The sequence below is a fragment of the Gigantopelta aegis genome, chromosome 10, assembly GCF_016097555.1.
Source record: "Gigantopelta aegis isolate Gae_Host chromosome 10, Gae_host_genome, whole genome shotgun sequence".
Classification (NCBI taxonomy): Eukaryota; Metazoa; Mollusca; class Gastropoda; order Neomphalida; family Peltospiridae; genus Gigantopelta; species Gigantopelta aegis.
In genome coordinates, this window is record NC_054708.1 from 25,768,798 (window position 1) to 25,840,886 (window position 72,089).

At 37.0% G+C, this 72,089-nt stretch overlaps 1 protein-coding gene across 1 annotated transcript; it reads left to right on the plus strand.

Moving 5' to 3' along the window:
• The first annotated feature begins 21,239 nt into the window (after positions 1 to 21,239).
• On the plus strand, positions 21,240 to 37,038 carry LOC121382650 (barH-like 1 homeobox protein). The gene is made up of 3 exons (XM_041512182.1): positions 21,240 to 22,901; positions 30,918 to 31,140; positions 34,597 to 37,038. The coding sequence occupies exons 1-3, from the start codon at positions 22,478 to 22,480 to the stop codon at positions 34,886 to 34,888; spliced, it is 939 nt and encodes a 312-aa protein (XP_041368116.1). The 5' UTR covers positions 21,240 to 22,477; the 3' UTR covers positions 34,889 to 37,038.
• Positions 37,039 to 72,089: the final 35,051 nt, after the last annotated feature.

A 72,089-nucleotide genomic window follows, 5' to 3' on the forward strand; every position in this document is an offset into this window, starting at 1 on the left:
GACCTGAACTTAGTTTTCTCTGATTTATTTTAAATTATTTAATTTGAATCTCATTAGTTTTTTGTGACGATTAACCCTATAAATGTCTTTATTGGCCCCTTTTTACAGTCTATTTGCTGAATTAATATTATATTAAAAATATATATTATTTATATTATGCATGCATATATATATATATATATATATATATATATATATGTGTGTGTGTGTGTGTGTGTGTGTGTGTGTGTGTGTGTATAGAAAAGTTATTAGAATGAAGTGTATCGGATGAATATATAAAAAGATAGAATTTTACAACGTTTTAATGGGTGAAAGGCGCTTATTCCATTAAAACGTTGTGAAATTCAATTTTTTATATACATGTATATATATATATATATATAATAGTATATATATAAATAATATTATAATATTACAGGGCTCAACCTTAGCGGTAGCCCGGAATATTTTAGATACCGATTTCTCACTCGGGCTACCAGTTGTCTAACCCCGGTAGTCCGCCGGGCTTTCGTGGACATTTCGACAATGTTACAAATTAATATATAACTTATATAGGAAGCAGTTTTGCTTACCCCTCCCCCCCCCCCCCCACACACACACCTCGAAATATACGAAACAAAGTGTAATTTTGTGATTAGTAGTGCCTAGTGGAGGATATAGATGTTATGGGAGCACCGTCTCTAGAGTGTGGGGGCGGGTGGGGGGGGGGGGGGCACAAATCATTTTTTATCCGTACATTCTTGTCCCCATGAGGGGGTGGTACCACCCCCCCCCCCCCACACGCACACCCCTCCCCGCTTCCTACGAGTCTGTACTGAGTCCAGGTATCTCTAGATATGCTACTACGCCCTCTTTCGGCGCTCCTGACAGAAAGAAAAATAATGGCACCGTGAATACCATCAACAAATGAGGTGATGCACGATACTTTTGGAATTTGAACTCAGTAGGTCGGATACGTATCGTATAGGTCTTCCATAGCCGTATTATTATGTTATTAAATGGGTGTTTTCACAGTGGCGTTGTTATTTATTTCAGACGTTATCTCGGGCCAATGCAGCCTGCCCTACGCCTGTATTTCCGTCCTCGGACCCATATCCAGGTTAGGTTTGGGGCATTTGTTATGTTTTAGACAAAGTTAGCCTCAGCATTTTGTTTATCAGATTTAATAACAGATTGTGTATATCTGTATGTGTGTGTGTGTGTGTGTGTGTGTGTCCGTGTGTGTGTGTGTGTGTGTGTGTGTGTGTGAATGTGTGTGTGTGTGTGTGTGTGTGAATGTGTATGTTTGTGTGTGTGAATGCACGTGTGTGTGCGTGTGCGTATGTGTGTGCGTGCGTGTGTGTGTGTGCGCGCGCGTTTGTGTGTGTGTGTGTGTGTGTTGTGTGTGTGTGTGTGTGTGTGTGTGTGTGTTATTCCGTATCCAGACCGCCCCCGCCCAAGTTTCGTTAGTGTTCTTTCAAAAAGCCGCTATATATTTCCACTACCAGCAAGGAATCTTTTATATGGACTTTCCGACAGACAGGAAGCACCAGTAAAATATATACCAGTCGTGGGGCACCGGTTGGGATGGAAAAAAAACTTAACCAGATAATGGGTACACTGAGATGGTTCGATACAAACACTGTAAGCGAGCGCTTTACCGATTGACGTTTACATTAGGGTAATTAAAGCCTTTTTACAGCGGTCGTAATGGTGGTAGTATGTACATCAAATTACCTCCCTCTTGGTCCATATCTACCTATTTTAACGACAATTTATAATGGAACTATAAAAATGGCGTGTCAAAGAGAGAAAATTAAACTGGATGTTTTATTAGAGTACACATTTACTTAAATAATAGTTTTTTGGGTTTTTTTTAAACACCCGAGATTGCAGCTTTAAAGGGGAAGATTCACAGTTGCATAATGACCAAAACTATTTCTAATTGTTTCTTGTGAAATGTAGATGTATACCTTGAGTTGTCTTCCCTCATAGGATTACATCAAAACAATTTCATTTACTATGTTTAATAATTTTATGTTATTGCAAAATCCAATAAATGTGGCCGACAGGTTAACGCGTGACTTCACAGTTTGAATTTAATTGCATCTCCATATTGACAAAGAACTGATTACTATACGCGATGGATACGCGACGCAGACTTTGTATGCGCTACATATGTTCCGCCAAAGATTCTTGTGGAAACCACTGATTAAAGGGACAGATCCTAGTTTTTAAACACAAAGGCATATTTCTCACTATTAAAGCCGTTTATGCTCACTGAAGTTTAGAGTATCCATTTTTGTTTCTGGTCATCCTGGTGTTTCTAATACCACAAAATGTTGGGGGTGGGGGGTGGGGGGGGGGGGTAATTTTAAAAAAGGCACGTGCATCCGAGAAGTAACGGTTATGTAGTCGGGTTTCAGTCTATTTTTAAGGTATTTCATCGTCACAGACTCTTGTTTCAATCTGTTAGTATCCAAATTTGTTATAGTTTTGTAAATCAGCCAAACATAGAGTCCATTTTTACGGGTTGAAACTACAGTCTAGGTGAAAAATATACCTTAGTGTTTAAAAACTGTGATCTGTCCCTTTAAGGGATGGGAGTAGCTCAGTTGGTAGAGCGCTCGTATGAAGTGCCTGCATCGTAGGATCGAATGACCTCGGCGAACCCATTCTCAGATTGGGTTTTTTCCCGCCCCAAACAGTGCCCCTCGATATATATATCAAAGGCCGTGGTATGCACTGTGCTGTCTGTGGGGAAATGCATAAAAATTATCCCTTGCTGCTAATGGAAATGTGTAGCGGGGATTTTACCTTCTAAGACTACGGATCAAATATTACAATTTGTTTGCAATCAAATAGCCGATGAATAATTAATCAAGGTGCTCTAGTGGTGTCGCTAAACAAAACACACTTTAACTTTTAACTACTGTACATGTACATGTAAAAACAACAAACTATGGGCGGGATGTAGCTCGGTGGATACAGAATTCGCGTCGTAGGATCGAACCACAGCATTGGATCCATTATCTAGTTGTTTTGGGGGGTTTTCCTTTTCCCCGTCCCAACCAGTGCAGCACGACTGGTATATCAAAGGCAATACATTATAATGAGTTAATAATGAAAACAATTTTGAAAAACAATTATGTGTAAGATCGATTAATTGACATACGTGTGCGTGTAAAAACAGCAACATATGACACCAGATTGCAACTTTGAGAATGCACCTTTAATAGCGATAAAACTATTTCTTCACGGAGACCCAGTACTGAAAACCGTGTGTGTGTGTGTGTGTGTGTGTGTGTGTGTGTGTGTGTGTGCGTTGTGTTAGTGTTTATTGCCCGTCACAGGGCCCGCGGAGCATGAAACACCCGGAAATATTGGAAATCATTACCAGATATTAAGTCTAATTTCTCTCCACCTCGGCGAGCGACCAGTGGCCAAAGACTGTTGTGTACGTACCTAAATTACTTCCACAGTTTTCTAATCGGCTTAGGTGAATGGCTTCGTCAGAGGAAACCGGCCTGTATCGAAATTAGAATAAAGGGCTATCAATCTCACAAACGCGATCCAGGTGAATTAATTACTGATTGATCTCGAAGGTAATTATGGCCATTGACAAACAACCATCCTGAAGAATTAATTTATCGTCCTTCTACACGTTGGCATTATAAGCATTGGCTTGCAATTAAACATTGATCAACCTTGCGTTAAGAGCTCCCAGCCTCGATGTTCTTGGTGAATAGAGTCTTTTACTCCGGGATCCGCTACACTTGCTCTTTGGTATTAAAAGCGGAAAGAGGAAATCAGAAAAGAAACAACCTTCGGTTAATTTTCCTATTTCACGGTCTTTTACACTCCAGAGGAAGGAATTCCAGCTTTAAACCGTCGTTGTATAGGAAGTCGATGTCTTGACGTTCTAGATTTAGCAATATTAAAGGCATAGAATAGAGGTCTTTTTTTTCTGAACTGAATAATGGATTACTCGATCGTCGGTTGTTTTCGAATACGGCTGCTGCGTTAAATAATAGCATCTTTGATTTCGCGGTTTTAATGCTAGGCGTTTTTGCTGTAAGAAATTAATCTCAAAAGAAAGGTGTTAAAAGCAACTACTTCGATCTATGAACGTAATTGTCACATTAGCTTTCTAAGCACCTAATTTAACTCGACAAGCCGGTAATCTATACTGTCTGCAAGTTGGCCCACTCCGTCAAAACGTAGATTGCGTTCAATTCCAAGTCGATAAAAGTATTTTTAAAGCGCTAAAAGAGAACGTACGTAACTTATAATTCTAAATAAAATTAGTATCGCTCAAACTGATCTTTTCCAATAAACAAAGTCTGGCTTATGAAATACATATTTTTAAATGGAAAGTACTTAATGTAAATAAGGTTAGAGGGTTTGGGTTTTTAATTTAATTTAATTCGATTTGATTTATTAACTTATATACTCATTTCTTTCTTTTATTTATTTATTTATTTATTTACTTATTTATTCATTTTATTTTTCTTTCTTGCTTTCTTTCTTTTTATTATTTATTTATTAATTTATTTATCTATTTGATTTTTTTTTTTTTTTTTTTTTTTTTTTTTTTTGGGGGGGGGGGGGGTCAGCTGAATGTTGACTTAAAAAGTTATTTGTTTTATTATAATTTATTTTGTTTATTTATTTTTATTTATTTATTTTTATTCAAGTGAATTATATTTCCACTTCAGGTTTAGGTAGTGTGGTTCTGTTTATTAACGTTACTGCATTCTCGGTCTTTACGTGCTCCAAAAACGATTACAGAGCGTGGGGCCATGTCATACCGAATCTATTGTCAGATTTCTCGCTGCAGCCAGTGCCCACGACTGGTGCATCAAAGGCCTGGTATGTGCTATCCTGTCTATGGGAAGGTCAATATAAAAGTAGCTCATGAAGTAGCGACAGCGGGTTTCCTCCCTCAATATATGTTTGGTCCTTAACCATATGTCCGTATATCCGATATAACCGTAAATAAAATGTGTTGAGTGCGTCGTTAAATAAACGATTTCCTTTCTTCCTTTCATTGTCAGCGTCTTCGATAGCCCGCCCTTCTGAATTCGACAAAACTGTCGATCGATCCCCGTCGGTGGGCCCATTGGGCTATTTCTCGTTACAGCCAGTACACCACGACTAGTATATAAAAGACCTTGGTATGTACTATCCTGAATATAAAAGATCTCTTGCAACTAATGAAACAAAAATGTAGCTGCTTTCCTCTCTTAGACTATACCTCAAAATTACCAAATGTTTGACATCCAATAACCCATAATTAATAAATAAACAAATGTGCTCTAATTGTGTCGTTAAACACAACAAACTAGACCGGCTACTTATCAGGCTAGCGCATTACCACTGGGTTACGTCCCGCCCTTGGACTAAATACCCCAAAATGTTTTTACTCAACCTATATATATGTATATTGATTTTCCATTTACCAAATACTATTTTTACTCAACCAATATATATGTATATTGATTTTCCATTTACCAAGTACTGTTTTTACTCAACCAATATATATGTATATTGATTTTCCATTTACCAAGTACTGTTTTTACTCGACCTATATATATGTATATTGATTTTCCATTTACCAAGTACTATTTTTACTCAACCTATATACATGTTGTGTATATGTATATTGATTTTCCATTTACCAAGTACTGTTTTTACTCAACCAATATATATGTATATTGATTTTCCATTTACCAAGTACTGTTTTTACTCGACCTATATATATGTATATTGATTTTCCATTTACCAAGTACTGTTTTTACTCAACCAATATATATGTATATTGATTTTCCATTTACCAAGTACTGTTTTCACTCAACCTATATATATGTATATTGATTTTCCATTTACCAAGTACTATTTTCACTCAACCAATATATATGTATATTGATTTTCCATTTACCAAGTACTGTTTTCACTCAACCTATATATATGTATATTGATTTTCCATTTACCAAGTACTGTTTTCACTCAACCTATATATATGTATATTGATTTTCCATTTACCAAGTACTATTTTTACTCAACCAATATATATGTATATTGATTTTCCATTTACCAAGTACTATTTTTACTCAACCTATATATATGTATATTGATTTTCCATTTACCAAGTACTATTTTTTTTTTATATAGTTCCATATTTCATATTTGAAAACAAATTACACTGTATTTTGATACATTAATTATGACCTTGAAATGTATACAAAAATTAATTGTGGTGTGTAACCTGTTGGGTTTGGGTAATTTTTACATAAACCCAACAAATAATGTTCAAGTACACCTGTCGTGGACGAAATATCTAAGTTCGATTGTTACTACTACAGTTACAGTTATTATATATTAATATCATATACAAGTAAATACATGTATTATGTATTATTATATTTTGTATATTATATTTCCTCCTGTAAACCATTTTGTCATTTTTATATATTAATATCATATACAAGTAAATACATGTATTATGTATTATTATATTTTGTATATTATATTTCCTCCTGTAAACCATTTTGTCATTTTTATATATTAATGTATTACCCCAGCGGTCACTCATAACAGGGAAAATATTTTCTCAGTGAGAAATATTCTGCATTGGTCTAACGAACAATACTATTGGACAATTTGACGCTTACAAACCAATGGCTTTATCGGTACTAAATATGGCGTCATCACGATTTGACAAACACACACAATGACGTCATGTAGTTTAAACAGTTTGCGTTTACGGCTCTCTGTTTTTGGTGTTAAATTTATAACAAAATGTAATTTTAATGCAATTCATTATAGATTTTGAAGCAGAATAGAGAGAACTTGTGTTTTTGAAAATTATCTATGAACGTGATTAAATTACAACGTTATAGTAATTCTCAGAACAGTGCGTAAAGTGATTTACATCGTTCCTATACAGGTCGGCCTTCGTGCATGTGCGTGGAAAATAAAGGTTTTTAGAGAAAAAATAGCTGAGGTAATAAATAGAATAACAAACTCGGTACCAGTTATTATCAAATTTATGTCCCTCGTGAAATAATTTCGTGACAACTGAAAATTATTTCACTCGGGACATAAATTTGATAATAACTGGAAACTCGTTTATTATCCTCTATATCATATACAAGTAAATACATGTATTATTATATTTTGTATATTATATTTCCTCCTGTAAACCATTTTGTCAGTTTTATTCACCGTTGTGGAAAGGCCTGAGTGTAACAAAGTTCTGAGCCCAATTTCACAAAACATCGTAAGCCTAGGTTTGCACGTAAACGTAAACTCTCGACTAAATCACAATTCTTATTACTGTTATAGCTGAACAAATATAGTTTGAAGTACACATATTTCATGTTCCTTTGTCCTTAAAGGCATATTGTCACAGACCACTGACCTATTAAATGGCCTAACAAAGAATTACCTGGACAAAGATATATTTGATTTCCCTCTAAATGTACTTCATTCAGACATCTATGTAACCACCATACTCCACATATTAATGATATTTTGTGAAAATAATTGAATTATGGCAATGGTCCACAATTCCAAAACTAAAATTGCCAAGAGGAATGACATGGATTTTCATTTATTATCAATTTTTCAAGAAATAAGGTCCTTAAATCCGTGACAGTATGCCTTTAAAATGCTCCATTTTCCGTAATGGTGGAATTTCAAGCGATAAATAGATGTCAAATACATATAAATGAATGCCCGGTATAACTGTTAGTTACAGACGTAAATTTACGATGTTTAGTGAAATGGGCTCCTGTTCTGTCCAATACAGGTACGTGTGCGTAAAGAGAGGTTTGTGTTTTTATTATGAGAAGACACTCATATGCTGTTATCATCTTGGCTATTCTTTATTTAGGTGTAAAGTGTTTCTTGGTGTCACACTAGACAAAAAAACAAAACGCTGCTTGGAATGAATGAATGAATGAATGAATGAATGTTTAACGACACTCCAGCACGAAAAATATATCGGCTATTGGGTGTCAAACTATGGTAATGCAAACAAATAAAGTGATGATCAACATCAATATAAGAATTCAAGATTTAAATAAAAACTGTGTAAAGAACTGTGGAAAAATACAAATATCACAAATAGATACTGACTTTTAGTCAAATTTTCCGTTTTGTGCTGTATTGGCCATTCTCAAAGAGAATGTTACACCCCTGCACCACGGCGAGGTTACAGCACGCGCAGGGGATTTTGCTTGGAATGAAACACAAAATCAAACTGCTTGGAATGAAACATAAAATCCAGGTTGTTGGGGGGGGGGGGGGGTTGTTACTTGTTTTTGTTTACTTTGTTGTTGTTTTATTGTGTCTTTTCTCTAAATTTTTTTTTTTTTTTTTTTTTTTGCGGGGGGGGGGGGGTGTTTGATGTTTTTTGCTCTTTTTTTTCTCTTTTTTTTTGGGGGGGGTGTTGTTGTTGTTGTTGTTTGTTTTGGGGTTGTTGGGTTTTTTTTGGGGGGGGGGGGTTTGCGGGGGTTACATGACCATAACTTAAAATAACTTGAGGGTGTGGCCAAATAAGAATCTGGACATAGTAATACAGGGTCTTCGAAAGCTAAACTAAACTGTCTCCCTGGACCCAACGGCTAGACACGGCCCAACTAATGAGTACTGGAGGTTTGATCTAGTCACCTAACGCACCCGAGACAGAATCTCAATCAACGACTGATCTAAAACCCCGCTCCTCCTCGAGAGAAAAAAAAAGAGCCGAATCTTGAAAAGGTCAACAATGCTTTTGTTTGCAGTTCATAATAACTCTGTGATTGGCATTTGCTAAACACCGCTGTATTATAGCTTCTCTATCTTTTTGTCTGGAGAAGTTAAAGTTTATCGGCGATATTTAACTCGCGTTTACCACGATCGGATTATTTCGCAAAGCTAATGGTGTTCAATTACTGTGTTTAGGGAGCTCGCCTCAACGACGTGGCGTCGTAGACTGGTATCGTCTCAATCTCGCTTCCAAACCCTGTGACTGCGAGACCTATAATTGAGCGTATCTTTTAAATAGACACGGTCTTTATCCTAGGGCCCTCGACCTTTTGTAGCAGGCTAAGATCGGCGACTGTGGCGGGGGACTAGGGAAATAGTTTTCAGAAAGAGATGCCATTTGGTTGAGGTTGCCTAACGTCAAAACATGTCCTTTTGATGTCAGATTTTGCTTCTTTTTTAAAGTTTAAAGTGTGTTTTGTTTAACGACACCACTAGAGCACATTGATAAATCATCGGATACTGGATGTCAAACAATTGGTAATTCCGACACGTAGTCATCAGAGGAAACCCGCTACATTTTTTTTCTAATGCAGCAAGGGATCTGTTATATGAACTTTCCCACAGACAGGGAAGCACATACCATGGCTTTTGACAAGTCATGGGGCACTGGTTCGGACGGGAAAACAATGTTTTGAAAATAAACTGCTATAATATATAGTGTTGACATTTTTAAAATATAAAATTTTATATATTTAAAATGATGTATTGTTGACATTTAAAAAACCCTCAACCCTAATCAAATCATTTAGGAAGTACACATATAAAGACAGTAGGGCATTACATTTAATCGTCCTGCTAAAAATATACAAAGTGTTTACTATTGACCTCATTTCCACACAAAATTCTAGCTATATCTAGCTGTATCGGTTTTATTGCAGTACACCTAGTATACAATAAAAGTTCATATGTGCATAACGTTATATTCATTTATTGGTCGTATCACAAAAGTAATTTTGGAGAAACACACATCCACATAGCTTACTTACTTAATCCCCTTCGTGCTAAGAAGCCTAGGCTGTAACCAGAGATCGACACTGTTGCCTGTATTTTGCCAGCTTCTCTAGCAGCCCCCAGCTCAGACTGCCCTCTCGAATTTCCTTCTCATCCACATATCACTATATGAATAAAAGAAAGTTTGTTTTGTTTAACGACACCAATGGAGCACATTGATTAATTAATCTTCGGCTATTGGATGTCAAACATTTAGTAATTCTGACTCGTAATCATCAGAGGAAACCCGCTACATTTTTTCATGCAGCAAGGGATCTTTTATAGGAAAGTACATGCCACGGCCTCTGACCAGTTGTGGTGCACTGGCTGTAACGAGAAAAAAAAACAATCAGTTGAATGTATCCACTGAGGTGGTTCGATCCTGCGACGCAAGCACCTCAGGCGAGCACTCAACCGACTGAACTAAATCCCGCCCCCACTATATGAATACGATTTCCAGTACCACTTAAATTCCATAACAGCATTCTTTATTAATAGCTGCGTTCACACTAATGCTAGGATAAGACTACCAACTGCCAGCACAAAGTTGGCCAACTTACTGCTGTCACGATTTCTACGACTGGCCAATTGCTAGTCTGAGCGCTCTTAGTCTTACAACTCGATTCTCGTCAAGTTAGTTGTTAATCTGAGCGCACCCGTCTAAGTCTGGAGTTAGGGAAAATTACAACGCAACCGTCGAGTAGGCCAACTTCTTCGAAAACCTTGACAGTCTTAACCTAGCATTACACTTTAAATTAGTTCAACTTAACTGGTAAACTATTTAAAGCAGTTTATAATGTAAGTGTGGACGCGCTCTTTTCACTATAATATTATCGGTATTTATCATCCATTAAAGGCTTTTGTAGGAGATATCGCTGGCACCATAATTTACGATATCTCCTGCGATATTCTCCTAGGAGATATGTTACGTCACTGTTATGTGTATGTTTCAGCGCTATACCTATCATTAGTGACGTCACGGCACTGTCGTTCTGCTAGTTAACGAGTCTACAGTTGCCAAATATATAGAGATTATTATACGAGCTTGTGTGTCATCGATTTCCATCGTGTTGTTTTTCATTGGATATATGTCATTGGTGACCTGGTCATCACCTAGGAGCAGCCAGTCGTATGTCTTGAAATTGTTAACACACGTACATGTGTAAACAGAGTATGTGTTATAAATAACGCATGATGTTCTCACTAACGGGTATGTAAGACATTATATTACAAGACACTCGAGGAGTATCCTCTATATAGCTAAAGCACTTCAGTATGTGGTTTAGTTAAACTGGTATAACTAAAACAGTTTAAATGTAAGCGTGAACGCAAACTGGTTTAGTTAAGCTGGTATACGGCGGAAGTGACACTGACATCGTTGTCAGAATAAGCAGCAAGTGCGTTAGCAAGGGCCTGATAGACTCGTGTAGTCCATTGTCGTTTAGATGTCTTGCGCAAGTGCGAATAATTACACTTCCGCCTTATACCAATATAGCTGTTATACGTGTGAATGCTCGTCATTTCCAACCAACTGGACTCGGTGGTACAGTGGTTAAGCCATCAGACTACAGGCTGGTAGGTACAGGGTTCGCAGCCTGGTCCCGGTTCCAATCCAGAGCGAATCCAGACGAATCCAGAGCGAATGAGTAAGTGTAAGGCCACTACATCCTCTTCTCTCTCATTAACCACTAACCAACTAACAACTAACCCACTGTCCTGAACAAAGAAAGAAAGAAATGTTTTATTTAACAACGCACTCAATACATTTTATTTACGGTTATATGGCGTCAGACATATGGTTAATGACCACACAGATTGAGAGAGGAAACCCGATGTTGCCACTTCATGGGCCACTCTTTTCAATTAGCAGCAAGGGATCTTTTATATGCACCATCCCACAGACAAGGTAGTACATACCACGGCCTTTGATATACCAGTCGTGGTGCACTGGCTGGAACGAGAAATAGCCCAATAGACAGCCCAGATAGGTGAGGTGTGTTACCAGGAGAGCGTGCTTGAACCTTAATTGGATATAAGCACGAAGATAAGTTGAAATAATTTTTTTTTTTTTAAATCCAACCAGTGTGGTTTAACCAGTTTAACTTGTGTAAGTGCGAACACAGCTATTGTGTAGTTTTGAAGAATAAATATGCATGCGATCCTTGTTTATCCATTTCTCTTTGACATGAACTTGCCTGAACATCGATTCCTTTGGAGGTAGTCTTTCCGTTTACAAGCAAATGGTACACGTATGATGCATATGAATGTCATGGATTATTTATGTAGTAAGAATCGAAATAGCGTATTGCTATGGGAAAATGTGAAACAATTTGAATATAATTACTGTAGAACAGCGTCCCAATTTCGCAAAACATCGTAAGCACGTAAACATAAATCTACGAGAGAAAACCAATTCTTCAGGGTCGTACCCTCCGGGGGGCGGGCAGGGGGGGGGGGGGCAGTTGACTCCCTGAGAATGTCACTTTTTTTTAACTCTAGAAAACAGCATACACATCTCAGAGTTTAAATTGTATAGTGTTTCATTTGTTTATAAAAAGTAGTTCCCCCCCCCCCCCCCAGGATTTTGATCAGGGTACGGCCCTGTTCTTATAATGGCAAACTGTTCCAAATAATATAAAGTAGCAGTTCAGAAAATGCCCAAATCCTTTGCTTTCATCAAGAGCTACCATGATTTACCTTATAACTTACCCATGACATCCATGTCATAAACACGTGATAATTTAGTTTCTTACATACTCGTTGGTGAGAACACAATGCATTATTTTTGGTTACACATGGCTGTTAACACATGTACATGTGCTAACAATTTCAAGACATATGACTGGCTGCTCCTAGGTGATGACCAGTTCACCAATGCCATACAACCAACGAAAAACTGCACGATGGGAATCGATTAAACTGTGACGTATAGTTAACCTGACATCCATGTGTCTGTGATGCATAAGTCAGCTACAAGTGCAACGGATGTAAATAACATTTAGTCGAAAAAGATGTTAAAATGTGCATCAAACCTGGTTTTTGAGGATATGTAAAAAATAGAAAAATACATTCGTGTCCATTAGATACCATTTATCTCACAACTCGTTGTTTAAAAACGTATCAAACTCGCTTTCGCTCGTTAGATACATTTTAAAACATCTCGTTATGAGATAAATGGTATCTAACGGCCACTCATGTATTAACCCGGTTAATAATGGCAAGCAAATGTGCAAGGTCTCTAGGTAATGTGTTGCCGTGGATGTGTCTTTTGTTTACAAGTCAACAAGACCTGTATACATGAGTGTAACGTTTACAAATATTTAGTTAAAATTCGTGACGTCAAACTAATTTGTGCTAATCGTGATGACGTCATATTACTGATGGTGGCAACTTTAGTACTGTGATTTCTTAATGTTTTTATTAAAATGTTAATTTAGAAGTGTTATAGGATAAATCAAATTCGCTACTCATGTTTTTTAACATGTAAATTATCAACCTCGTCTACCGATGATTAACGTAGACACGGTTGATATTTTCCATATTAAAAAATACTCGTTACGAATCCTCTATATAGCATCTGACGTAATGTTTCTGGGAAATGGATACCAAACAAGTACAAACCTACTAATCGAACCATAAACATAACCTTACGATGTTTTGTGAAAATGGCTTAAAGATTTTAACGCTCCAAACGCAAGAACCAAGTTTGCACATGTTAGATGTTGGACTTGATGTAAATATGTTGGATTTGGGTCCATGTGTAGATAAAAAAAAGATATTAAATAGTTAATTAAAGGTAAAAAATAGCCATTCGATGCACTCCCCCTCCCCCTCCCCCTCCTGCGGTGCCCGAGACTAAGTCCGGGGTGGGCGTTCCTGAACCTTAGGGATATGGGCGCGTAAAAAGAGTTCCCTTCCCTTCCATTTGTAGGGTTTAGATCTTGGTGAAGACAACACTAGGTGCATGGTCCTTATAATTGAAATCCTTCTTATGTTCATATAATTCTAACCGATTGTGTAATCGAAAGTTGATCGAATGGTTCCAACTGATTGTAACGATTTTCGATGATGAACTTCAAACTTATTCCGAACACTACCTACAGACTCAACAATGATCACAATAACACGCTGAGGAGAAAATTGGAATAGGTGTTCGTAGTAAATATACAATTACAGTCCGCCCCACAGGAAACGCCTTTTTTACTATGGCATTTATTTCTGAGCCAACTGTTTTCTAAATTACACACAGAAACAATATGTTTTTGTTTTTTTTGTTTTTTTTGTTTTTTTTGTTTTTTTTTCAAAACACTTTTACTTTTCTTTTTACGTCAAACCAAACTGAAATTACTTACAAAAAAACGTTTGTAGGAGAATGGGACGGACTATAGATGCCTTTGTGCCCCGCCCATAATAAACAGGGACATAATACCCTAAACTAAATTCTCGTAACTTTGCGATCTCGCAATGCAATGCAAAAAGATATGCATGGACGATGCGATGTTACTTAAGTGAGCTTGAGTGAGCCTATTACAGATGGATGACAAGAGAAACTACTCCATCTAATTGAGACATGGGTACATTGGAGTATGCAGTGGTATGCACGACTCATTTTATTTTACTTATTGTTATTATACCGGCCCTGATTTTGTCGTGTTTAAGCCATCGGACAGAGTTCACCAGGCCGTTGCCGCCTCCCACCCTGAGCGAGTTTTAACGACACAATGGGTAGTTGTAAGGCCACTACATCCTCTTCTCTCTCACTAACCACTAATCAACTAACCCACTATCTAGGGCCCTGTTCCACGAAGCGATCTTAGCACTACGATCACCTTAGTGTATAAGGTAACTGTGGACTTAAGGTGATCTTAGGGCTAAGATCGCTTTGTGGAACGGGGCCCTGGACAGACAGTCCTGATAGCTGAGGTGTGTGCCCAGGACCGCGTGCTTGAACCTTAATTGGATATAAGCACAAAACTAAGTTGAAATTAAAATGAAATGAAATAAATTGTTGTTGTTATTATTATTATTATTATTATTATTATTATTATTATTTATATTATTATTTTTTATGATTTAATTTATTATTTAAAATTAGTTTTTATAGATATTCATTATAGGCACTGAAGTGTCGTTAGTAGAAATGAAATGAAACACTATTGTGTTTCTGCGTCTTAAAGCATCTTGTTTTGGTACATACAATAATCATTTTAATAACTAAGCCTACAATCGCTGTAGCAATTGGCCCAATTTTTTTTTTTACGTTCATAATTTTTTATTTATTTATTTAATTAATTTTTATTTTATTGTTATTTTTTATTATTATTATTATTATGTTGTTGTTGTTTTTGTTTGGGTTTTCGCGGAGGTGTTGGGGCGGGGGCTTATTTTCGTAAAATAGACTCTTCCTAGCATATTGCGGTATTACAAATACGGGGACGACCGGAAACACTTTGGATGTGACAAAATTGATAATTTAATCTAGAAGTTTTCATTTAACGGGAATGTCGGGGGTATTATATAATGTTTTACACTTTATAATAACTAAACACGTAAACTAATCATACATATTCAGATACTGAAAGAAAACAAAACTTAAAGAGACAATATCTCGGCTATTTCACCTAACAATTTTTTTCTTATTTTTTTTTTTCTTTAAAACAATTAAATAAAAATTATAAATTCCCAGGTTTATAATCTAATTTTATTTTAACAAACTTTTCAAAACGGAAATTGACGAAATACCCTAAATGTTTTGTCTGATTTGTCGACGTAATATTGGAGCCGTTATTATTATTAGGCCCTATTATTATCATCATCGCAGATTTAGCTGCAACGCCAACCAGAAATCAACCTCGGGTCGCGGGAGAAAGAAAAACCAAAAAACAGGATGAAGAAAAAACAACGAACCGTATCGTTGCTACAATCTGTTGGTTGCAGGATGCACGAGGGAGGCTCTCTATCTCGTGCCTGACGACGCACACCAAGAACACGAAGGGGATTTATTACCACCTCAATGCGCTATCTGTCTTTTGCAATCGTCTACATCGATTTTTCACCTGTTTCACTTGCTAAAACTATCGATGATAAGTGACTTCTAAGGACTCTAAAACTTTATCGATAGATTTAGTTATTCCCCTGATGAGCGAAACAGACCTCCGACATGAAAGTTTTATTATATATTGATCTGAAATTTAATTAGCTTAATCACACTCTGTATTGCGCCAAGTCGTTATTTTCACCTTTAATTCTCAGGTGGAAGAAAGTCGGACAATTAATTTTGTTTTAACTGCTGCGCGTGTCCCCGTATCGCGTGCCGCCGTCAGTAATTAGTCTACATTAATTTCAATATGAAGCTAAAGTGTCAATCAACAGCGAAGAATCAAGATGGCGTCCCAGGAGAAATTCAAATCGTTGTTCTGACTTTTGGGCTCGTGGCGATTTTTTATTTTTTTTACTTTCAGGGAAACACAATCAGCAATGCCTTTGTAAGAACTGTCCGTCCGTGTTTCTGGGTCTTTCACGCGATTGCAGCCAGTTCGGGTTTGTTTTTGTCTTGCGTCTCAGTACCGGAAGTGTGTGTGTACACCGGCAATGATTAAATACTACAGGGAGGCAACTTACCGGATCAGATATTGAAACACAGAGAGTGATTTAGATGTAATAAACACATGCACGCGCGTACATGCGCATGCACTCACGCATGTGTCATAACAAACACACACACACACATCTGCACCACACACGCGCGCTTACCACATCTGGGACCTAATTCACTAAACTTTGGGCGATATCTAGCTCCCAACCAGTGCAGCACGACTGACATATCAAAGGGTGTGGGATTTCCTATTCTGTGTGTAAGTGCATATTATAGAAGATGCCTAGCTGATAATGAAACAAATGAAGCAGGTTTCCTTTAAGATTATGAGTCGAAATTGCCAAATGTTTGACACCCAGTAGCCGATGATTAATAAATCAATGTGCTCTAGTTGTATCGTTAAACAAAAAAACTAGCTTTAAACTTGCAACTTTGCGATCTCGCAATTGCAAAGACAATCCTATGTTTCTTGAGAGATTTATAGAGCTCTATATTTATGTGTAGTGAATGGAGGCGAGACGTAGCCTAGTGGTAAAGCTTTCGCTTGATGCGCCGTCGGTCTAGGATCGATCCTCGTCGGTGGACCCATTGGGCTATTTCTCGCTCCCGCCAGTGTACCACGACTGGTACACCAAAGGCCGTGGTATGTGCTATCCTGTCTGTGGGACGGTGCATATAAAAGATCCCTTGTTGCTAATCGAAAAAGAGTAGCCCATGAAGTTGCGACAGCGGGTTTCCTCCCTCAATATCTGTGTGGTCCTTAAACATATGTCCGACGCCATATAACCGTAAATAAAATGTGTTGAGTGCGTCGTTAAATAAAACATTTCCTTCCTTCCTTATTAATTAATTTATTTATATTTGCTTAAGTGTTTTTTTTTAAATTGAGTCATTTTCTATAATTTTAAAATACATGTATATCATGATACAACAATATAGGTATACATGTATTTTAAAACACACTGAGGCTGGGTTTCTGTTGTTGTTGGGTTTGTTTTGTTGTTTTTTCCCAACATTTTAATATTTCATGTTTAAGTCCTCGAATTGCAATCGCTACACCACCGAGGCCGGTTGTGTTTACATCATATTATGGGGGGGGGGGGCGGGACGTAGCCCAGTGGTAAAGCGTTCGCTTGATGCGCGGTCGGTCTAGGATCGATCCCCGTCGGTGGACCTATTGGGCTATTTATCGTTCTAGCCAGTGCTCCACAACTGGTGTATAAAAGATCCCTTGCTGATAACTGAAAAGAGTAGCCCATGGAGTGGCAGCAGAGGGTTTCCTCTCTCAATACCCGTGTGGTCCTTAACCATATGTCTGACGCCATATAACCGTAAATAAAATGTGTTGAGTGCGTCGTTAAATAAAACATTTCCTTCTTCTTTGTCTTCATCTTATGGTTATATTAACCATATTGCGTATTATTGTTGCTGTTGTTAATGGTAATGGTGGTGGTAGATGTGGTTGTGTGAAATAAAAAGGATGTATGGGATTAAAGACTCACAAATTATATACAACTATTTTAAAATACTAAATGGTTCCTTCTCTGTTTCATATTTGAATGTAAATCCCTCGTTAAATCAAAACAAAACCATCATAGCATTCATCGCTGTTAATAACACTGTCGTAGATGTTATTTTAAAAATATTATCTTTGAGCAAGGAGGTTTAAGGTATATTTCAACAAAACTGTAACATTATTACAAACTTCTTATCAACTGGCCTAACTTCTAAGACTGTCCAGTTGCTAGTCTGAGCATTCTTACAACTCGATTCTCGTCCGATTAGTTGTTAATCTGAGCGCACCCGTCGAAAGTTGGGAGTGGAGGAAATTACAATGCAACCGTTGAATTGACCAACTCCGTCGTGACAGTTGATAGTCTGACACTAACATTAAATTAACAGTTAACAAATTAACACAAACTGCATTGTGACCAGAAATACGTGAAATTTGTAAACCTTCATCATTTAATCAAACAAACGCTTAAGTAACGTTAAAGTTAATGATAAAACAATTTAATAGTTGAACATACTGTACACTGCTTAAAACCCGAAAATAATATCAACGATTTTAATGTATTTTAGAGGATCGGTTTAAAGTCCAGTGGTTAGCTAGGTCGCTCGAATTGTCAATCGGTAGAGTGCTCACCTGGGGTCAGGGCCGTAGGTAGGATGTTTTTTGTTTGTTTTGTTTTTGTTTTTTTGTTTGTTTGCTTTTTTGTTGGTTTTTTGAGGGGGATAACTGAGTAGTTAATAGTCTTAAGTTTCTATAATGCCACATGTTTGTGTTGTAGGATCGAACCACCTCAGATGAAACATTCTCCGATTGCGATTTTTCTCCGCAACTGGTATATCTAAGCCCGTGGCATGTGCTGTCCTGTCTGTGGTAATGTGCATTAACAATATCCCTCGCTGTTAAGGGACAAATGTAGTGGGTTTTCTCTAAGGAAGGAAGGAAATGTTTTATTTAACGACGCACTCAACACATTTTATTTATGGTTATATGGCGTCAGACATATGGGTAAGGACCACACAAATATTAAGAGAAGAAACCCGCTGTCGCCACTTCATGGGCTACTCTTTTCGATTAGCAGCAAGGGATATTTTATATGCACCATCCAACAGACGGGATAGTACATACCACGGCCTTTGTTACACCAGCTGTAGAGCACTGTCTGGAAAGAGAAATAGCCCAATGGGTGCACTGACGGGGATCGATCCTAGACCGACCGCGCATCAAGCGAACGCTTTAGCACTGGGATACGTCTTGCCTTGGTTTCCTCTAAGACTACGACTAGAAAATTATCAAATGTTTCACAGCCAATAGCTGATGATTAATAAATTAATGTACTCTTCTGATGTCGTTAAATAAATACTTTAACTTTTAACAACGGCGTTGCGGTAGATAAATGTTGATGTTTCGAATTTCAATTACTTGTACTTGTTGACGACTGGCATATAAAAGATTGTAGTAATAATAATATGATGTCCTGCCTTTGAGAAAGTGGATATACTAACTATTTTGCTGCTTTATCGAATGAGTACTATACACGAAAGCGAGTTTCCTCTCTAATATTTTAAAATGTCACAGATAGGCTACCACATGCCTGACACCTAACTTCATCCGATTATATACTGCTTCTGTGGGGTTGAAAAGTGCATTCCTGTCTTTGTACAAGAGATTTCTCGAATTACTGGTAAAGTTAATATATTCAGTACATTAACGGTAACGGTGTGGTGAGACCCGCTTTAAAAACACAATAAGAATAATGTGTCCGCGTTAGCTGCATTGCTGCGTGTGAGGTGGCAATATTTAGATTAATGTTTCCTATTGTTGCAGTTTCTTTGTAAGCTATTTCAATTATGTGTATTGTTCAGAGAAATGTACTAGTTTACTGGTGCAGACCTTTCTGGGACGAATTATTCCTTAATTTTGGAAATGAACGATATTATCAAAATTAGGTATTTCAACAAATAAATTCATGTTACATTAAAATTTAAGTTTTGTTTTGTTTAACGACACCACTAGAGCACGCTTATTTATTAATGATCGGCTATTGCAAGGAAGGGCGAAAGGAAGGAAATATTTTATTTAACGACGCACTCAACACGTTTTATTTACGGTTATATGGCATCGGACATATTATGGTTAAGGACCACACAGATATTGGAAGAGGAAACCCGCTGTCGCCACTTAATGGGCTACTCTTTTCTATTAGGTCAGGTCAGAGTGTTTAACGTGCCCATTCAGAGCAAGCTGTTGTAGCGCACGCCTGTCCTAGGCACAGGTTCCGGCCTCGGCCAGGACAGGAAAGGGGTGGGGTGGGATGGAGGTGGGGGGGACCGCCTTCACTGACAGGTGCAAGGGAGCACAAGCAGTCCCACCGGGGCCGGTAACAGGTTTTTCGATTAGCAGCTATGGATCTTTTATATGCACCATCCCACAGAGAGGATAGCACATGCCACAGTATTTGTCATACCAGTTGTGGAACACTGGCTAGAACGAGAAATAGACCAATGGATGTCAAACAGTGCATTTATGCTTAATAATGCAAAATGTCTATAAACACAGGCGTATGACACATCCCCCAATCCCACGACCCCCACCACGACAAGAGAAATACGTATTATTCAAATCAAAGACCTAATTTTACTTTTAAAATATCATTACAAATTCCGTTTTGTACCCTCATACAAGCCAGTAGTAGAAATGTGAAATATAATACTTGTATATAAATAAAAACGTATATCACGTAAAACACTAATAACAGTGAAAATATCCATATTATAATAGTCAGTAGCACTTTATTTTCAACAAATTAGTTTAAACTTTATATATTCGATATTTGTATTTAATACACTTTTCGCCAGATACGGTATACCTTGTATATTGCTCTGTGCATACTATAATATATTTATTATATCTATTGTTTCTGTGTTTGGACTATTGTAATAAGCTGTAAAATTTAAAACAAAATAGAACTCGAACTTTATTTTAACGTAGCTATGTTATGTTCCATGTGATCACGGACTAGTATTTTTTTGTGAAAATTACACTAGCTTATCATGCAAAACCTATATTGATGAATAGCCTCTTCAAATGTTAAATAATGCATTAAAACTCCATTTCGTTTCATTTACTGGTTTACACTAGGTTTTAAGTTTTTTCTGGGGTTGGGTTTTTTTTTTTTTTTGGGGGGGGGGGGGGTTGTGTGTGTGTGGGGTGGTGGTTTTTTGGGGGGTAGGGTAATATTGTATGGGATTTGGGGGGGGGGTAAGTTGTGTTTATTTGCAATTTTTTTCTTTCTCTGAGCTACATAATATAGTCCCATATACACACATTTCAATGGTAAGTGATGCCGTAACCAACTGAAAAACGCCATAAACAGCTATGGAGAAAGGGGAGGGTAATGTAGTATGTGTTTTACATATAAAGAGCACTTGGGATTACAGTTATTGGGCTAACTACCTCCGCTATGCCATGATTTTTTATTTTTTTTTATTTACGATTTCTGTGGCACTTTTGGAAGTGTGACAATCAGGGTATTTTCCTACAATATTCAACGAATTACTGCAACTTAAAAAGGACTTACACTGCATGTAAAATTTTATTAAAATTATATTCAGTACTGGGGCTGGGATGTTCGTTATAAATTCAAACCAAATACAAATAATGGTCACATCAATATATAAAGCTGGATTATTTCATGAATAGATTATTATCTAAAAAAATAAGGATTAAATTTTAAGCCACTAATTATTTTTTATTTTAATAATATTTTCTCTTCTGGTTTCTTTTTTTTTTTCTTTTTTCTTTTTTTTTCTTTTTTTCTTTCTTTCTTTTTTCTTTTCTGTTGAGAAGCTATTAATTTCCCAAAATGTCGTCGGACAATAAAACACGGATTTTTAAAGAGTGTATTATGATTTTCTTTCAAAGTAAATGTTGCGAACGATACTGTTTGGGGCCGTGATTCAGTTGATCCGCTATCGGCTTTTAGCCTCGCCCACTTTACGGAAATGACCAATCTGATTGGCTGTTGTGTAGCGCCAGGTGACTCTAATTGGTTGCATTTATTTATTAAGTTCAGGTAACACCTTTCTAAGTGTGGACACGCATGGCCGAGCTGGGATCAATGTCGTAGGGCGGCCGCCGAGCATTTTACACTCAGAAGAACCAGCAAGAGAGAAATATCACTATTCAAAGAAGGAACAGGGACTGCACTTGTAGCCTATAAGCCTCGCTACCTGTCCTGAGTGACCGCATAAGCCTGGGCTCGTAGTTGTTACTCGGTGATAAATAAAAATATAACAAAAATCAGCGGGAGACGATCCGAGTCTTTTTTGGTAAACCTATCAACTCCTGACGTCGAGCGATAAACAGCAGCTGACAGCCAACTGTCACATTCTTGTACTGTGTCATTCGGTTTGCAAGACATTTGTTATCAAAGACACAGATATATTGTGCTCTGGTCATTTAAAAAAAAAAAATTAACATGACTGTCTTAAGTCAAGGAGATTACTTCTGCTAAGGAGACTTTTAAAAAAATATTTTTGAAAGAAGACTCAACTTGTGTGGATTCTTTTTTCTTTCTTTTAAAATCTATGGATGACATTAAGAAAACAGCAAAGATGTCGCCAGAAGCGGAAGACATACTCAAGGAGAGAGTCCATTCCGAAAGTGAATGTTCGGAGTCGGCGTCTGACAGTGAGGTTAAGGTTTGTGTGGACGACAAACAGACGACAGACGTACGCACAGACAGCAGATCCGTCGAGAGGGCTATGGAGACACGTGAACGATTGCCGTCCCTCGAGGGCGAACCCAAACCAGTGAGACATCTCCCCAGACCGTCCTTTCTTATCACTGACATTCTGGGTTCGCGAGGGGCCGAGTGTTGCAGCCGCCTGTCCCCCTCTGGGGGGCTCAAGCAAATAAACTTTATGAACATGAGCAGTGATCTTTTCAGTGACAGGTCTCGGCCACCCATCAGCTCCAAAGACATTGATGTGGATTCGAATTGTGCGGAGGGTATGTATATGTAGACACAGGCAAAATGTAAAATAAAAAAGCTATTATTATGCAGCAATTGATGTTAATTATAAACAACTGGGGATTTTATGGTTGTTTTATATATAAACTGTTATTTTAGTAAAACTACTTTCATGAAAATCGTGTTTTACAAAAGGATGTTTACTAATAATAAACGTAATGAAAATAAATTGTCATTTAAACAGATTTGTGTTAAATCAATATCTTAATAGAGAATTTTGTGTTAAAACAAGTTATGATTGCTAGACAAATAATTTTTATATTAATGAAAAACAAGTATATTTTACATATTTTAAATTGCATCATGATAATATTGATACTAATAGCAACAACAAAATAGCAACATATTGATAATTATATTAATAATAATAATAATAATAATAATAATAATATTAATATTAATCATAATCATGATAAGATTATCATTATCATCATCATCATCATTATTAATAATAGTAGTAGTAGTAGTAGCAGTAGTAGTAGCAGTAGTAGCAGTAGCAGTAGCAGTAGCAGTAGTAGTAGCAATAGTAGTAGTAGTAGTAGTAGTAGTAGTAGTAGTAGTAGTAGTAGTAGTAGTAGTAGTAGTAGCAGTAGTAGTAGTAATCGTCACAATAAATATCACAATTATTATAATAATATTCATAATGTCAATAATTAATACATATTTTACATGAAAATAAACTTAACACTTTGTACATATATATTTGGCAAATATAAAATAAAATGAATACGTGTTTTATAAAATGTTTAAGTAATTACACTACTTACAGATTTACTGTTTAAATATCTTATCCTCACAAACCTGCAATAGTTTACGATTTGCTTATTACAACTATTATTTGCATACGAAAACTACAACTTCAGAGTTTTAAAACTGACCTGATATATATAAAGTGTTTCTCGAATACTTTTCTTTAAAATATAATGTGATATTTTAGCATAAAACATGAAGCTTTTTTTATAAAATTAAATTAATAAATTTAAATTCATATTCTTAATAATTATCTCTAATTCTGGCAAACATTTCAATTAGTAACCACACAATGTTTATTGTAAATATTGCATATTATATATTGTAATACTACAATTCCAATTTATTAATAATTGACATTATTTTTTTGTAATTATAACTGAGATTCAAGCACGCTCACAATATGGAGTTCAAGACATAGATTAATAACATACAGTTATTTAAAGAGAAGTCGATATAAAAGTTTAACAATTTGACACATACTTACATTCATTGAAGATTCAAGCATGTCTATCATTGGTACATCCTCCTAGGAAAACACAGGGGGATGGTGATGATACAAAGGCTACAAATTTGTTTTAAAGAAACAACTAGTAAAAATTAATTAAAAAACAACAGAAATTTAAACAAATATATATCAAAATGAATAATATTAAATTGTAGTAAGTAAATTTCAAATTAAATCCAAAGAGGAAGATTATTTGCTTCAGGCCTAAATATGAAAAGAAAATGAGTCGCAGGTAGATGGGGCTGCCAAAAACAAATTAGACTTTAACCACATCTGAAGTCCTAGAGGTACCCAGTTCAGCAACACTCTGTTCACATTTTAAATACATTCAAAGGTAAAAGGCTAAAATCAGTTAAAATTAAAGTAATATAGATTCAGGCACAGATCCAGGGAGAGGGCTAAGTGTGTATGACCCCAGTGAAATCTGAAATTCTCCACAATATGCACTATTTAGTAAATGAATACAATGACTTTAATGGTGTAATATCTTCGTCGGCTTAGTGTTTTGGGGGAGTATTGCCATATGTTTGAATACTGCAGTTTCCCTTTTTAAACACTGTACACCATCCTGAATAGTGTATGTGCCCTTTTTAAACGTTGAACCCTCTCCCTGGAAAAAAAACCCCTGCATTCATCCCTGAGGTTAAATTAAAAATGGTTTAACATTTCATCAAAGAGCTAGCTACACACGCACACGCACACACACACACACTAACGCACACACACACTAACGCACAGACGCACTAACACTAACACACACATACACACACATACACGCACACACAATCTCTCTCTCTCTCTCTCTCTCTCTCTCTCTCTCTCTCTCTCTCTCTCTCTCTCTCTCTCTCACACACACACACACACACACACACTGACAGTAACACTAACACACAAGGTTGGAGTCGGTACTGTGAATCGATCCCAGTTTCTGCCAAATCTGATGACATAACCAGACCAGCGAGCTCAGGTATCGCTGTACATTGAGCACGTTTCATTTAACTGTATGTATGTATTAATAGGTTTGTCATTCGGGCTAATCATACTTATCAGTACAGTTATGATCAGTAGTTTGATTCCTACAGGGTGTATCAGTAAAATCGGTATAGAACCGAGCATACCGATTTGGACGGAGGCCGTGGTTTACATTACATGTTATTGTCGGAGTGTGACAAGGCGATATAGCCCTGACAAAAGTCGCTATTAACACAACTCTCCAAGCGAAAGCAACGCGTAATAGTCGCCCTCATGAAAGTCACGTATAATTGAAATTCTATAGATCGTGTGTCTGTATCCGAAAAAAAATTAATAAGAAGAAGATACATATAAAACAACAATAAAAAAGATAGTAAAAATAAACAGACAAATGTATGAATGAAAAACAAAAATTAAAAAAATTAAAATAAACTAATTGAAATAAATACAAGTAAATGTAAATAGAAATAAATCACAACAATAAAAATATCGTAAAAATAAATAGACAAATGCATAAATGGAAAAATAAAAATAAACTAATTGAAATAAATATATGTATATAAATAGAAATAAATTAAAATGTATACATATTTCAGTTAAGTAAGTAAGTAAAATATACAAATGGATATAAATATAACAATAATAATGTGTTATACATAGAAATACAATTTAATAGTAATTTATTACACAAATATATTTGTATTGTTTTTGTATCACTTTGGGTTAGGAAAAGAAAGTCGATCTGTTATAAAAAAAAAAAAAAAAGTTTATTTTGTTTAACGACACCGCTAGAACACATTGATTTATTACTCATCGGCTATTGGATGTTAAACATTTAGTAATTTTGACAAGTAGTCATATAGTGTAGTCATATAGTGTAGTCATATAGTGGAAATCCGCTACATTCTTCCATTAGTAGCGAGGGATCTTTTTTAGATGCACCATCAGACAGACAAGATGGCACATACCACGGCATTTGATATACCAGTCGGGGTGCACTGGCTGGAACGAGAAATAGCCCAATGGGCCCACCGACGGGGTCGATTCGAAACCCACCGCGCATCAAGCGAACGCTGGGCTGCGTCCCTCCACCTCCATCTGTTATAGGAAGGAAGGAAATGTTTTATTTAACGACACACTCAACACATGTTATTTACGGTTATATGGCGTCGGACATATGCTTAAGGACCAAACATATATTGAGAGAGGAAACCCGCTGTCGACACTTCATTGGCTACTCTTTTCGATTAGCAGCAAGTGATCTATATGCACCATCCGACAGACAGAATAGTACATATCACGGCCTTTGTTACACCAGTTGTGGAGCACTGGCTGAAGCGAGAAATAGCCCAGTGGGTCCATCGACGGGAATCGATCCTAGATCGATCGCACATAGATCTGTTATAGTATAAAACATAAAAGATTGGAACAGAGTAGGAAAAGAAAGAGAAAATATAATAAATACCATAAGTAAATAAATAAATATTTAAATGAATTAATGAATGAATAAATAAATAAATAAATAAATAAATAAATAAATAAATAAATATTTAAATAAAATAAAAATAAAATTTAACTAATAAATAAAAATTAATAATAATAATAATAATAATAATAATAATAATAATAATAAATAATAATGAAATAAAAGTAAAAGTAAAATTATATGAATAGCAAAAAAAGCAAAAAAAACTTTAAAAATTTCGTTTCGGAATTTGTCCACGAGAAGAAAAAAAAAAGTCTAACAGATTGGCCTCCGGACAGATGCAGAATGATCTGAAATATGCATGAAACGTCATCACGAACTGCCGAGTTTACTACGTACGTACTCTGTGGCTCGTTTACCGGTCAGTCCGCAATGTCGTCTGCCACTCTGGGATCACCTTCTGTTCCAATTAGCTCCGACAGTTTGCGTTTATTGCTAATTAGGTAAGTAACCGAGTGGGAGAGTTAAATAATAAATATTGTATGAAGCAATCTGTCGGGTCTATAAAACAGGAGTGAGGAACAAAGACCACCAATTTCCCTTACAAACTGGAGCGGCAATAAAGAAAATACTTCTTGTACAACGCAAACAATACTGATATTACAATACTGCTTTCTAAACTACATACTTGAAGGGTAAGATGTCAAAAATGAGAAAAACGCCAATTTTAAAATTTGTCTGTTACGTATTTTTTTTTAAAGAAATTGAATATGATCACCTGAGAAGTGTCCAATACATATGTGTCAGTCCAAATATGGCTCTACTGCATATCAATTATCATACTTGGAGACTGCAGTCATTTGCAGAAACAATTTCTTATTACTGTTTTTTAAACTTGTTATTGGAGGATGTCTGCAAATGGAAATAAAATCAGTTATAACATTTGCCTGTTTAAGAATGATGTAAATAGCAAGTCGTGCAAAATTAATAAAATAATACATACAATTATTTCAGTAAAAGTATGATTCCACTGTGTATATATCTATGATAGTTGAAAACTCGCACCAGTTTGTAGCACTGACAAGTTATAATCTAACTTAATTCATTGACCGTAAAACTGCTACGTGACTCATTAAAAATATCTCTTGCATTTTATAAAAAAATTGTTATATATATCCTTTATATTTTGCAAAAAGAAGAAATTAAAAACAAAACAAGACAAAAAAAGCAAACATTAATATTGTTTACTACTTGTTACGACGGATATTGTTGTATATTAAATTAGCGACAAAGTTAAGGCCATCGGTTATTAATAATCATATAACGGTATGCCGTGTAGTTATCTGTATAATTAAATTACATTAAATCGTGCATTATTATCACATTGTTATATTACGAAGACAGTTTACTCTTTGTTATGAAAACAAAATCTGTCAATGGTGCTGACAGCATTTCCCATATGAGATTCAACTCGCGTAATGCAACCTATCATCACGATCGTTCCATCAAATAGCACGTTATAATTAAAGCCGAGAAAGGGATTATAAAGTCAGCAGAGGGATCACATATACGGATTCAGAAACATCCGAGTCTTTTTTAGTAATTTAAGACCACTTCAACATTTTGCAGACAATCGCATCTGCATTTATATTCCAACCAATACTGAAAAGTTAAACGTTTGTGTTATTTAAAAACGCCACTACAGCACATTGATTTATTAATCATCGGCTATTGGATATCAAACATTTGGTAATTCTGACATAGTCTTAGAGGGGAAACCAGCCAAATTTTTCTATTAGTAGCAAAGAATATTTCATTTGCACCATCACACATACCACAGTCGTGATGCACTGGTTCGAACGAGAAATAGCCCAATGGGTCCACTGACGTGGATCGATCCGAAACCGGCCGCACATCAGTCGAGCGCCTTACCACTGTCGGGAATAGCTAATATAATATTACATACAATAAATACTGTTATATATTATTGCCAATCAGACCTGCGGCTGTTTTTACATTACTATTTCACGCTTCACCTCAAACTAGGAACTGGAAGTCTGATTTAGTGCATGGAACTACATACCTATAGTATAAGTATAGCAGAATGGAATGGGTGCACTGTTAATCTAATATCAAATATAATAAACTGCATTTTAAACATTTTTACCTCAAACAGAACATCAAATTTTATTTTAAATCATATCAGGAATACTACTAACTACACAATTATTTTAATTCAATACACCCTGTGATCGCCTATGTAAGTCCATGCATATATATATATATATATATATATATATATATATATATATATACAAATTTTATATAGTTTCATCTGGGCAAAATATGTAAGCAATTTTATTTCATCTAGTACCACTGTGACCTCCGATTTTTTTCTGGTTCACCTTAAGGGTGAGGGATGGTAGTATTTATATCCGTGGTGTTTATGTCGACTTATACGCTGCAGGTAGGAGTTTTAGCCACATATGTTACTGTTGTCGTCTATGGGATTTGATTTGGTAGTATACACCTTAAATGAAGAATTGGAGTCTTTTTATGTGATACTTGGCCAATATCCCATAAGTATTTAAAACAGATATAGGTATACTATACGAATATAGGTTTACAGTCTAAACGTCACTGTCAAACCGTTTTAAACGTTTTTTTTCTTCATAGCTAATCCACGTTTTGACAACCGGGAGATTTTGACATATAGTGGCGGATTTTCGCACGGATCGTATCGTGAACTGCCACCCGAGACAAAACATTCAACTCAAGTCGGCACTTCTAAGCCGTGGAATGAATTCTGCTCGGTAATCCAAACCGGTGACAACTATTTTGTGTTCGGTGTTTACCGGGTGTTAACGGAAATGATATTAAACGATTCTTTTGCAATTCGTGTACTTCGCCGAGCATTTAAAAAAAAATAGGATACGTAAAGAAGACAGGGCTAGGAATGTCATTTAAATCTGTCCACTGACGCCCGTTGACAGCTAGACAAGCCGAACAGTAAGATAATACGATCTATTAACGTTGCGATTTTATTGTCGGACGCTTGAGATGGACTAAACGAAACAGAAACATGATTCTGGCGAAGATTTTTTTAATGGCAAGCGAAGATTTACTCGGCATAGGTCTATGATTTGAGCAGTTATCATAAATGTCACAGACATCAGAAAACAAATTTGTATAGATTTGTAAGTTTGTAAAGGTCTCTAAAAGGCAACGCGATTTTACACCTAGATAAAATAAAGTTCGTTACAATGTACAGATTCCACGGGTTAAATCCCAGAAGTCCCTTTCGTAAGTACAGGGCGATTGCCCCTTGACATTCAATAGCGATTCCAATACATAAAATGTACTGCGATGCCCCAGATAAAATACATGTATTCTTCAGAGAAACTATAATGATTCCACAAATTTAGCAGGATGTGCTGTCATTTCCAAAACACCTGGGCTGAGTTCAGCGATAGCGAGAACCGATAACGTTCGCTAATGATTTGATAGCTTTAAAATTTGGTCACTCAGTTTAACGTGTAGCTAATGTATATATATATGTTTTGGAAATGACAGCACATCCTGCTAAATTTGTGGAATATACATACCGATTCCCTTAATAAAATATATCGATTCATTATGATACACTATGCATAGTGATGTCCCTACACAAAACACAATGACTACCTTAAATAACACACGGTCATTCCTTCTAGATTAAAACAGTTCTCACCTTAAACAATGAGAGACAAAAAAGGAGAGGCCAGAGCAATTCTCCAGGATAAAACAATGATTCCCAAATATAAAAACTCCCAAAACGATTCCCTTGTAGAAAAGCTTAGCGATTCCCCTCGATAGTGTATACTCTATATAAAGCCAGTCATTTCCCTAAATAAGACACATTGTTTCGCTTAGATAAACAAAACCCCACTCAATGATTGTCTTGAATAAATCACATCAATTCCCTTGCATAAAACAGAGTTTCCTATAGATTAATCGACCTAGACTAATATCACAGGCAGAGGTCATGGCAGACATGTCCGAACCTTGTAAGAATGTTGGCATGTAAAGGAATATTTGGAGTTGGTGTAAACCAAAGATTCAGGACACGGTAATATAGGGTCCTTCTACAACTAGACAAAAGAGACAATTACAAACTAAAAACGACAATGTTTTCATATTTTTGATAGGTTCGGCTCTGGATCCTGCCCAAGTGTTACAAATAACAAATACTAACCTTGGCTTTACTAAGCTCTTCTTGGGCAATCAAAATGTAAGTGAACAAAAAAGAAAACAAGAATAGAATAATATAAATAATTTTGGGTATATTTTTGCCTTCAGATGACACGGACGAGCACGAGGACGGCGACGACAGCACGTCGTCGATGATGATGAAGACTAAGAAGCCGAGAAAAGCTAGGACGGCCTTCACCGACCATCAACTGAGCTGTCTGGAGAAGAACTTCGAGCGTCAGAAGTATCTCAGTGTCCAGGACAGGATGGAACTGGCGGCCAAGCTTAACCTCACAGACACCCAGGTGAAAACCTGGTACCAAAACAGAAGGTGAGTTATTGTGTTAAAACATCACAGACAGGAAAACCTGGTACCAAAACAGAAGGTGAGTTATTGTTTTATAACATCGCAGACAAGTAAAGCTGGTACCAAAAGAGAAGGAGAGTGATTGTGTTAAAACATCACGGACAGGAAAACCTGGTACCAAAATAACTTCCAGAACAAAACACTCTCTATACCCTTATCAGCCCCCCCCCCCCTCTTCCCTCCGCTCTCTTTCCCTCCCCCCCCCTCTCTCTCTCTCTCTCTCTCTCTCTCTCTCTCTCTCTCTCTCTCTCTCTCTCTCTCTCTCTCTCTATATATATATATATATATATATATATATATATATATATATATATATATATATATATCTTTCTCTCTCTCTCTCTCTCAAACACAATTATTGCATTTGTAAATAGTTATTAATTTTATACTTCAATTTCTGTTCATATAACTGTAATAATAAAACGAAATTTCTACGAGTACTAATACATCTTCCAAAGGTTTAGTGCATTTCCTAATGGAATCACAAAAATTAAGAAAAGATGGAAAGAAACCAATTCAAAACCTACTTCCAATTTCATCAACAGTGGTTGTTACTTTCTGAATGTTGCACAAAATAATGTTTTTTAAAGTGTGTATATTTGTCTGTATTATTATATACATTGTCACCCGCAACGCTAAAAAAATATATACGTCTTCTGGCTCAGGAGATGCATATTGAAATTAGAATCGGCATCCTTTGATGACATATTTTCTTTCCATCTTTGTTTTTGAATCTTGGTACCCATTCGTTGTTTTCAAATTTAATTTAAATCTAAGATTGATTTTAATTTAATGTAATTTAACTAAATTAGATTTGAAATTATTTTATTTTATTTTATTTATAATTTTTATTTTAATTTCATTTTAATTTTATTTTATTTCATTTAAAATTCAATTCAGTTCAAAGTAGTTCAATTCAATTAAATTGAAACTAATCTCGTCATTGCAAAATTGAGGGAGTAATTAATAAGTAAAGTGCTAAATTTTAATTATATCTGTAACAAAATTAAAATTAAATTGCTGTTATTTTAGCATTTGAAACTATCAGAATTAAAATTAAAATAAAACTGAAACAAACATTTGAAATGAGTAAATTAGAAAACTAGTCTAAACCCTTCAATTAAGCGTTGTAGAATGCTTACGTCGTGCATGTTCATTAATCCAATCCATTATGTGATTATGACATTTTAAACAGCAAATAAATACATTTTTAACAAGTAAAAATAAATCCTGAAATCAAATAAGATGAACAAGCAAATTGTAATAACACAATTTATAATTAATGCAATGTGAACAGTTGAATCACGTGAAATAACTACATACAGAGTTTAAACGGTATACGTCGATCTACTAAGATGACAGGAATTATCAGATATGGTTGGGATGAAGAAACAGGGCTTCTCGAATTTTTATAAAATCCAGTAGCCATGGGATCAGTGATTTTTAAAAATGTACTAGCCATGAATAAAAATTTACTAGCCCTACTTTAGTTTACTTTAATACAATTTTACTAAATAATAGTAATAATCAGACATGTCACCTAAAGACGGAACTAGAACTTGACACATTAACAGTGGGGAATTGGGTTGAGGGCAGGATATTCATATTTACAAAATAGACTTCAAATGCAACATTTGACCAAACAAAATTCACCAGCCGTCGGGCATGGCAATAGTAGCTACATACTAGCCCAGCATTGAATATCACTTGTCATGGGAGTGGAGCTGCCATAATCTAGAAGCCCTGAGACAAATAAATTACTTTTCATGAAGGGAGCTATAATGAATGTTCACATACACTGTGATTATCGATATAGTTTTATTTTGTGCATATTTGACAGGTTTTCGCAAAGGGAGAGGATGGCATTTGATAAGTAGTTTTTTTTTAAGATATCTTAATGTACCTGCAATATATAGAAATATTTTTCTGTGGCAGGAGGGAAATGGAAAACTGTATTTACATTCAAATCCTAACACCCAATATTATCATTTTTAAAACAGCTTTTGAAGTGAGAAATGGAAATCAAAAGAAAATATTTGGCTTAACTCACAGTGCAAAATAAAAGTGTATTTCTTCAAATCATAAACTAGCAATGGTTTGTATTGCTATTAGCTTTAATGGTGGTAGTTAATAAACACATTGTATTCATCATGTTTTGTCTATTCGCATAGAGATTACAACAATATATTAACACTTGGTATGTAATAATGTCCTATTGTGTATTGCGGTATTTTTGTTTTATGTGTGTGTGTGTTTTATTATTTTAAATAATAAAAAGTCGATTTAAGTTGAATGGAAAAAACCGCATGCGAAGAAAACTAACTATGTCGATTTTTATTATGCATACTTATTGTTAAGTTTAATCATTTTAATTCTTAAAAGTCTTCAATTTATGGACCAGGCTGTAAACCTTGAGTTCGCGAAATCCAAGCAGGAGATTACGCTCGGACAATTTTGAGCATTTGACATTGTGTTGTAGGATAATCCGGGTCACAGAGCATTCAGCGAAATCCGTTTTCGTGAAAGGAAAATGAACTCGAGTACCCTATCTGTATTTGTAATAAAGAAAAACCCAAGTCCTTTCCACCACTTTCCATAAGAATGTACAATTGTCTTCAGTTATCAGCGCTTTATGGGCGAAGTAATTCACACCTCGATATCGAAGGAGAGAGCTCTTCACCTGTGGAGGTTATTTTCTGAAGAGGTTTCCTCCATTGAGCCTCGAGTCAATCTTAAAGTCAACTAATAATACTGCTCGACGAACAAATGTCAAATAGAATTGAATGAACTCTCGGTGCATAGACTGGTGGAAATGCGTTTATTGAATGTTAAAATAAGCTGTGTTCAACACTGAACGTATTGAATGGCGCACTATATTGTTGCTTGTTAGCTGGTATTGGCTGAAGCGGGTCCCGAGTTTGTTGATTAAGTCTCGAACAAAATGCAATAGCACAACTAACCTACAGATGTCAGAACCCTGGCTTCAATAGCCGCGGCAGGGACAAACGATTTTCACTATGATCGCATATATTATACATACATTAGCAAGCGTATACTTGTCTCTTTTTTTTACACTGAAACGATTGTATTAGGTATCAATAATAGGTCAAATTCTTTTTCTTATTACAATTTATTTTTCTCCTTTTTTTCTTTTTACTCTCTTCTTTTTAATTTGTATTTCAGGTTTTTGTTTTAGATTTGTTAGAGGTTTTTTTTTTTTTAGACTGTTAGGGCAGAATTTACAAAACCTGTTTATATTTTTCACGCGTGTAACTACATATATGTACAATGCTTAAACAGAAAAATAGGCTTCGTAAATTTCGCCATTAATGTTTAATTCACCTGTGAAGTGATTTAATATGAAAGTGTAGTGAAACGTAAAGAGTTCGGTGTGTAATTTAATTTTGTTATATTTCACAGAACCAAGTGGAAGAGGCAGACGGCTGTTGGCTTGGAATTGTTGGCAGAGGCGGGAAACTATGCCGCTGTACAGCGCATGCTCCAGAGCAACCCATACTGGTTCACGTATCACCCACAGGCAGCAAGCATTCTATCCAATCTCGATGCATTTTACTTCCGTCACGGAGACAGTGCTCTTGCGCAAGCGCAGCGTCCAATTTTACCCAGAATGTTTATCCATGGACTCCAACAACACGTGAGCCAACTTCCGCCTCCTACAGGCGGCGTTGTATACCCAGAAAACAGAGGTTGATAAAATGATGAGAGGAAACAGAAGAACTGCAAATTATCTAAGCTGTAATGCTTTTTTTGTAAAAGGACGAAAGTACTACAGAGAGAGAAAAACACTCATGTCTGACAGTGACAAGACGATAAACTTGACTTCAGAAACTGAAGTGGATTGCGTGAGACTTGCATTATGCATATACAAAGTGCTACAATAAAGATGTTTTGCAAAGGTAATGTTGCTGATGTTGGGTGCAGTGCATCTGTTTAAAAGGCCTCCTTGCTCAGCGGCGAGATGGTCCATGATGCATCGGTTACTATAGTAACCAGACAAAGTGATTTTGTTCTACATAATTATTATAGTATTACCAATTGCAATTGTTTTGGTGTTGTAAATGCAATGGAATCTAAATAGCGTTTCATAATGTACGCTATTTAGTCGATGTTTCAAATGTTGATGGGCACAGAATTTGATTAGTTGTTTAATAGCAATAATGTTAGCGTCTAACCTACAGGAGACAGTGTTTGAAAAACAATATGAATGTGGTGAAGATTTTACCTTGAAGAATGTTTGTCAAGAACATTATGCTTGTCACAGAATCTTCTTGGTGCAGTTTGCAATCATTTATTCACAAATGATTTGTCCAAATTGGCGTAGCCTGGGTGTGTGTGTGGGGATGGGGGGGGGGGGGGGGCGGGGGGCATTGGGGCCATGCTAATCCCAACCACATCTCGTGTTTTCCCCTACCACCTTTTTATATTTGCCTGTCGCCCCATAACCACTTGTAGACATTGCGGGTGCCCGTCCCCCAGTGTGCGGTTACCCCCAATAGAAACGCCTCGCTATTTCAATCATTGTACATAATATGCAAAATTCTAACTCGCTGGTCAATGTAAACAGTACGGTGGTAAAACATTAATATTGAATGATTTCGTCAAAACCTTTTTTTTATTGATCACTGAATGTCTCAGTGTTAATAAATAATAAACGTGTAGAAATGCAACCCACTGACAATTGTGGGAAAAAGATTAGTAATGTAATGAAACTTGGAGGTTTAAACTTCTTAATGTGAAAAACATTCTGAAGGACGTAGAATTTTCCAAGGAAAGTTTGTAGATTAATGCTCAATAACGAACATTATAAAAACAAAAGTATCCCATCGGACAAAGTCAGGGGTTAGACTTTATGTTGAAGAACCATCTTAGTTTTTAGTGCCCAAAATGAGGGAAAAGATGTTGCAAAACAAACCATTGTCATCACTTTCCGCAACAATGCGCACTTGTTTTCAGTTATTGACACATTTCAGTAGTTTGATATTCAATGTCACGATTAGATATTGTATGATTATTGCTTGTAACATTTTCACGAGTTGTTTCGTAGATCTTGGTGATTGGTCTCAATGTCCCTGTCTAATGACATATCTAGACATTTCTATGGCATCCGTTTCTTTAACGGTGGACTGAAATTAATCATATATTCGACTTCTTCATCTCATTCTTCTTCTTCTTCTTCTTCTTTTCTTTCTTCTTCTACTACTATTACTACTTTTACTGCTGCTAATGTTACTACTACTACTACTACTACTACTACTACTACTACTACTACTACTACTACTACTACTACTACTACTACTACTACTACTACTACTACTACTTCTACTCCTACTTATTTTTCTTGTGTTTCTCCTCTTCTTTTTTTCTTTCTTCATTTTGCTCATTGAAAGACACGACTGAATGTTTACTCCAGTTACGCTTATTACGTAAATCGTATAATACTTGTATATTTCCATTACTGACACATATCTGCTATGTCAAACAGTTTGTAAACAAAGATAAAAGAAGTTAACTTAACCAAAGTTATTGAAAGATACATTTATACAATTATCTTTTGAAGGGTGTGATTTTTCTTTATTCAGTATGTAATTGGTCAAGCGACGTTATTTCATTCTAGTTGTATGTTTTTGTATTCTTTTTATTTCGCGGGTGGGTGGGGTGGGTGGGGTGGTAGGTGGGCATGGGTCATATTGGAATTCTGTTGTTAAATATGAAATCATTACAGAGATATTTGAACTCGTGTAACAAACATATCTAAAAGTTGCTTATGTTGAGCCACAAACCACACTGTCATAAGTTCATGTTATTTTATTTTATTGTTTTAATAAAAGATATTCTTATGTTCATGATTGTTTTCGCCTTATTTTAATCATACACTAGAGTGGGAATGAGTTTGTGGATGTTTTAAAATGTCATTTGAAGTCTTTGCGGACAAAGCGTTCTATTATTTGTCAAAACTGTTGTTTTGACATATCAAAACAAGGAATAGCCCTTGACATTATTTAAGGCGTTGATATGTAAGTTACAAAGAACATCTGATTATTGCCAAACATTTGTTTTGTTTATCGATAACACTAGAGCACATTGATTAACTAATCATCGGCAATTGGATGTCAAACATTTGGTAATTCTGACACATAGTATTCAGAGGAAACCTGTTACATTTTATCGATTGGTTGTACGGGATCTTTTATATGCCCTTTTCCACAGACAGGACTCCACGTACCACAGCATTTAATATATAAATCGCATGGCACTGGTTGGGACGAGAATATCCCAATAAGTCCGACGACGTGGTTCGATCCTGCGACTCGAGTACACCAGGCGAGCGAATTACCGACTGATCCAAAATCACGTCCCAACATTAGGTTGAAAAAAAAAGAAGAAATGTTTTATTTAACGACGCACTTAACACATTTTATTTACGGTTATATGGCGTCAGACATCTGGTTAAGGACCACACAGATATTGAGAGAGAAATCCCGCTGTCGCCACTTCATGGGCTACTCTTTTCGATTAGCAGCAAGGGATCTTTTATATACACCATCCCACATACAGGATAGTACATACCACGGCCTTTGTTACACCAGTTGTGGAGCACTGGTTCAACATTAGTTTGAAGTAATCACATAATCGCACAGAGTGAAACGACTGCAGTTTGCATTAAAGCTATATTACAGGTTGCAATCGTTTTAAACTGATGCCAAATCAATGTGTTAAATGGAGGTTGCACGTTTTACTTTAGAAGACGAACACACCTGAATGAGATGTTGTTAAAGGGGGACTGAAAATATTGAGTAAGATGTGAACTTAAAAATAAATAGTATTAGAAAATTATATTTCAACATTTATTAAACTTTTTTTTTTATCAGCAGCGTATGTTTAAAGTCGAATTAAGTAGCGCACATGAAGGAAATGTAGAATATGACGTCACACAAGAATAAAACATGGCGCTGTCAAAGGGGTTGTTTTGGAACTATTTGGTTGAATATTATTTCATACTCTATGGAAAAGAAAAGATTACAAAACATGAAAAACAGACAGAAAATAAAATGTGTACAGTTATGAAAATCTTTGAATTAGCTTTGCAGTTTGGTACCAACGATATGTTTGTGGTTTTGAAATATTTTGCGGGTCACTTTCAATCTAATTAAAATTAGCTACACTATTACATGTGGATCTAAAGACAGCCAGTTGGTGCTCATGTCCACCAATCAAAACCTTACTTGCAGAATCCTGCCAGTGATTTAAAACTAACAACACTGCGTAGTCCCCAATGTCCAGGTAACATTTCGTCTGTAAATTATAATTTAAATATTGACCAATCACACTTCGCCTTTTATAACGTTATTTGGGAGCATACAAATTCTAAAAATATCGGGCGAGTCTATTTTAGTTGCCGCAGTACAGCGAACCATACCAATACGTACGGGGTGGGTTATCAGTCTTCAATTTTATATTAAAAATTATTTATTTATTTATAAAATTAAAAAAACAACTAAATCAGTCTTCAGTTTTACATTACAAATTATTTATTTTATAAAATAAAACATGTTTTAAGGCATTCGTAATTCATTCGAAACTTGTAGTATACCCTCAGGATAATTCGGAATGTTTTCAAATTATTTTTAAATCACTGGCAGGATTCTGCAAGTAAGGTTTTGATTGGTGGACATGAGCTCCAACTGGCTGTCTTTAGATCCACATGTAATAGTGGAGCTAATTTTAATTAGATTGGGTCACTTTGAATGTTTTATAATGCTCAAGAATGCCAAATGTATTCCGCTCTAATTCTCTGTCGCTCTTTAATAATATTATAGATGACTGTTGTGTTCACAATAGATATTAAGCATATGTTAGGCTAAAGTTACGGTAAGAAAAATATTAGTTCACACGGATATTATAGGGTTTTGGATATTTACTCCTGAGGGGGTGGACAAATCATTTTGAGTAGAGTCCCAGTTGGATACTAACATTTCAAAATCTGGTATCCCACCTGAGAATTTAGTATCACACTTAAATGAAATTCATAAATAATATCGTAACAAACTTGAACGACACTGTTCTCGTTCCCAGTCTACACCGCAATCAAAATCGCGTAATTCGTGAAATTCGCAATCAAACAGATTCGGCAAAAAGATTTGCTGCATCTATTTTTGAGTAATACTGACATAAATTAATATTTAGCAGTAATCTGAAAGTGTTTCTGACATTACTAATGATAAATCTACCTATATCAATTTTCTGCAGATGTGGAATCAATATCTCAAATAAAATTTGAAGGGAGGAAACATCCAATAAAAACAATAGCGTGTTAGCGGTTCCCAGTCCATTGTTATGTCGCTATTGCTCCAGTGTAGCATTAGACTGGGTACGAGTTTGGGGAGATATTGTTACGGCATAGCATTAGACTGGGTACAAGCTTGAAAATACTGTTACTTAACTTCACCAGGAAATGATGACTTTCATTGTTTCAGTGAAAATTAAAACGCAGGATTAAAAAAACAAACAGAAAACCCCCCACATTATATGGTATCCTGGTGGGACACTGGCTTCTTGAGGTCTGGTATCCAAAATTAAATTCTGGTATCCCGGGGATATCGGGATACCGTCAATCTCAAACACTGTACCCAGAAACAATTTTAAAAAGTATTGTTTGTTTTTTCTACCCGGAGAAGACTCCATATTACATTGTCAATATTCCTTTTACTGCCCCTCTCTCCCCCACCCCCCCCCCACCCCGCCTGTCTCTCTCTCTCTCTCTCTCTCTCTCTCTCTCTCTCTCTCTCTCTCTCTCTCTCTCTCTCTCTCTCTCTCTCTCTCTCTCTCTCTCTCTCTCTCTCTCTCTCTCTCTCTCTCTCTCTCTCTCTCTCTCTCTCTCTCACAACCACACACACACATCCACTATATTAGGCTAGGTATAGAAAAGAAGTCAGTTCTCTTGGTTGCAAAACTTTACATTCCATTGGCTTTGGTAGACAGTTGTGATCTTTAAAGCAATAAATGTATGTACAATTAAATGATCTTGTTTTACAAAGTTTCTAATAGTACAGTGTATATAAATTGATATTATCTATTATAACTGCATTAGGTATGTTCCAGAAGAGATCAAATGAGGGAGGCTATTTTAATATACCTTCCACCAACAAAATAACATCACATGTAAACCAATTATGTTTGATGAGGTGGCAGACCCACCAAGCGTAACTGTGTCTCCCACCCCCACCACTAGCACCTACACCCCCAAATGATTAATTCAATATCAACCCTTACATAATAAAGACTATATTGTATGCCAGCGAAGAATGACGTGGTGTATTTCACGATTAAATATGATCATACAAATGCACGTCTCCGCGTCGTTAGACAACATAACTGTTGAAAACCTCTCTACCTTGAAATGAATAGCGCAGTTGGTTTTGTAATGTTGTAGAAAAAATCCACAAGAGTCCGCCACTGTACAATGGAAACTCGGCTGCTGTTGGATGATGGTCACTAACCGTGTGATGAGACGTCGTGTATGTTTAAAAGGTACTTCCTGTAAAGAGATAATCTTCAAAATGCCCGTGTGCAGATCGATAATCACCATCAGATGGACATTTGGCGATCTGTCGAGCGAGAAAATATGGAAATGATACTTCCGATAGTATAGATAGGTTGTCAATACGGAGTCATCGGTTGGTTTTTAATGGTGGTTAATAAATGAAAAACATAACAAAACTGAAATATAGCCAGAACTATGCGATGCGCGGCGAGGTGTGAAGTTATTCATACGCTAGTTTGATGGGCAAAAAACACCCCAACGTGTGTGCTGACATTCATACGCGCAAACGATAATATTATGTTGGTTGAACTGACACTAATTTTTGTGTAGAGTTATTGGGGAGGCTAAGGCTGGTGTTTTGGGTGATTTAGTACTCTATGAAATTACTTGCTTTGTATAGTGTCAGATAGTTCAAAGTGGACATAAAAACGATCGTCGTTTTAATTAAATCCTACTGCGGTATCCGACTAATCTCTAGCATAACAAAAAACGGCATAATCTGAGCTAGAATTTGATAAAACACTGTTTTTAAAGTCTCTCTCTAAGAAAATAGCTTTATGATTTCTATTTTTTTTCTTCTTTTTTTCTTTCTTTTTTTATCTGTTTTATTGTTTCTTTCTTTTTCTTTTTCTTTCTTTCTTCTTTTCTTTTTTTTTTTTCTTGTTTTTTTTTTTTGTATACAGTGTTTACGGAAGTTTCTTATACTACAAATATGTGAAAGGTAGTTGTGGTAAATTTGGAATATATTCCAAAGAAAAAACCGAATATTTTAATACTTATTTTCATTATAAGCCTATTTCAGTAAATATACTGTCAAAATGGGCCTGAAATGTTCACACGACAATAATAATTTTAATAGATTGAAAAATTAAAGGGTTCAAACCGAAAATGATTTTGTCGTCCAGTTTCTATTAAAAGCAGAGCGGCGCTCAAACAAATATATATTGTATCATAATAAAAAATGCTCAAAATATTTGCTAGCCTTAAATTAATTTTGTGGAATACGTAAGTTATAGTTTTTCAAGAAAAAAAGGTTGTTATATTTAGCTTTAAAACGGCTGTTTCTTTCTTCTTTCTTTTTTCTTTTTTGTTCTTTTATTTTGGGGGGGGGGTGATGGTGGGGGTGGTGGGACATATTCTCTTCTGTCCTACGCTATACATTTATATGATGTCACTGGTAGCACACGCTCATCAAGTTGTGAAAGGAAAAGAACAGAAATGTCGAATTGACCAAAGAAAGTCAAAAGCTTCGCTTATAATAATATTCAATATCACGAATACACACACACACACACACACACACACACACACACACACACACACAGAAACACACACATACACACACACAGAAACACACACACACACACACACAGACAGAGAAACACACACACGCACATACACACACAGACAGAAACCCACACCCACACACACACACACACACACACACACACACACACACACACAGACACAGAAACACACATACACACAGAAACACACACACACGCACATACACACACACAGACAGAAACACACACACACACACACACACACACTTAGTCCCCACCTTCGATTACTCACTGTGTTCACTGGGGCCGGACGAGTTGGAGACAGTCGGCTTATCACGGTTATCAACGCGCCCGCCCTATTCGACTGGCTATGTAGTCATATTTTTAAAACACCACCTTCACGTTGATCCTACATAAATATAGCTGAAATTTGCTTCATTAGTGTTGGTGCGCTTTTATAAAATAATAACCCTGAAAAGAAAAATGAACTAGAAACTAGTTTCGACACAGAAGTTTAATATTTGCTTACGGCAAATATATTAACTGACATTATAGATACACTGTCATACTCTTCTTTTTTTTCTTCTTTTTTTCTTTTTTAATTCATACCTAACATAACATTCAGTGAAGAGATTTGTTTGGGTTAAAATCGGAGGCGGGTTCTAGTCAGTCGGTAGCGAGCTCGCCTGATCTTCTTAAAGTTTGATCGCATCAAACCCTCAGGGGACCCATTCTCTGACTGGGGTTTCCTCCGTCCCAACCAGTGCCCTACGACTGGTATATAAAAGGATGTGGTATTTATGCTGCTCTGTATATGGGGAAATGCTGCTAATGAAAAAAGTAGTCTTTATGTCAAATCACCTTATATTTTACATCCAATAGCCGACGATGAATAAATCAATGTACTCTAAAAAAACAAAAACATGCTACTAATGGAAACATTTAGCGGGTTTCCTCTCTAAGACTATATGTCAAAATTACTAAATGTTTGACATCCGATGGTCAATAACTAAACGTGCTCTAGTGATGTATTTAATATTACACACACAAAATAGCCGTAATGTCGAAGTTGCTGAGGTGTTAATAATAAACAAATATTAGTTACGTGTCCTTGGTGCTTGGCAAACGCAAATTTAACCCAAACCCCGCAAATACATCTTTGTCAAGGTTGCACAGCACTATTCACGCGTGTGTGTATTTGAATGAAGTATCTATCAGCATAATACACAGAAACACGTAACTGCCATTTTAGTGCAATTACTTGGTAACTGATATGCAAAAACAAAATACTGGTTGACCACAAATATTGTTGTGTTACCATCAATCCCTTAAGTCAGAGCATCGCTTCGTTTTATGGGGAGGGAGGTAGCTCAGTGGTACAGCGCTCGCTTGATGCGCGATCGATCTAGGATCGATTCCCGTCGTTGGGCCCATTAGGATATTTCTCGTTCCGCCAGTGCTCCACAGCTGGTGTAACAAAGGCCGTGGTATGTACTATCCTGTCTGTGGGATAGTGCATATAAAAGATCCCTTGCTGCTAATCGAAAAGAGTAGTCCATGGAGTGGCGACAGCGGGTTTTCTCTCTCAGCATCTGTGTGGTCCTTAACCATATGTCTGACGCCATATAACCGTAAATAAAATTTGTTGAGTGCGTCATTAAATAAAATATTCCCTACCTTTCTTCCTTCCTTCGCTTCGTTTTGCTATTAATTAAGTGGCCGCATACCACAAAGACATTTGATATTATTTAGTAATAAAAATAACAAACAACTACAGATCACTGGGTAATTTAAATGCTTTAGACGTCATCATGCTTAGAACAGATGTTTAACGACACCCCAGCACGAAAAATACATCGGCTACTGGGTGCAAATTACATATAATAAAGGCAAAACATTATGTGATGATCAACATCAATATAAAAATGCTACTGTTAAATTAAAATACAGTGTAAAGAACTGTGCCATCAAAGACAGGAAGGAAATGTTTTATTTATCGACACACTCAACACATTTTATTTAAGGTTATATGGCGTCGGACATAATCATAGTTAAGGACCATACAGATATTGAGGGAGGAAACCCGCTGTCGCCACTTCATGCGCTACTCTTATCGACTAGCAGCAAGGGATATTTTATATGCACCATTCCATATGCAGGATAGCACATACCACGGCCTTTGATATACCAGTCGTGGTGCACTGGCTGGAGCGAGGTCATCAAAGACAGATACAGAAAGGCATTTCTGTAGTTTTAAATTAATAAATGAAGACCTATTGCCTAAACCGGACTATATTACTAACGGTAAGGTTGTGTAGTGCCTCAAAGTATACTCGACTACATCGAAAACGCATCACGCAATTGTCAGTTGAAATTCCTATAAAAATACACAATATATTCACTTTTTTGACTATTTATTGCCGACCATAATTCTTTCAGTTATACAAAATCAGTTATATATTGTCTACGGTCATTATTTCAGTTATACAACATCAGTTATATATTGCCCACCATAATTCTTTCAGTTATACAAAATTAGTTATATATTGTCTATCATAATTCTTTCAGTTATACAAAATCAGTTATATATTGCTAATTATAATTCTTTCAGTTATACAAAATCAGTTATATATTGTCTATCATAATTCTTTCAGTTATACAAAATCAGTTATATATTGCCCACCATAATTCTTTCATTTATGCAACATCAGTTATATATTGCCCACCATAATTCTTTCAGTTATACAACATCAGTTATATACTGCCCACCATAATTCTTTCAGTTATACAAAGTCAGTTATATATTGCCTACCATAATTCTTTCAGTTATATAAAATCAGTTATATATTGCCTACCATAATTCGTCAGTTATACAAAATTAGTTATATATTGCTAATTGTAATTCTTTCAGATATACAAAATCAGTTAAATGTTGGTGTTTTTCTTTTCATATCTTTTTTACAACAACAAATATAACTGGTGCATTATCAATGGAGTTCGGTATATATTACTAATGATACGGTGAATGGTTGTGTGGTGCGTCAAAGTAATTTAAAAATGTTTTCGCAAACTGCCTGTTTAACATGAGAATGCGCTCGCGGGATGACCTCGGCAATGTAATGTTTCGTTGCACACGGAGTGTCGTCTTTCTAACTACCTATCAGCACAACCCGTCTAGACGCCACGTCGTGGCTCCTTTTTAATTCTGTGAACCAGAAAAACACTGTACGACAATACCTGGATTGACTTTTGAACCAAACACGCAATCTGAACCAACCCGAAGTCGAAAAAAAATAATAAAAGCAGTGACATAAACTTTGTTATTTCATTATAGGTAAGCGAGGATTTAGCGGTGAACCAACCGATGTCGAAAAAAGAACAAAAAAGACAAACAAACAAAACAAAACAAAACCCCCATAAACACCAATAACACAAACTTTGTTATTTCATTATAAGCAAAGAAATGTTTTATTTAACGACGCACTCAATACATTTTATTTACGGTTATATGGCGTCAGACATGGTTAAGGACAACACAGATTCTAAGAGGAAACCCGCTGTCGCCACTACATGGGCTACTCTTCCGATTAGCAGCAAGGGTTCTTTTATTTGCACTTCCCACAGGCAGGATAGCACAAACCATGGCCTTTGTTGAACCAGTTATGGATCACTGGTCGGTGCAAGTGGTTTACACCTACCTATTGAGCCTTGCGGAGCACTCACTCAGGGTTTGGAGTCGGTATCTGGATTAAAAAATCCCATACCTCGACTGGAATCCGAACCCAGTACCTACCAGCCTGTAGACCGATGGCCTGCCACGACGCCACCAAGGCCGGTTTTCATTATAAGCATACCCGGATTTTAAGGTGAGCGTGGTTTCAAATGGTACGACCCCTCTCCCTCCTACTCCATCCTTATACTCACTGCTTATTTTCTCAGGATCTTATATTTGCTGTCAAATCCAATGCCATTACCGTACGTAATTGTTGAACAGTCCTCCTAAGACTCCCATTCCCACGGATCTCCTTATACCCCCCCCCCCCCCCCCCCCCCCCCCCCCCCCCCCCCCCCCCCCCCCCCCCCCCCCCCAAAAAAGGAAAGCCCTGGCCAACTGTTATTACATTAGTCTTATATATTGATACTTACTTTCAACCTTCCATTGGCTACATTTTCAAAATTTCTGAATCCACTACCGATTCTTAGCATTATATCTATGAATCTAGCACTGGGTTTCTTCAACTAGTTTTACACTGTGCCATAAAATAAAATGTCCAAACATAATATCGAGTGGCCTAATCTGCTATTCTGGGGCCTAATTCACTATACCCTCGCAAATTTGCGATCTCGCAGTGCAATGCTTAAAGACTTTGTTGTCTAACAGAGCCTAAGAGACCTTTGTGAATTAGGTCCCTGAATTATAATAGATGCGATATCTGGCATATACTAAATTGTGTTAGTTACTTTCTAAAGATGCAACTAGTAGGCCTAGTAGGCCTAGTATCAATAATTTGGTTCTAGATTTTTATTTTGTCAAAAGATATTTCTAAACACTGTGTCTGTGTCATAATTACTAAATTTACCGGCCTCGGTGGCATCGTGGTTAAGCCATCGGTCTACAGGCTGGTAGGTATTGGGTTCGGATCCTAGTCGAGGCATGAGATTTTTAATCCAGATACCGACTCAAAACCCTGAGTGAGTGCTCCGCAAGGCTCAGTGGGTAGGTGTAAACCACTTGCACCGACCAGTGATCCATAACTGGTTCACAAAGGCCATGGTTTGTGCTATCCTGCCTGTGGGAAGCGCAAATAAAAGATCCCTCGCTGCCTGTCGTAAAAGAGTAGCCTATGTGGCGACAGCGGGTTTCCTTTAAAAAACAGTGTCAGCATGACCATATGTTTGACGACTAATAGCCGATGATAAGATAAAAAATCAATGTGCTCTAGTGGCGTCGTTAAATAAAAAAAAACCTTACTTTTTAATTACTAAATCAGTTCAAACATACATCTCTTAATTCCGTAATAACACAATACACGCCCAAACAGTAGTCATACATTACCTGTTTGAAAGAATAAAAAAACTTTTTCCTAATTATCATTATTTTGGCATAGAAATATCATTATTTGTTATATTTTACACCTTTACGATCTTTCACCACAATTAATATGAACTATAATTTAAATACAACAATTACAATAAAGTATCATTTAAATGCAATTCAGAAAAAGGATCACAATATTATAAAAAAAACACAAAAAAACTAGTCATCTGTTGGTTGAACGATGCGGCGTGGTCGTTAATTCTCGCCGATAGTCGCCAATCTCCGCATCCGTCTTGATATTATCGCCGTTGATTTACGAGCGCGAACAAAGCCAGTTGAGGATTTATCGCCATCGAATGAAGGGATACCTCTGATCCGCCACTAACTCTAAACGATTTTCTAAGAGATACACCAAATCTGTCACGGATCACAACAACCCGTCCTTCTCGACCCGTTGTCGGCTTTGGTCCCAGACAAGGAGCAGGTAACTCTATCTCTATCGACGTCACTAAATGGATGAGCTCACTAGGCCGACTGAAACGAAGCCCAGCAATTAGATAAACCTTTATGGACAGAAGTCGCAGGCGCTGACAGTTTAGTGGGCGTGTCCTTGTCTAAGTATATATCCCGATCTGGAAGTTAAACAGTCAAACCATATGGATGAAGCGGATGCAGTCGCAAGCTATGGAAGCAAGCCATCCATTAGGGCAAATCCTCGAGACCATATGGTCATTAACGATACTGATTAGCATTTACAAATATGGGTTTCTAAAAGGTAATTTCTCCAAGCGTCTTTTATCGCTGATATCTCGGTACCAGAATTGAGGCCTAAATCTTCGTATTTAAATATCGCTTCCTCACAAGGTGCAACGAAATACCTGTTAAACAAACATGTGGCGCTTCGTCTTTGTTCGTCATTGTTCGTTATTGTTCGACATTGTTTGAAAGACTGTGAGGATGAGTTCTCCGTGTTGCCATCTGGTTAGAATGTATAATTAGATGGTGAAATATTAAAATCTGGCCACAATGGCGTTGTGGTCAGGCCACAGGGTTAAAGACCGGCAGGTACTGAGTCCGTATTCCAGTACAGGCTCCAGTCCTAGCGTGAGTGCACGGATGGAAACGGATATATGAAGCAACCACGCCAATTCATGAGTACGTGCTACCACAGATGTATGTTCCATTGAGCTCTATCCTCTGCAAGTTTGGGTTTTTTTAAGCGTCTTGGTAATGGCAGTTTCCATTCGGGCAGTGCAGGAGGGACGAAACATCCTACTATGGGAGTGGCAGTCCGCCTAACTTCCCTTCGACTCTGCCGTTTGCAGAGATACGATTTTGATATCGGAACACGGCTTTGTCGTTCAGATTCTAAATACTATCAATTACTATAACTTTAGTGTTCATTAAACTGCCTAGATAGCTGAGGCTTGTCCGTAACTAGCTTGTTGCAGGGAGGGTGGTGCAGATACCTTCCACACAAATACAACAAACAACCTGTTATTTTTAAGAGTGTCTGTATGATAGAGCTCCGATACCCATCTTATTACTTCAACCCTGGTTTCGTAGCCCAGTGGTACAGCGTTCGCTCGATGCGCGGTCGGTGTGGGATCGATCCTCGTCGGTGGGCCCACTGGGCTATTTCTCGTTTCAGCCAGTGCACCACGACTGGTATATCAAAGGCCGTGGTATGTACTACCCTGTCTGTGGGATGGTGCATATAAAAGATCCCTTGCTGCTAATCGGAAAGAGTAGCCCATGAAGTGGCGACAGCGGGTTTCCTCTCTCAATATCTGTGTGGTCCTTAACCATATGTCTGATGCCATATAACCGTAAAACAAATGTGTTGAGTGCGTCGTTAAATAAAACATGTCTTTCTTTCATCCATGATTTGATATTAGTCTAAGTTCCAGATTCTGTAGCAGATCAAAATACAAATTTATCCTATACCAGTAGCCCACTTAATATCTGAGTATTCTATGATGCATATACGATTACTGATTACAAATTAGGATGCTACACCAAATTTTGACCCTGCGAAGGTACTTATATAGGGTCAAATCCAAAATTATACAATTTGGTACATTTGACATTTTTGGGCCCCACATCACTCATTATGAAACGATTTATGTAGAAAGATCTCAAATGGTTCATAATTATTGATGCAGGACCCATAAACGTAAGATGTACGAAATTGTATACTGTTGGATTTGATCCTGTATAAGTACCGTCGCAGGGTCAAAATTACTAAATACATGTACATGTATATAAAATGTACTGGGAGGTAAAATCTAGTTTAGGATTGTCAGGACGATGAGAAACAAACTGAATAATCAGACATTGATATCCTTTGTAAAATGTATTTTTTATGTAATTTTAGTCGTTAAAAAAGCTGAATTAGTCAGACACATTTTACAACAGCAACACACTCAGGATAATTTCATTTCGAATAATATAATATAAAGTTCTATAAATTGTAAGGCGGTGTATCAGGGCTCCCCAACCCTGGCACTGTCTAATGGTCTGGGGACAATAAAAAAAAAAATAATAATAAAAAATAATAATAATAAAAAAAAAAAAAAAAAAAAAAAAATAATAATAATAATAATAATAAATAAATAAATAAATAAATAAATAAATAAATAATATGAAATTCTACAATTGTAACAAATGAATGTGTTGTCGCTATACTCTTCCACCGGTGTGCAAATCGCATGTCTAGTCACTAAACAGTTAGTGAAAAGTAACTCCAGTAAGTACTAATGTAGAAAGCAATTTCTCCAAGAAATATGCCAAGTTCAGAAATATATACATGTATATTTGAAACTCATCTGCGTATGGTACACATACCGTTAATCAGATACATTTGAATTCCACAGTGTTGTCCCGCCTTGGTTTGTTGATTTCACTAAAACCGCATTTCAATGTACAGGGGCGGCATAGTGTAAAACGCGGCTTGGCGTAAAACATAGTGGTACGGCTTCAGGTTGCCAGACTCGCATTTTAAATTAACTTGTGAAGAACATTTTCACAGATGTAACAAATATAACAAACAAAAAAGTTGTACGGCTATGACGATCTTATTTGAAAAGTGGTACGGCCATGCGCCACCCCACCCTGATGTAACCAAGATTGTAAATAACATCTACACAAAATCGAAGAATGGCGAATTATGAGAAAAAATCGCAAAAGTTAATTACCTATTTTAATTAAATGTTCAAGTGATAAACATATATTCAGATAATTCTATATTGCAGCTTTAGTTGAATATTACGAATATTAATGAATTAATACTATATTAAACATTTCGTTCTTTTCGTTCTTTCTTAATTTATTACTGTTTTTGCGAAATGAAAAAAAATATATACTCCTACTAACTACTCAAAATTAAATTTTAGCTACGTCCCTAGAACCAATAATTTTACGAATTCATAATAATTTTTATTCCAAATCCCAAAAGACTGGGGCTAAAAAGACAACTAGCACTGCCAATGAGAGAACAAGTGGTTTTAAAGAAACTACATTAACACACAGCAACAGGGTCCGGGGAAAAAATATATTATTGAAAAAATTCTGCAGACCTTTGCGTGTATAAGTCTACTGGGAAATTCTCACGAACAACTTAAAGTTGCGGACTTTCCTTGGTAATTTTTAAATGATCGCTATTTTTGATTATCGCAAATTAATATAAAATATTTATGTCCTTGTAGGATTTGGTGCTGAGTATTGTGCTCAAACCGACGATATATTACGCGGTAACGGAGAGGGAAAGGACTCCAAGGAATTCCACGGCTCTGTGCAAACTGCCACTAGTCACCAGCCTGCATTGGTGTTTTGCACGCTATTTTCTGTGGCGTGCGTGAGGGGCTTCTGTTTCGAATTGTTAAGAGTCTTTTTATTCAGAACTAATTACTTTTGCCACAGTAATCTGGCAAATGCGATTGTTTTTGTAGCTTTAAATTTCCATGACTTCCCTACACTTTAGTAACCGAACAAAACAAGCGCGGCTATAAAACCATGGTCGATTGGAAATTCAAACTTATCGAGATTATCGTCGTTCGATAAGAAATCAGTTACTTACCGCCCTTTTCTGTCAGTTTATTCAAATGAGCACCTGCCATTTAGGGTTCTTGTTTTTCTTTCCTTGTTCGTTTCGTGACTTTTCACCGAATAATATTTTCTATTTTATACAAATTTTGTTTTTTGGTTGTCGTTATCGGATTTCAAATATTTCTAAAAACCGAATGATTCCGCCAATGCCATTTGTGTCGTTAAAAGTAGATCTATGTCTTGATTAGAAGAATGTTAGTTTTGCATGCACAGAGATAACCGATGATTGGAACCAGATAAAATATTATGTTATGTAGTCGATGAATAGTTTTTGTTATTGTTTCATTATACAGCCGCAGCTGTCAAGTTATGCGAAAAGTTTCCTTTGTTATTTTCTTGAAACAAACTTAATGTTTCTTTTACACTTGAGGAATTGTACAAACCACAAATAATGTGGGAAAATGTATGCGAATATATTCAGTGATTTCTCCAATTTATTTATTTTTTTAGTTAATTAATTAATTTATTTATTTTTGTTTATTATTTATTGTTATTTATTAGTTTATTTTTATGTAATGTCGTCTTAATTATAGTAGAACAAAACATTGTAGTCGTAGAGTTGGTAATTTTCGTTGTCCTCTGTTCCCTACGGTTTTGCTGAAAAAGTTAATATTTGGCCATTATTGTAGCCATTGTTTATAATAAATTAAATATACCTGATTGGTGACGCTTCCTCCATCACCCTAGTTCCAGTACTTGGTACAGCCTTTAAAAAATTTGCGTTTCCAGGAACCCGACCGTACCTAGAACAAACATCCGAACCTACTTTTTAAAATGTATTTTAGTTCTTAGATATTTTTTATTATTATTACCGTGAAAAGAGTACATACATGTATACATTTTATGTGGACCCGTAGGAGTAAACGTATTAAATTTTTTTTATTAAAAATTAAAATGCCAACCTAACTCTACCTAATGTTTTTCGGCATCTTCCCGGAATTTTTTTTTATTTTAGAAGTTTATTTTGTTTAACGACACCACTACAGCACATTGATTTATTAATCATCGGCTAATGGATGTCAAACATATGGTGATTTTGACATTTAGTCTTAGAGAGGAAACCCGCTTCTTCTTTTTTCCATTAGTCGCAAGGGATCTTTTATGTGCACCATCCTACAGACAGAGTAGCACATGCCACGGCTTTGATATATCAGTAGTGGTGCACTGGCTGGGACGAGAAATAGCCCACCGACGGGGACATTTTTATTTTAACGCTAGATGAAAAAAGAAAGAAAGAAAGAAATGTTTTATTTAACCGAGGCGTCAGACATATGGTTAAGGACCATACAGATTTTAAGGAAACCCGCTGGCGCCACTACATAGGCTACTCTTTCCGATTAGCAGCAAGGGATCTTTTATTTGCGCTTTCCACAGGCAGGGTAGCACAAACCATGGCCTTTGCTGAACCAGTTATGGATCACTGGTCGGTGCAAGTGGTTTACACCTACCCATTGAGCCTTGCGGAGCACTCATGCCTCGACTGGGATCCGAACCCAGTACCTACCAGCCTGTAGACCGATGGCTTAACCACGACGCCACCGAGGCCGGTAAACGCTAGATGAAGTATTATTTTATTAGTAACAGTATCAGCAGCATTTGTAGTAGTAATAATAGAAGTAGTAAGTAGTACGGTAGTAAGTAATAGTAGTAGTAGTAAGCGTTGATGTAGTAGTAATAAACCTATATGTAATAGTAGTAGTAGTTGTTGTTATTGTTGTCGTTGCTGCTGTAACAGAAGTATTATATGCGGGAGTAGTAATATTAGAAGTACGTAGTTGTAGGATCAGAAGCAGCAGCAGATCAGGTCAGAGTGTTTAACGTGCATATTCAGAACAAGCTTTTGTAGCGCACGCCTGTCCTGGGCACCGGTGTCGACCTCAGCCGGTTCCTCCGTCCAGGGTAGGAAAGGGGTGGGGTGGGATGGAGGGGGGACAGCCTGCACTGGCAGGTGCAAGGGAGCACCAGCAGTCCGACCGGGGTCGGTAACAGGCGGAGGGTTGTATGGTGCTATGGAATTTTGAGTCCCGGAGGATGAAGCCAAAGAGAAACAGTGCGCATTTTGAGAAGGAAATTAGGCGCAATTTTGAACGGTCCGCCGAAAAATAAAGGAGGGAGCTACGTATAGTTATGGAAGATTAGTAAGCCGAGAGTAGCTCGTTAAGGGGACTTAGATGGCGTTGAAATGTCCCCCTTAGGTTGCCCATAGGGTCCCTTAAAACGGCCTGAACTATTCAGCTCAAGCAGCAGCAATAATAGACTTAATTTAGCAGTGATAGTAGCTTTAGGAGTAAAGGTGTGCTGATACCTTTTTCTGTTCTTTTTTTTCTTTTCTTTTTTCTTTCTTTTCTTTTTTCTTTCTTTTTTTAGGAGGGGGGGGGGGGTATTATTTTAAACATACAAAGGAACGGTGAGGGTATTATTTTAAACAAACAAAACAAAACGAAAACACTTGCTATTCTAAATTAATATTCATGAAGAGTAACTGATCCTGGTGTGGAGAATGAGATTTAATTTCTGTACGGGATTCCTGGCCGGTGTGTATTTGGTAAGCGAGTCTTCCCACGGGTACTTGTCCAAACACACTAATCCTAAGCGTCATCATTGTGCTATAATTGTTGCCAGCTCCAATGTCCGGCTCGGCAAACAGTTCAGTCTAATCCTTGTCGCCGGAGAATTCAAGTTGAAACTGAAACCACTGAAGACCACCGTCCTGCCATTCAGTGGTTATATCATGTCGACAAACCTACCTGTTCTATACAGCCGGACCTGCATATACAGACCACCAAACAGACTTAGAGAGAGACTCATGGAATCAACTACTATTTTGCCAAAATGCCTGCATATATAACAGTAAAAAATGGTTTGAGTGTGTCGTTAAAGAAAACATCTGCATGTAAGACATTCTAACCGACCTTCTGGAGTCGAGCACCATTTTGCCAAATGTCTGCATATACATACAGAGTCGTGATATCTTTTAACCGACCTAGAAAGAGACTCGTGGAAGCAACCACTATTTTGCCAAATGCCTGAATATACAATGTACATATAGACCATATAACCGACCTAGAAAGAGACTCATGGAATCAACTAATATTTTGCCAAAATGCCTGCATGTGCAGATCTAACCGACTTAGAAAGAGACTTTTGGAATCAACTAATAGTTTGCCAAACTGCCTGCATATTCAGACCATCTAACCGACTTAGAGACTCATGGAATAAACCACTATTTTGTCAAATGCCTGCATATTCAGACCATCTAACCGACTTAGGTAGAGATTCATGGAATCAACTTAGAAACTCATGGAATTAACCACGAGTTTGCCAAATGCTTGCATGTAAGACCATCTAACCGACTTAGATATATACTTATGGAATCGACCTCTATTTTGCCAAATGCTTGCGTATACAAACCATATAACCGACTTAGATAGACCCACTGAATCGACCTAGATAAAGACTCATGGAATCAACCACTATTTTGCTAAATGACTGCATATATATAGACCATCTAACCGACCTAGATAAACTCATGAAATCAACCACTATTTTGCCAAATATCCATTCTACTCTATATTTTGCAGAGATGCCATTTTCATCGTGGATAACGATTTTGTCATTCATATTTAAGGAAAGGGAAAAAATATTTGTTTAATGACATCTTAGCACATTTTAAATTATGGTTGTTTAACCTTATTGGTATTTCGACATTTGGTTGAAAGAAAATCCGTCATATAGGCAACACAGTGTTGCATCCCACTCATATTCCGAATGAATCAATGCTTCTTAAAATGTCATGATAATGTTTCGTATATCTTAGTTGGCAACAACTGCGAATGTGTTCGAAACGGCCCTCCATATGACACCTATTAGTATATAGCTTAACCAATCCAAATTAAGTTAAATCTTACCGAATTCTCGCTTGGTAGATCTGACATGAGCCAATGCTAGTTCGTAATACGGTAAACAGTCGGCGGCTACAGTTATTCTGAATCCAATAGGTAGATCAGTACTGTCAATTTTATACCAGCAATATTTTGATTGGTCAAAGAAAGGTATCTGGGCTCTATCCCTAACCATATAACCCTAGCCCTAGCCCTAACCCTAACCCAGTGACAATTGACTTTTTTTAGATCTACTGACGGAAACCTGCAATTGGAGTATTTCAGTTACCTTGGTGACGTAATAATATGGCTTATTGTTTACATAATCGTCCATGTTCTCTTGAGGCTACATTTGTACGCGTGTGTATGGGAAATTTTCTTTTTGCTATGTTCCAAACGACCTTCCGTATTTTCTCGGTGATAAATTGTTAAAATTGCATCGATTACCGAATGCTCCTCACTATAAACGCGGATTAATTTCTCCAATATCAAGGATCATCTGCCTGTTTATCCATCATGCGACGTGCGACTCTTTGCTTCCATAATCAACTCGCTTCCTTCATTCCACCATCCAAGAAAAAATCTCGATCCTATCTGTTGACGTTGAATTAAAATTTAGCACGTTCGACAAATAACCGCGAAAAATAGACTTTTCGCCAGTCAATGAACATTTTGTTACAGCCAAACCAGCTTTCTATTTTCATGAAGAACAAATATTATGTACAATTGCCCTTCCTTAGCTTATATGTGGCAGGGTTCTTAGAGACTGAACCGTCCTCTTTCAATATTGGGTCTGGCGATCATCTTTGGCGGTTTGCGGTGAGTCAACAACAGTGTGCAGACATCAGAGGCGAATCAATACGAAACGGGGTGGTCCGTCTGACCCGCCCTCCTCTTTAGACGAAGAATGGACCCTATATTACTTTCACACCCTGGCTACATAATGGTGGCTAAGCTGTAGTGGACATTGGAGGGTGTATACCACCGAATCAAATTCCAAGGACGACCGAGGTAACATTTGTGGCTAAATGTACATCACCAAATATCTGTCTAACACTTTTTTTTAAATGATTAGTTATTTAATATTGTATTCAGATTTACAAACAGATATGTAGTGTAATATATAAACACTACATTTGCTATTAATTGGCAACAATTAACCTTAATTTTTTAATCTGCATATGTGTTCTGCCCAACTGTATTACCCCAAAGAAACTCGAGTGATATATTTATAATTCCCGTATTTTCTCAATTTGTCAGCCTTTACCATTTATGTGGCTAAGGCTGGTATATGTAATATTTCAGTCAGCATTATTATATACCATGCATATTAATACTAGAACCCCTAACCCCTTAAAAATAAATTACATAATGTGGAGGCTAATGTTGTATTGCTAATTCGGATATAATGGGAAGGGTCTATGACTAATTCGGTTCAACACCAATAATATCATCGCAGTTATAGTGGCATCAAGCATGTTTTAAGCGCGAAAGTGAAACAAAATCTTCAAAGGACGAAACAGTATACCATGGTTGGTCTTCTTTATAACGCTTTCCTTTCGGCTTCTCCATCTCCTTTTTCTTTTCCTTTTCTTTTCCTTTTTTTTCTTCTTCTCCTGCTCCTTTTCCTCCTTTTCTTCTTCTTCTTTTTCTTCTTCTTCTTGCCGTATTCTTGTTTTCCTCTGTCCTCTTCCCCTCCTCTCCTCTTTCTTTCTCTTCTTCTTCTTCTTCTTGCTTCTTCTTCTTCTTCTTCTTCTTCTTGCCGTATTCTTGTTTTCCTCTGTCCTCTTCCCCTCCTCTCCTCTTTCTTTCTCTTCTTCTTCTCCTCCTTTTTCTTCTTCTTCTGCTTCTTCTTCTTCTTCTTCTTCTTCTTCTTGCCGTATTCTTGTTTTCCTCTGTCCTCTTCCCCTCCTCTCCTCTTTCTTTCTCTTCTTCTTCTCCTCCTTTTTCTTCTTCTTCTGCTTCTTCTTCTTCTTGCCGTATTCTTGTTTTCCTCTGTCCTCTTCCCCTCTTTCTTTCTTTCTTTCTTTTTCTCCTCCTTTTTCTTCTTCTTCTTCTGCTTTTTCTTCTTCTTCTTGCCGTATTCTTGTTTTCCTCTGTCCTCTTCCCCTCCTCTCCTCTTTCTTTCTCTTCTTCTTCTTCTCCTTTTTCTTCTTCTTCGGCTTCTTCTTCTTCTTGCCGTATTCCTCTCCTCTCCTCTACTTTCTTCCTCCTCCTTTTATTTATTTTTCTTCTTCTCCTGTTCCTTCTGTTTCTTCTTCTTCTTTCCGTATTCCCTTCCTCTCCTCTTCTTTCTTCCTACACCTTGTTTTTCGTCGTCTTCTTCTACTTGTTACCGTAATTAAAATGTGTTGAGTGTGTCGTTAAATAAGACATTTCTTTCTTTCTTTCTTCTACTTTTTCTTCTTCATATTTGTGTCTTGTTTCCCTCTGGCCTATGAAAATAGTGTTAATAGTGTTGTGCTTAAATATTTATGATTAGACTTAAGTTAACATTTACTTATCCTAATTGAAACATGTAAAGCTATTATTTGGCATGTCTTTCCACAATAACAGCATTTAACTTCGGTTGTCCCATCTGTTTACATAGACAAGCCTATATATATATATATATATATACTGAACAAAATAAGAAACTTCCGCTAACTTTGCTTGAACATAACTTGATGAAAACAAACCAGGGGAATAATTGTTATATATGCGTTTAACGAGTGTTCCATGATGCATCGTTTGGTGCAAAAATCATGGCCATAGGTTAACAGAAACTGGGAGAAATTTTGACCAAGTGTGGTAGGGGTTAAAAAAAAAAAAAACACTTAATAACGGGTATGACCACCTCTTGAATTGACCACTGCAGTGCATCGCAGGCGCATAGAATTGACTAAAGTGTTGATTTCTGCCTGTGGAATATTATTCCATTCCCGAATGAGCGCTTGACGAAGTTCGTTGACGTTAGCGGGTGGGTTGGGACGACGCCTCAATCGTCTGTCCAGACTATCCCAGACATGCTCGATGGGGTTGAGATCAGGACTTTTAGCGGGCCAGTCATCAATGAAATCAATGTTATTTGTCCTAAGAAAATGTACAGTGTCTCTAGCTGTATGAGATGTGGCATTATCATGCTGAAAAATCGAGATGTTGGCGTTGTTATGGAACAGAGGAATGACGTGATGAGCGAGAATATCATCGCGGTAACGTTGAGCATTTAAATTGCCATCAATGACGACTAGTGGTGAACGATAACCATGGGCAATGGCTGCCCAGACCATGACACAACCCCCACCCTCGAAACGATCTCGATCTCGTTCAAGAACACAACAGTCCGCATAGCGTTCATTTCTCCTACGATAGGCGTGCACCCTGCCATCACCACGTTGTAAAGAAAATCTGGATTCATCCGAAAAAAGAATACACGTGCCCAATTAAGACGATTTAGACGATGACGTTGCGTTAAAACGCATCCGACGTAAGGACGTCGTGCATGTAAACCGTTCTCCCGCAGACGATTACGAACAGTTTTCCCACTGATTCGGTTATTAGGAAGCCCAGGTGTGTTAGCAGCAGTAGCAGTGGCAGTTTGGAATCGATTGCGCAAATGCGTGTTCATAATATAGCGGTCTTGACCACGCGTTGTAACACGCGGACGTCCACGACGTGGCAAGTCGTTGGTGCTTCCTGTCGTTCGAAATCTTACGCGAAGATTTCGTATCGCTCGACTACAACTCCCAGCATGTATTGCAACGTCTTCTGTCGACATGCCAGCATCAAGTATGCCAATCGCCCGTTCGCCTAAATTATTGAGTATTCTTGGCATACTAAAAATGCTACAATGTTAAAAACGTTAATTTTTTTACAAATTTTGAAGCGTTTTCGTTCACTTGACAACAATGTCAGTAAGACAAGTAAAACAAATTGACCGAATACTACACGGGACATGTCGAACCATGCATGCACGTGCAAATTGAATTTCACGTTGTCGACGATTAACAGTGCAAAAATAATCGATAAAATTCATGAATCCTGATAATACAGCTCAAGGCTAATACTACCTATATAATTTTATTACACACTGAATTTTTTAACACAACAAATACTATATGTACAAATCGGAAGTTTCTTTTTTTGTTCAGTATATATATATATATATATATATATATATATATATATATATATATATATATATATATATATCTTATAATTTGTCTTCTAAGGGTGTCCAAGAACACTTGTTACCTCTCAGTCATATTGATTGCCATATTTCATGCCAAAATAATTGTGAAAATAAACATTAGTGCACCAGAAATAATTAAAACGAAAGCAAACTGCCTTTTGAATGGACATTATTATTGAGGCGAAAACCATTCAGCATCCCATCTGTTTGGCGAATGGATATTATTGGCAAGACTTTCCTAGGTGATTTGTACCGCTCACGCCTAATATTCAGCCGTTATGATTTAATGGTGTCGGTATGTCAAAGCACAAATAGACTGGGCGCATGTTCGTATATTTATAGCTTCCTCTCCTACAAAAGCCAGGTATGTGATGAAACCTGTCAAGGGCCTAATAGAGCCGAAGTGATGGTTATTGCTCACGCCGCCGTATGCTGATTGTCCTGTGCGTCTCGACCCGGCGTCATTAGGGTGTGAAATTATCGCTGGTAAATTCTGTGCTGTACGGCCGACTTGTAAATGGGACGACTATTGGTTCGTTGGTCGCCATCAAAAGACGGTACTTTCTCTTTCATTGGCTTCATATTGTTTTCGTCACATATCGCAGTATTCCGGACTCTCGTCACAAGCAATAAACTGATACAGAGCACGTGGCACGAACGTCAACCATATGCTGCAATGATTATGCGATTTCCCCCAGCACAGGATGTAAATAGTGCCACACAGCGGCGCACGTGCTGAGTCGAGGTCCCTTAATTTATAGAGCTCGCAACACACGTGCGCTCGTGGCAGAAAATTTTCAAAATGGAGCGATGCACTAGTAAGAACATTTGGCCAGGTAGAACCAGGTTTTGTTTCTTTTGTTGTACAACACGGGCATGATTTCGTATCTTCATACATCACGAGTCACGCACACAAGTCATTTAATTTATAAATCTCCATTTGGCTCCTGTGCACAGCTTTAAGAAATGTCAATACCTATAATGTCAATACCTATAATTTACTAGTTCACATTTTAAGCGAGCAGTTGCCATCATTAAAGACAGCCACTTGTTATAGTCCGTCCATCCAAGACGTAGAGGGACAGTGAAGTTGTTAGCTTTCTTTGGTCACAAAAACTGATGTGGTGATGCAGGGTGTTTTGTTTTGTTTTGGTTTGTTTGTTTGTTTGGGTTTTGTTGTTGTTGTTGTTGGTTGGGGTTTTTTGTGGGGGTTTTTGTTGTATTTCTTCTTCTTCTTTTTTTTTTTGGGGGGGGGGGGATTATTTTCTCTTTTTTCTGCTTTTAATACTTGTTTTCTTCTGAAAAGCATGAATTTGACAGAAAAGGTGGGCATATGTTTTTGTTGCTTTTGGTTTTTTGCTTTCTTTTTTCTTTTTTTCTTTTTTTTTTGGCTTCTTCTTTTTTTGCTTTTTGCTTTTTAATTTTATAATTTTGCTTTATTTTTATTTGAATTTATTTTTGCTTTTTAAAATAATTTTTCTTCCTGAAAAGCATGAATTTGACAGAAAAGGTGGGCAGATATTTCCTCTTCATTGGCCATGGTTCCCTTTCATTTGCCTTGGTACCCTGAATGCTTTCTATCACATCACAGTATAGCTAAGACAACTGTTAATGACTTCGAATGTGTACCTAATTAACCTCAAAATGCCATGGTGCGTAACAGTATTATTAGTTGAGGCGGCCCAGCATTGTTTCTGGTATAGGAAAGAAGGAAATGTTTTATTTAACGACGCACTCAACACAATTTATTTAGGGTTTATGTCGTCAGGCATATGGGTAAGGACCACACAGATACTGAGAGAGGAAACCCGTTGTCGCCACTGCATGGGCTACTCTTTTTCGATTAGCAGCAAGGGATCTTATATATGCACCATCCCACAGACAGGATAGTACATATCACGGCCCATTGTTACAACAGTTACGGAGCACTGGCTGGCACGAGAAATAGCCCAATGGGTCCATCGACGGGGATCCATCCTAGACCGACCGCGCATCAAGCGAACGCTTTACCACTGGGCTACACCCCGCCCCTGTTTCTGATATAGGTAAAAAAAAAAAAAAAAAAAAAAAATTGACGCGCAGGGTCAAAATTGACGCGTACGTGGACCAGAGGATAGTAAAATATTTTATTTGGCTTTAACGGGCTTAAAGTGGTCCAGGGCAATACTATAACTATTTTAATCTTAACCTCTGTTTAAGCAATGGCTGGATATAGCTCAGTCGGTTGAGCGCTCGCATGAGGTGCTTTGGTTATAGGATAGAAACCCCTTGGTGGGTCCATTCTCTGATTGGGATTTTTCCTGACCAAACTACTACCCCACAACTGGTATATCAAAGACCGTTGTATTGCTGCCTATGATTTAAGTTTGGTTTGACGTAAGAAGAAAAGTAAAAGTGTTTTGAAAATACCCCCCCCCCCCCCCCCCCCCCAATTTTTTTTTCTTTTTTAAATATTTTTATGTACAAATTTACAAATAGATCGGTTCAGAAGTAAATAACTTGTAAATTCCAAAGTATGAAAAAGGCGTTTCCTGTAGGACGGACTATATGATTGATCCTCGTTGGTTATTTTGGGTTATTTCTTGTTACGGGCGGAAATCTACAACTGGGATAACAGATGCTGCAGAATGTACTATCATGTCTATGGAATGGTGCCTATAAAGGATTAATTGCTGCTAATCGAAAAGAGTAGTCTATGAAGTTGCGGAAGCGCGTTTCCTCTCCGATTATCTGTGTGGCGCTTAATAATAATGCTCGCCTGAGGTACATGCGTCGCAGGATCCAACCATCTCGGTGTATTCATTCAACTGATTGAGTTTTTGCTCGTTCCAACTAGTGCACCACAACTGGATAAAGGCTGTGTATGTGCTTTCCTGTTTGTGGAAAAGTGCATTTAATAAATCCCTTGCTGCATTTGGAAAAATGTAGCGGGTTTCCTCTGATGAAAACGTGTCAGAATTACCAAATGTTTGATATCCAATAGCCGATAACAGAAAGGAAAGCGCACGTAAAAGATCCCTTGCTGCATTAGGAAAAATGTAGCGGGTTTCCTCTGATGACTACCAAATGTTTGACATCCTACAGCCGATGATTAATTAATCAATGTGCCAAAGTGTCTCAATTGTCATAATATATTACACCACTATTATTCACAGATTGAACAATATGGCGGGGTTGACGTTAAACAAGCATTCATTGCCGTTCCTTTCAACGCGATGGCATTACCTGTAAGAAGAGTGCTTGCTGTACGTTTCAGCAGATAATATTATAATACTCGAAACAGCGCAGCAATGTCCCGAAACCGTACACTCTTACCGAGTGTATGTACATGGCCTCCGTAACCTTTTTCTCGACAATTTCAAAATGTAAATGTGTACAAATATTTTCCAACCAAAGGCATTACATCGAGTTACCAGCATTTCGCGACCCCAGACACGATTTTCGTGTTTATACTGGCGAAAGCGGTGTTTCGGATTTCAGTCGAGCGTATCGGGTTATTTAATTTGAAATCGTAGTTTAATAGATGTTGGTCTCGCTTGCAACGTCGCGTGCTCCGTGGCCGGCTTAAAGAGCTAGCTTTGTAAAAGATATTTTCTTCTTGTTTTCGCAGAACGGAGAGAGGGAAAAAACCCTCGAAAAGACGCGGATGAATACTGGGCATTGAACATTGTGTCTAGGCGGTTAGCAGGAATAAGATTAGTCCTATAGTCGCCTTTGACTGTTGGAGATTGTCAAACACCGTGTCAAATGCTCGTGTTTATCGAGAGAATCTCGTGTCGTCGGTCTACGTGCCTCGTCGGCGGTTTCCGTGAATGGCATGGGCAGGGTGCATGTGCCCATGAATTGATTCACCGTGATGCGATAAACTTCACATTAAATAGAAGATACATCCCATAACTGAAAACTAATCTGTCATTGTAGCCAGCTTTCGCCTCCGTGACCCTCGACCTTTCGCGGATAAATCCCAGCCCCGAGGTGGCCCAATCACCGACAACTCTCTGCAAGAAGCGCAGCAATAAAGCAGTATTTAGTCTACAATTGTAGTAGCCAGATGTCTAGTCTCTATCGACCCAGAATGATGTTGAAGTTTGGAATCACTATATTCAATAGTGTTTGGAATCACTATATACATTAGTCCATAATCGCCTTTCTTAATAATTAAATACAGGGAGATAATATCTACAGACGAAATAGTTTCACCATGGCCAGTTTATTTGCCCTTGACCAGTCTATCGTTTCAGCCAATTTGATACCCATTCCCGTTATCTCTGCAGGCTGTTGTTTATTATGTTGGCTTGTTTATACTTCCTTTTGTACTTATAATTGTTGCATTACCACCTTCCTCTTCCTCTTCTACTGCTGCTACTACTACTACTACTAATACTACTACCACTACTACTACTACTACTACTACTACTACTACTACTACTACTACTACTACTACTACTACTACTACTTCTTCTTCTTCTTCTTCTTCTTCTTCTTCTTCTTCTTAATTCTTTAGCACCAAAACCAACCCCGAACACCCCCCCCCCCCGCCTGCCTGCTACCGACCCCGTCCCGTACCGACCGAGCCCGTCGCCTGTGCCCATGACAGGCGTGCGCTAGAACAACTTGCTCAGAATGTGCATGTTAATCCCTATACCATACCATACCATTCTTCTTCTCCTCGTCCACCTTTTATAAATAGGCTGCTCCCATAAATGTTTCGACGTCCCTCCTCTCCCCTCCCCCCACCTTTTCTGTCATGGACGGCTCTTGTGCCCACGACAGGCGTGCGCTACAACTGCTTGTTCTGAATGTGTACTTAAAACCCTATGACATGACATGACAATGTTTCGACAAGAGTTCAGCAAGACTTCTGTGAAAGAGTCGATGGTCGAGCGATTAAAGTCGCGTGCTCTCAAATGTCATGCGAATCGGTGCAGTAGGTTCGAATCCTGTTACTTGACACTGTGTGTTTTTAAATGTTATGTATAATCTGCTTTTATCGTTCGGACTTCTTACGTTGTGTGGGGGCGGGATGTAGCCCATTGGTAAAGCGCGCGGTCGGTCTGGGATCGATCCCTGTCGGTGGGCCCATTGGGAATTTTTTTTTTTTTTTACCTCTGTAACAATCTAGCTAAGGTCAGCAAATATGGCAGTTGTCCCTGACTATTTGTCGAATCGTAATTTGTATTTTCTTCCAGGTGGATTTTGTTCCTAAATTTCGGAAGTCATATCACACTATATATCCAATGCTGAGAACTCTGTTAAAGTGGCAGACCCTAGTTTTTTTTAACACTACGACGTATTTTTGACAATCAGAGCTGTATGTCATTTGAAATTGGAAGTTACTTACATTTTATTGTTAGAATATTCATTTTCGTTCATTCGAAGTGGGTTTTTGTTGTTGTTTATTTCGTAATATCTTCTTAATATCTTTCTTAAAACTCGCGTATCTTTGAGAAGTAACGGTTATCGAACCAAGCTATAGTCTATTTTTAGACGGTATTTACGCGTATAAATATCACAGACTTTAGTTGCACTACATTACAACTTTATCTAGATGCGTTATAGGTTTGTAGATTAAGAAAACTTACATGTGCATGTAATGACACTTTTTACGGGCTAAAACTAGGGTCTGCGCTTTTCAGATTCGGTGTGAAATCTTCAAGTCAGATATATTTGGTATATTTGTGATAAACAGGAATATTAAACATGATTGTGTAATTCGTGTGACCATATAACATGTATATTCAGGAACGTGTATATAATATATAACTAAATATGTTATAATTTCACACGAATACCACAAGTTTTAATTATCGGGGGTGTTTTTCTTTGAGATTACTGTTATATGCATTAAAAATATTAAAATACAGAAACCACAAAAGACTCCTTTAATAAGGATAATACCATTAAAAACATCTGTTCCATTGACTTTGTAACAAAACATCGGCCAAAATGTACTTAATTATTTATTCATTGCCAACTGGTTTGTGTTAATTTGACGAATATAGCTCTTAAGTCACGCTAATGAACAATAATACAGAATAAGAGGTACAAGTTACGGCGTTAATAAATTAAATGCATGTTCTAATGAAACCATATGTTCCAGGTAACTTGTGGAATCGGGTATGGCGGAATAAAATCAACAGTGCGACATATCGATCTGTACTGTATTGTGTTGGGGTACAATGAGACATCATGATGCGGGTACCCACTGTATTAACGGGCGGAGGCGTAGCTATAGCCCAGTGGTAAAGCGCTCGCCTGGTGCGTGATCGATCTAGGATTGATCCCCACCAGTAGTGCCCATTGGGCCATTTATTATTCAAGCTAGCTCTCCACAAGTTATTGGTGTAACAAAGGCCGAGATATGTGCTAACCTGTCTGTGGGACAGTGCATTTAAAATAGTCCATACTGTTAAAGGGACAGACCCTCATTTTTAAACACTACGACTTATTTTTCACTATTAAAGCCGTTTTTAATAATTTTAATTAGGAGTTCTTATATTTTATTATTAAAAATATTCATTTTCGTACACCTGAAGTGGTTCTGATCTTCCAGATTTTTGTAACAACCCAAAATGCATTTTCATAATTCTTAAAACGCACGTTCGTCTGAGAAGTAATGGTTATCGAGACAGGCTCTAGTCTATTTTTATACGATATTTTCAGGTTTAAACATCACAAACTTCAGCCTTTCTCTGTTATAACCTTATATAAAAAAAATTTGCAGGTGTGTAGATTAACTAAACTTACTCTCTATTTTCACAGGCTAAAACTAGGGTCAGCGCCTTTAATTTGAAAGGATGGCGGTGGGTATTTTTTTATCATTATCTGTTTGGTCTTTAACCATATGGTCTCTTTCATAATAATAAAAAAGATTTGTTGAGTGCGTTGTTAAATAAAACATATCGTCCATCCTTCACAGTGTATTCAGTGGACATTTTCATTACACACTTGTAGCAGTTTTGAAAAGTGTTTAGGGATTGAAACAACACACCTCCGCCTCTTGCCATTTGTATTTCTGTTTGTCTCTTTGTCGGTCTTTTGTTGTATATTTCTCTCATCTCTCTCTCTCTCTCTCTCTCTCTCTCTCTCTCTCTCTCTCTCTCTCTCTCTCTCTCTCTCTCTCTCTCTCTCCCCCACTACTATGTATGTGTGTGTCTACACACACACACACACACACACACACACACACACACACACACACACACACACACACACACACATACATACATACATACATACATACATACATGTTTATATTTAAAACCACTATGTATTGAATATCCTCCATTCATCAATATAAAATTATTATAACTGGATTTATATTAAAATACGTTGTTGTTGTTGGGGGTAAGTTGTTTTAACTACTTTGTGTTGCCTACAGCACAATGATGCATGCTACAGTCAAATATTTATTTATTTTTCACCCGCTCGATTCGACAAACATATCTCTAATCCATTGTCACGTATTATCGTTCATTACCCTTGGGAAGTCGCAATGGCGGCTTCTATGAAAGCGCCATATTTGCGGAAGTGTCGTGACGGGCGAAATTGTTCCAACAACATCTAATCAATTATGGGAAATAAACGAGCAATCAACGACACTCGAGAGGTTTTAGCAATAAAACGCTAGGCTGGCGGGAGTGAGTGAACCCGTGTATGTGGGGCTATATCGCCGCTTTCAAGCGTGGCCACTCTTTTAATTAGGCAAGTAGGGAGAGCGCAGGGGATTCGAGTAATAAATAATAGGTCTTGTTTCGTTCCCCGGCCGAGTCGTTTTAGGAAAATTACGTTCCTCTCCTGAGGATAACTTAACATTATTGAATAGTGTTCGCCTTTAACTACCGCGGGTTTTTTTTTTTTTTTTTTCTTTTCTTTTCTTTTCTTTCTTTTTTGTTGGTAGGTGGGTAGTGGGTTTTTTTTAGTACAGTGATTGTACAAAAATAAACAAATAACGGCTACAAATAAATGATCAAATTCGAAATTTGTGTTAGAATTTTTGCAGTATCAATCATTGTTTATATTCTGTATTAATTTGAATGAATGAATGATGAACGAACGAATGAATGAATGAATGAATGAATGAATGTTTAACGATACCCCAGCACAAAAATACACATCGGCTGTTGGGTGTCAGAAAAGGTAAGTATATGGAAATAGTATTTACATTACGAATACCAATTATTATGTAATTGTACTAATTTGTGTACATATTAACATTATTCAATCGGCGCTCGTCTGATGCGCGATCGATCTGGGATCTATCCTCGTCAGTAGGCCCAATGAGCTATTTCTTGTTCCAGCCAGTCTACTACAACTGGTACCGGCCTCGGTGGCGTCGTGGCAGGCCATCGGTCTACAGGCTGGTAGGTACTGGGTTCGGATCCCAGTCGAGGCATGGGATTTTTAATCCAGATACCGACTCCAAACCCTGAGTGAGTGCTACGCAAGGCTCAATGGGTAGGTGTAAACCACTTGCACCGACCAGTGATCCATAACTGGTTCAACAAAGGCCATGGTTTGTGCTATCCTGCCTGTGGGAAGCACAAATAAAAGATCCCTTGCTGCCTATCGGAAGAGTAGCCCATGTAGTGGCGACAGCGGGTTTCCTCTCAAAACCTTGGTGGTCCTGAACCATATGTCTGACGCTATATAACCGTAAATAAAATGTGTTGAGTGCGTCGTAAAATAAAACACTTCTTTTTTTACTACAACTGGTAGTATATCAAAGGCCGTGGTATGTGTTATCCTCTGTTTGGAATGGTACATATAAAAGATCCCATGCTACTAATGGAAACATTAAGCGAGTTTCCTCTCTAAGACTGTATGTCAGAATTAACAAATGCCGACTTTTAACTGCACTTGTTTCTTCTTGTTTTTTATTGTTGCTGTTCCTATTTTTTTCTCTCTTTTTTTTTCTTCTTCTTCTTTTTTGTTTGTTGTTGTTTTGTTTCGGGCATTAAACATGTCTGAATCATTACTATATATTGCATAAAACATGGTCTGTCCATGTTATCAGTCGTATTTTTCAATTCAAATATGACAAATATTACATATTGCATTTCGATCAACTAAAATCAGTTTACACCATTTTAAAAAATATTTTCGTTAAGTTGAGAGCGATGAGTACTGGTGTTGTGAATCGGTTGGAATTTCAACATCGATCATCGGTTATAATTGGTTGGCGCCAACCGATCAACTTTCGATTACACAATCAGTTAGAATTATATGAACATAAGAACGACATGAATTACAAGTACCGTGCACCTATTGTCGTGTTTACCGGGATAAACCCTACTAATCATTGTTGTTACTTTATTAACTATTAAATAGCATTTTTGTTTATGTACATATACAACAAATTATATATATATATATATATATATATATATAGTATGTATATATATATATATATATATGTATGTATATATATATATATATATATATATATATGTATATATAGTATATATATATGTATATATATATGTATATATATATATATATATATATATATATATATATATATATGTATATATATATATATATATATATGTATGTATATATATATATATATATATATGTATATATATATATATATATGTATGTATATATATATATGTATATGTATATTATATATATATATATATGTATATATATATATATATATATATATATGTATATATATATATATATATATATATATATATATATATATGTATATATATATATATATATATATATATATATATATATATATATATATATATATATAGTATATATATATATATATATATATATATGTATATATATATATATATGTATATGTGGATATATATATATATATATATATATATATATATATATATATATATATATATATATATATATATATATATATATATATATATATATATAATCAATTATATCAGCTAAACTGGGAGATCAATTACAGTTAAAAAAAATTCATACAATCGATTACAGATTTTTATAATCGATCATGACATCAATAAAGCGAAACCGATTTTTTTTCGACCATAATCGATCTTTGTAGACATGGATTGCAATGCAGGATTGCAAGAGTTTACACGGCCTACGATAGGCACTAAAGACAATTCGAGGTCGGGATGTTTTGGGGTTTGGGGGGTTTTTTTAAAGAAAAAAAAAAAACTCGGCCAATTCACCACAGCTGGTATATCGAAGGCCGTGGTATGTACTATCCTGTCTTTGGGATGGTGCATATAAAATATCTCTTGCTACTAATGGAAAAATGTAGCGGGTTTCGTCTCTAAGACTAGCCTATATGTCAAAATTACCAAATGCTTGACATCCAATAGTCGATTATTAATAAATCAATGTGCTCTAGTGGTGTCGTTAAACAAAACAAAATAACGTTTGATAGATGAATTACTGGAGAGCACATTGTAAATACAATCAAGTAAAGTACGACTAAGAATTACGTTCCAGTTTTCTCCCTAGACCTTTTAGAAGCCTTTAAAAAAAATGTTTAAATAAAAAAATCCCGGAAAGCATGCAAACCTTCCAAAGACTTTACTAGCTACTTTTCGCTGGCTGGCTGGGTGGATTTCGGGTGAGTATTTTTTTTTTTTTTTTTTTGGGGGGGGGGGGGGGGGGGGGGGGGGGGGGGGGGGGGGGGGGGTAGTAGTAATATTTGCGAGAATGTACGGAACGACAGACAAAATAAGACGAACATTTCTCGCTACAGATTCATTTCATTCAACTTATTTTCGTGCTTATATCCAATTAAGGTTCAAGCACGCTGTTCTGGGCACACACCTCAGCTGTCCACGACAGTGGTTTAGCTGTTAGTTGGTTAGTGTTTAGTGAGAGAGAAGAGATTGTAGTGGCTTTACACCTACCCATTGAGCCCTTAAGAACTCGCTCTGGGTTGGAGCCGGTACCGGGCTGCGAACCCTGTACCTACCAGCCTGTAGTCCAATGGGTTAACCACTGTGCCACCGAGACCGGTGCTACAGCTTCAATGGAGCTAACGACTACACCATAGTGCTGTTGCAACTGTGGCTGGCACTACAAGATAATGAAATGGTAAAATGAAAATCGTCATGGGACCACAGCGACCGACGTGGAACAAACCGCCATACTGGGTTTTAACTTAAAATAATAGTCGGCAAATTACTTGGCTTGCTATCACTTGCGTGAACACTTTTGGAACACAAGACGTGTTGAGTGAACAATCACATCCCTGTTTATCTTGCGCCAAGAGACAGAGTGGTGAAAAGTGAGTCGTGAAACGACCTAATCGACTTTCGTCAACCGTGAGCAGCATTTTCCAAAGCTAAAGTTCTTGGTTAGTTTGCCCTTTGCTTGGAGAATCAACATGAAGTGGATCCGTCATTGAGATAACGTGTTTACGCTCGTGACATGGGTGCGCGGCAAATGGTGGAAAATACTCAGGGACGAAACGGGATCTCCCAATCAATTCAATTAGCGTATTTGTAATTCGTGACACGAAACTAATATAAAAGTCCTAAATTATTAAAAAAGAAGAAAAAAAGATTTTGGTACGGAGAGCCGTAAACCGAGAAAATGTTATTGTTGACATTTAAAGCTGGACATACACAAGTGAAAATATCCTACAGGAAATGAAGGGAATTAAACAGAATCTTCAATAGATGCAGAACGCAACTTTCTGAATACTGCCCCAAATTATTAATTTTTGTTTTGATGTTAAAAAGATTTTAGTTTCAATAACATGCCCTAAAAAATATAGCTTAAAGGCATATTGTTACAGACCACTGACCTATTTAATGGTCTCCCCTGCGTGTGCTGTAACCTCACCGTTTTTTTTCTTTTCTTTTGGAAGATTTTATTTTTGGGTATTTATAATGTGAATATTCTTCATTGTGTCTTTCGTAAATGTGTCTCTTTCATATCTGTCTTCACTAGTTTGATGTTGATCATCATATACCTTTGTTTGACACTCAGTAGAAATGGTGGCATGAGGTGCTTGCGTCGCAGGAACGAACCACCTCGGTGGATCCATTCAGCTGATTGGGTTTTTTGTCTCGTTCCAACCAGTGCACCACAACTGGACATAGGCCGTGGTATGTGTTTTCGTGTCTGTGGGAAAGTGCATATAAAAGGTCCCTTGCTGCATTAGAAAATAATGTAGCCGGTTTCTTCTGATGACTACGAGTCAGAATTACCAATTGTTTGACATCCAATAACCGATGATTAATTAATCAATGTGCTCCAGTGGTGTCGTTAAAATAAAATAAACTTTATTCCCTGAAATTTACATCTGTTTTGAAGCAGGGTGTATTTACCGACATTAATAAAATGTAGAATAATTCTAATTGATTTTATCCTGGGGGCCAATCACATTATACATGAGTCCCGTTATGGCGTGACAGGAACATATAAAAAGTGGTGGGGGATATGTTTTGGGGTTTGGGCAGTAACTTCTACTATTCTCCATAAATTCTGTGAAAATGACGACATATGCAGTAGTTATTTATAATAATGTTCCTTCCGTATTGAGGCTGTTGTTTCCTTGAAGGAAGGAAGGAAATGTTTTATTTAACGACGCACTCAACACATTTTATTTACGGTTATACGTTTATATGGCGTCAAATATATGGTTAAGGACCACACAGATATTGAGAGAGGAAACCCGCTGTCGCTGCTATTTTCGATTAGCAGCAAGGGATCTTTTACATGCACCATCACAGATACGGTAGTGCATACCACGGCCTTTGATATACCAGTCGTGGTGCACTGGCTAGAAAGAGAAATAGCCTAATGGGCCCACTGACGGGGATCGATCCCAGACCGACCGCGCATCAAGCGAGCGTTTTACCACTGGTCCCTTTGTTTCGGTGATTGCGAAGTA

What these genes read in the sequence shown, in the direction of transcription:
- LOC121382650 (XM_041512182.1), top strand. Translation starts at nt 22,478, where the DNA reads ATGGATGACATTAAGAAAACAGCAAAGATGTCGCCAGAAGCGGAAGAC. An exon ending in GGATTCGAATTGTGCGGAGG is followed by an intron (nt 22,902 to 30,917) that starts GTATGTATATGT and finishes TTTTGCCTTCAG; the next exon opens with ATGACACGGACGAGCACGAG. An exon ending in ACCTGGTACCAAAACAGAAG is followed by an intron (nt 31,141 to 34,596) that starts GTGAGTTATTGT and finishes TATATTTCACAG; the next exon opens with AACCAAGTGGAAGAGGCAGA.